Here is a 60,948-nt window from a genome sequence, read left to right as displayed (position 1 = left end):
GGGGCCAGGTGTGGGAGCAGCTGGGACAAAGCAGACCAGACAGTGGCCTGACGATGGTGGGAGGGGCGCTGCAGGGAGGCCGGAGGGCAGATGGAACGTGCTCTAGAAGTTCTCTGCGTCTCTAGGTCTCTCCCCTCAACACCGTCTTCTAGAAGTGTTTGAGCAGAGGAGAGGAGGGTGGATCTGACCAGGCCTCTCCGGGGAAGGCAGGGGGTGGACGGGCACGAGGAGCGGGAGGCAGCAACGGAGGGGAGAGGAGGGGAGGTAAATGGCAGGGGCTGCTGGCTGAGGCCCTGGGCAGGAGGGACCCCCCCGGAAGGAAAAGCCCCTCTCGTGAGGGGAGGCTTCAGGGAATTCGAGGGGGTCCAGCCAGCTGGGACGAGCTGCACGGCCTCCTCCAGGGGCTGCAGGGACCCCTCAGTGCCACCCAACCTGCTTCCTCTGTGCACAGACAGGCCAGGGCGGGGGGCCTCCTGGCAGCTCTGGGTGGGGGCCACCATCATCCATCCACGGCGACGTTAGAATGAGGAATAGCACCAGCGGTGCCAGGAGCGGCCACTGGGCACAGAGGATGACCAGGCAGTGGCCCAGGCACCTGTGGTGGACCCTCTCGTTGACTCTTCTCAAAGTCACCAGGAGCTAGAGATGATTCTGCTCCCATTTTTCAGATTTGGAAAAAGAGGTTATGAGAGGGTGAGTCTTGCCCGAGGCTGGACAGCTACAAGGTATTGGAGGCAGGATTCGAACTCTGGCCTCTGAGCCTCCAGGGCCTACCTTCTAAGTCACCACCTCCTCTGGCCCCTCTGGGGGCCGGGACAGTGGGAATCAGCACCTTGGTGCCCCCAGCTGAAATGTCCCTGGCACTGCCCCGGCATCATGCGGTGCCCACACATCGTGCACAGGCAGGACCTGAAAGAGCCTGCCAGAAGGAGGCACAAAAATACCCCACGCCCGCCCAGTGGCCTTCCTTCTGAGCTGCCAAGGCCAGGCTGCCTGGAGGTGGCATCTGTCACAGAGTTCTCTGAGTCTCTAGGCCCCTCCCCTCAACACCATCTTCTGGAATAATCAGTGCCTAAGAATATAAACGGAGTCCACGTGCTTGGGGTGGACAGGGAGGCTGGTGGAGCCGGTGGTGAAGTAGTCACCGGATTCCTAACCCGAGTTCGGGCTTTATTTTAAAGAAAGGAACACAGGAGAGAGAAAGGCAGGAGGAGAGAGGAGAGAGGGAAAGCAAGGAGGAGAGAAGGAAAGATCCAAACCCAGAGGGGAGAGGGGAGGGGACAGGAAGGGGCTTAGCAGATTCCCGGCCGGGCCTGCAGCTGGGGTGCTGGGGTGCTCTCCTGCCTCGCCTGAGCCTTCCCACCTGCTCCCAGGCCCCTGTGTCCTGCCACCCAGGGGGCCAGGAAGAGGGTCCAGGCCTCGTGCTGCCCATGCACAGAAAAGGCCAGGCAGGGCACTTGGGTTGGAGAGCTGGACAGGGGTGGGCACAGCCACTGTTGTTATTTTTGAGGCTCAGAGGTGGACGGGCCAGCCCCGCCCACCCATCTCTTGCCACCCCTGGCCGCTGGCATAGCTGGCAGAGCCTGGCATTCCTAGAGCCGTGGCAGAAACTGGGTCAGGGGCCTGGAATGCTGTGTCCAGCACTGAATGTGTCTGAGCCACACTGATGGGTCTGGCTGCAGGGAGGACAGGGGCCTGGGACGAGGGCCAGTCCCTGCAGGGCCAGGAGGCAGGGAAGGGCCCCTCCACCCAGGAGGCTGAGAGGAAGGTGACCTGCAGGCCTGTTGCTCAATGGCGTGGGCCCAGAGAAATAGGACGGAAACTTGGCGGCCACCCATGTCTTCCCCATGCTGCTCCTGGGCACCGCCTGAGGCTGTGGCTCTGCGCAGGACACAGAAAAGAGACTTTCTCATGGTTTTATTTATTCCCTCTCTCCTCTGGCTGTCTTTCTGGGCAGCTTCCTGGGCTCCTGGCAGGCCAATAAACACATAAGCCACCTAGCTGCACTGCCAGGCCCAGACTCCCCAGAGGACCACCAGCTTTGGCTCCATTCGGCGGAGCCTTGGCCTCAGTTTCCCTCCTGTACAATGAGCAGGGGCCTGGGCCGTGCTGGAGTGGGAGGGGAGCCAGGTTTGGACAGGTTTGGGTCTGGCTGGTCCACCTCGGGCTGGGTGCACCCTCTCTCGGTGCCTCAGTTTCTCTCCATACAGAGGACAAAGGGGCCCGGCATGGTGGGGTCTGCAGCCTGAGCAGAGTCCTGGGTCCTCTGGTGACTCTGGCACCCAAAGCCAGCGTGCAAGAGTCTTCCATCGGCCACTGGGAGGGCATGTTAGGTTCTGCAGCTGCTGTGAGGCCCTGGACAGAGGCCTGTCAGCTCTGGCCCCTGCCAAGGCCACCTGGGACTCTGACTGGAGCCCTTCCTGGGGGCCGAGGGCTGGGGGGCCCTGTCCTCCACCAAGGCCAGTCGCTCCTTCTCCAGGGCAGAAACCTCCTGTGGGGCGAGGTTTAGGGTCAGAGTGACGAACCCCTTGCCATGCTCAGAGGGTCAGATGCAAAGAGGGACCAGCAGATGCAGTCGGAGCCCCTCTGCCCCTTACATTCTGCACCTCCTTCTCCCCATCTGCACATGGGAAGCTGATGCTCCCGGGTACTGAGAGGTCAAAGGCTTCCGCCCAAGGCAGCAGCTAGACCCTGCCAGGGACCCACAGGAACCAGCGTATTTTTTATTGATTAGGCGTTAAAGTAAAGGGACCCAGGACTAACTGGAAGGACCCCTCTGGTCTGGGGCTGGTGGATTAGAAAGATGGTTTTGACAGCAGGACGGGGCACTGAACAGAACAGGGCTGATATTGGGGCCAAGGACAGCCCGAGGTGATTCCCCTCCTCCTCCTGTGTCCCCAGGTAGCCCAAGCAGCCGCTCTCAGGACTGCCTCTGGCTAGGGCTATCTGACTTTTGAGAGACCTTGAAAATCCTGCAACTGATCTGCAGAGGGCATGTCTGATGAGCATCGTGTATGTTCGTCCTTCGGTATCTGTGAGGCGTTGGTTTCTGGACCCCCCTGCAGATATCCACATCTGGGGAGAAGTCTCCTGTATGAGACGCCAGGGTGTCTATCCAGGTCCTTGTGGATCCTCGGACCCCTCCCCCATCTCCAGGTGACTCGTGATGGCGCATTCAACCTGGACGCTTGTTATGTGTGTTGTTATGTGTGTTGCTCACAGAATAATAACAGGGAAAAAGTCAGTGCATGTTCAGACTCGTTGGAACAATTCTTTTTCCTGGATATTCCTGATCCATGTTGTTTAAATGCCTGGACACGGAACCCACAAATACAGAGGAGGACGGAATGAATATATATGCATATTATAGAAGGAATTTTTATATGGTAGATGGCTCAAGCTGCAACCCTACGTAGGAGCGTAAATGTGTATATATAATATCCATTCATCTTCAGGCTTTTAAACATATATATATATATATATATATATCTTCCAATTTGACTCCAGCCTTTACTTAAATCTTTAAAAACAGCCGAAAGCTGCGGTTAGTTACCTGAGGTGAGAGCCTGAAGTCAGGCACACCTTCCTTTCTCCCTGCCACTTTCTCCCTGGGTGTTCTCCGACTTCCCATCTGCAGGATGGGGGCAACACCACCTTGTCAGGGAATCGTGCGGTGAGCAGGGAAGGCCACGGCAAGCCACTCACTGCTACCATTTCTGAGGGTGGCAAGTGGCTCTGAACCCTGGGCCCTGCCTTCACTGGAGGCCCCGCACACTTAGGCACCCTGTACCGCTAAGGGACTGCGGGCTCCCTGAGAGGCCCGTCTTGTCATCGTAAGTGGTGGCCTCATGCAGAAATCCAGGCCCAGGATTGAGAGGCGCGGGTGGACCAGGTCCTTCCAAAGTTCCAGGGCAGCAGATCCTGAGCGCAGGAGGGCGGAGGGGGCAGGAGGACCCTCGGAGGGGTGCATCCCGCACCCAGGTAGGCTCCAGGGAGGTGGCGTGCTTCCCCAGCTCCCCCATCCCTGACCTTGTGCCTGACCTTGGGACCTGTGGCCTAGGAGACATGGTCCCTGCTGTCCAAGGAAGGCCTTGGAGCTGGCTGCAGCTCGGGCTTGTTCTCCGTGAGGAGAGCCGGGGAGAATCCCACCCTCACTCAGCCTCCCTGAAGGCTGCCGTGGGCCGTGCGGCCTCCGCGCAGGGAAGGGTTGACCCTTGTCACCTGCTTTCTGGGGCAGGGCAGAGTCGCTGCACCTTGGGGGCCGTTAGGGGCCTGATGCTGCTCACACTGTGACCTCATCTCCTCTGAAAGCAGCTGCCAGATGCTAGTATTGTCTCCACAGGTGACAAAGGGAGGCACCGGGTGTCAGTGACCTGCTGTGCCTCAGGCGGCCAGTAGATGGCAGAGCAGGGCTGGACTCTGGGCAGTGGGGCACCAGGCCACAGGGTCATGGCCACTGTGAGGTGAAGGCTGGCCTCCGCAGGCGTGACCCTCATCAGGACTCCATGGTTTGCTCACGGTCCTCCCAGCAACTATTGAACACCCACAGTGTACTTGGCCTCGGGTAGGTCCTGGGGTCACACACAAAGGTGACGCCGTCCTGCTCTTCAGAAGTTTCTGGATCCTAGAGGGAGCAGGCCCACTGCCGGCAGCCAGAGCAGCAGGACGTGAGGAGCCTTGGACACACGCCTCCGAGGAGGCCGATCCACCCAGGGACGCTGGCCCTTCCCGCCGAGGCCCTGGCCTCTGGCTCCTTGGGCAGGTGGCCACCTCCAGCCTCCTCTGGTGCAAAACGAAGACTCAGCAGAGTCACGGGGTGGCGAGTGTGAGCGCCCGGGCTGTGGCGGGGGGACGCTCCTCCTCACGGTCCTCTGCAGCTCGGGCTGGTGGCACCTTCCAGGGACGCCCTGAGGACGTCTCCTGGGGCCACTGGAGCTGCAGGTCGAGAAGCCGCGTGCGGAGTCAGCTCCAGGGTCGTCCAGGTCCCCGGTCCCTAGCTGCAGGCGCCCTGGACTGTCCATTTCCCCATCTGTGAAACGGGCACCTGTCTCTGGGGAGGGTGGCCCCTGGTGACGGACCCCGTGGTGCTTTGCCCCTCCCCCGGCCTCAGTTTACCCCGCTCTTTACGCTGCACGGCTCCGTTTCCAGGCCCTGCTGAGGCTGGCCTCCCTCCAGGCCCGAGTCCCAGCCAGTGGCCCTGGGGACCCCTGGGAGGAGGCAGATTGGGATTAAAACAGCCCTTTCCCAGGGCAAGCGGGAGTGCAGGGGCCAGCAGGGGGTGCTCAGGGCTGGCCGGTCCTTCCGGGAGTTCCCGTCACCTTCTTGCAGCACCCAAGTGTGGACTGCTGGGCCCACTTCCCTGGGGCGGATAGCTCCCATGGGGTTCCTTGAATTGACACGTGAGGTGGTCAGAACGGTCCTGGGCCCTCCGCGGCCACTGCTCTTCCAAGGGGCCTCGGTTTCTGCCTCTGTGAAATGGGTGGAGAAGCAGGACCCTGGCAGGGCTGTGGCAGGGATTAGACACCCGCAGCTGAACGGTGGTCCTTCCTCCTCTCCCTCCAGCTCCGTCCGGGCCTGGCCCTGGCCGTGGGGCTGGGCTCCCTGGATGGGGCCAGTGTGCGTGCTTTGGAGCCTCGGGGGAGGAGGTCATGCCCCAGACGTCCTGCCAGAAAACAGGCTGAGGGACATGGCTGGGAGGGGGCAGAGGTGCGTGCACACTGCAGCCGTCCTGGGTACCCAAGCCTCCAAGCCTCCTCAGCAGGGCGGTGGCCTGCTCCCGTCCTCAGCCTGCTCCCCCCACACCTCTGCTGTGAGTCCAGGCTGCAGGGCCTGGGGGTGGGGCTGCGGGTCCCGTTCAACCGCAGCTCCCCCCACAAGCCACCTACACACTGCTTTGCTCCTGCATGTCTCCCTCGGCCGGTGGAAGCAGCTCACCTTCCTTCCACGAACCAGGGGACTGGAACTGGGAGGTGACTTGCCCAAGGTCATGCGGCTAGCAAATAGCAGAATTGAAAGTAGCCCTAGGGTGGCTGGTATCAAGCCCTCCGTCTGTCCACCTTTACCTGCTTCCCTGTTCCCGTGTCCCACGCTCAGCTCTGGTATGCCGAGGGCATGTCAAACAGGTCACCTTAGAACCAAAGAGCCCTGGAAAACTTGTAGCCTGGAGTCTTCTTTTTGCAATGGGAAAGCTGAGCCCCAGAGAGGGACAGGGAGTTAGCCAAGGTCACACAGCACCCTCGCAATGGCATGGGGATCATAGCTCAGTCCCTGACTCTTGGTCCGAGTTCTTCCCTCTTGCCCTCCACTTTTAACGGACACCTTGGCATGGGACCCCACGATGCCGTGGCACTGGACATTGACACTTCTGCTTAGTTCAGTGGCACCTGGACCAAGGCCCTGCCCTGCCCCGGGGGTGGGTAAAAGCAGACCCCAGCTCTGGAGAGAGCAGCGTCTTCCTGTTGCTGGGCCGAGCACCGTCCCCACCCGCTGAAGGCAGATCTGCCCGCCCCAGACCTTGCAGGGGCCTCGGCCTCACAGAGGCAGGGAAGAGGCTGGGGCCAGGCCCAGGCCAGAGGCCGGGGGACCCGCGGGCTGCACAGGTGGCCCCGCAGGGTGGGAGTGCCCGAGGGCGGGCTCCAGACCACCCTGCCTTATGACAGATGGTAAAACAGGGACTGAAAGAGGAAGCGGGAGCTTGTGGCCGATTGGAAACGCTGACCCCGGCCTCCCGCTTCCCCGCCTGGACTTCTTCACAATAGACTAAAACGGCTGCTGAAATGGCTTTAAAAACTAACCAGGCCAAGCACCAGGTATAAGGTCACTCTGGGGTCTCGCTGCCCTGGCCGTCCCCGTGTGGGATGCAGAGCAGCCTCCTGACGTTGACCTAGAGCCGGGCTCCCAGCCCCGGCCGCAGGCTAGACCCTCACAGACCCCGAACCCTGCTGGCCCTGGCTCCAGTTCCCAAGGCCTGCGCTCACTGGTCTGGGGTAAGACCAGAGCCTTGGCTACAACTCTTGAGAGTCTCTCAGTCAGGCCTCAGAACCATCTGCTAAGACGATTTCAACAGCACATAACAAAACTCAGCGAATACTGGCTAAACCTCCAGAACTTTCAATCTTTATCTAACAAATCGGCTGGGGTGGGCATACTCAGGACTGGTTTGGTAGCTCAATGACTGTGAAGAACCCACAAGACTGTCAAACTCATTTTATCATTCTCTGTCAAACTCGTGGTCACAAGAAGGCTGCCACTGTTCCAAGAACCAAGTCCTCCAGGTCGAATACAGGGACTGGGCCTGGGAGTCATTTTCTTCCCTACCTCTCTTGTTTTGTTAGGGAAGAAAGTCCTTCCTGGGAACATCCCAGCAGAATTTCCGCAAAGCTCCTTGAGCAAAACTAGGCTACGATCCCGCTGCTAAAAGACTCACTGACCAAGAGGGTGGGATCGTCCCAATTGTCTTGGAAAAATCATGATTCATCTGTGGGACAGGGGACACAGCTACCTGCACAGAGCTGGGTTCTGCTCTCAGGGGAAATGGCCACTGATGGGCTCTGCCACACCCCCTGATAGTGGAGGCATTTGCTGAGATGAATCATGGGCTTTAAGCTCCTCACCTACGGTGCTGGCTTTACAGAGCGTCCAGGCTCAAGTCCACACTTCAGCTCCTGGCTGCAGCTCACCAGGAGGAAGTGTCTGCTTTGCAGAAGATTCCAGTAGGCTTCCCAGAAGAGGGGCGCAGCCTCGGCCTGGAGAAGTGAGGAGCCCGCAGTTCTGAAGGCCGGGGTGCAGGGGGCTTGGAGGGGCGTGGGGACCAGATTTTGAAGGGAAGCAAGCTCAGCTCTACCGTGCTGTGCAGAGGGAGGGGGGTCTCTGTGAGGTCTGCCTGAGGCTGGAGGCCAGGGCTGGGCAGGCCACGGCAGAGGACTGTCACTCTTAAGGCTGTGACAAGGATAAATCAAAAGAATTCTCTAAGGGGCTCAGCAGGAGTCCATGTGAGTCCCCTCCCCCGGGAGGGTCCCCCCTCCAGCCCCCTCTCTCAGTGTCCCCTGCCTCTGCCTCTGCCTGCTGGCTTCCCTTCTTCAAGAGGTGGTTCCAGTCACCTGGGCAGCTCGGGGACTCTGACTTGGTCGGAGGCGGGTCCCTTGCTGCTTTTCAGTTCCGTCTGCTTTTTAAGTAGCTGGGCTGGGCCTCTGATGCACGTCCACAGAAATGCACAAACCATGCGCATTCAGGGGTCCTACAGCCACCTACACCCCACGTGACCTCCCAGATGGAGGGAGGTGCAGTCCCTGGTCCCTGGGGTCTCCCAATGTCCCTGCCACTCAGCTCCTCCCAAGGAGAATCATATTTTGTGACATCCATGGCTGTGGGTAGCTGTGCTTGTCCCAGAGCCTTGTGTATACGGAGTCACGTGTCCCTTTGTTCTTACCTGGCTTATCTGGTCCATGTTACGCCGACGTGGAGAGGTCCACCCTGGTGTGTGGAGGAGTTTCTCTGTTGTCGCGGGTGCGTGCCCTCCGCCCGTCCCGTGAGCGCACCGCCAGGTGTGAAGCCATTCAAAGGCTGGCGGACGTGTGGGTCCTGTCCACTGGGCTGTGGTGAAGAGTGCTGTGTGAGTACTCCTGACCTGGTCTTTGGGGAGCACTTGGCTGTACCACCAGGAGGGGACTGTCCAGGTGACGTGGTGGGTGTGTGGTCCAAGCGCCATCCATTTTCCAAAGCGGTTTTACCGTGTCACTCTCCTCCCAGGACGTGTACCGGGTCCTCCCCGGCACTTGGCATTTTCTGGTTTTCTCGGAGCTGAGTAGGCACGCTGCCAGTGCTGTGGATCTCAGCCCCGGCGACCGCTGAGCAGGGCAGCCTGCTGGGCGGGCTCCCTGGGCGGGTTGCACTCAGGCCCCCCGCCCCCCCCAGGTTCTCTCAGGGGACCCGGCTGCAGCTCCAGGGGAGTCTCCTCCTTCTCCTGGTGACGGTGACAGAGGACACTGCCAGAATTCTCCTCACCTGCCGGCTCGTGTGGTGTCCTCAGGGGCAGAGCCAGCCAGGTGGACGTGGACCGATATCCACGCTGAAGGGAGGGGGCCGCTGCTGGGGGGAGGGGAGCGCACGTTTGCTGATGGAGTCCGAGCACAGCCCCGGGATCTGGGGTGTCTTCTTAAGGCCTCACGTGAACCGTGACCTACCGTCACACGGAAGCCAGCCTGTGGAGGCAAAATCGGGCTCAGTTGGTTTTATTTCATTTCCTAAAAGTGGTTGACTCAACCAGCTCCGATCTCTTTGAGGCCTTTTTACTCTAGAAGAGGGTCCCTGTAACGAACACGGCAAACCCTTTTAATGGCTGATTTTAGCCAGGCAGGGAGAGCCGCAGCAGCCCGCCTGGGTCTGATCCGTCTCTGGCCCTCCCAGGCCTCCCGGGGAGGAGGAGTGCAGGAGGCCAGGAGCGGAGGTCCTGGGTGCTTGGAAGGGAGGAGGGTGCACATCCTGGGTGAGCTCTGTGAGGCTGGGATGGGTCTGCCGGGTCATGGTTGTGTATCCAGTACTGTGTCCCCAGAAGAGTGCCCGGCACAGAGAAGTGGCACAGCACGTGACCTTTCAGTTGATCTCTGTGTGCATCCATGTTTAGATAGGCTGCCTGAAATAAGGAAAAGCCATGAGTCGGGTGGATGGATGCCCGGATAGATATAGGTAGGGTGGACGGAGGGAAGGCCTGTGGGTAGATGGGTGAGTGGGTGGACAGACAGAGGGTGGATAATGGAGAGAGGGGTGAGTGGGTGGATTGAGGGCTGGCTGGATGGTGGATGGTTGGAAGTTTGGACAGATAGGTGAATGGTGATGGATGGGAGGGTAGAAGGGTCAATGGGTGGATGAACAGGGGAATGAGCAGGAGGGAGGAAGGATGGATGGATGGATGGACGGATGGACAGACGACAGACAGGTGGGTCAATGCTAATGCTTGGATACATGGACGGATGAAGGATGGACGGATATATAAGTGGGTGGGTGGAGAAGTGCACGGGGTGGTGAGTGAAGAGATGGTGTGGATGGGTGGGTGCCTTCGTTCTGACCTGGTGAGTCGCAGTCGGCAGGGTGGAGAGCGGGTAGGTGGAGGGTGCTTTGGAAGATCGTCTGGCTCCTGAATGAATAGAACACGAACGTGTGATCATCCGGGAAAAGCCTGGCCTTCCCTGGGGGCGAACTGTCTTGCAAGATCCTGCGTGACAAGATGGCCTCGGTCTCCTTGCAGGGTTCCTGGACTTGCCGCAGCCCCCTGCCCTGTGGAGCGTCTCCTCTGGAGGCCAGGGTGAGCGGCGGGGATGGCCACGGAGATCAGCGCTCCGGGCCCGCAACGCGCCATCGGCAACGAGGAGTACAGCCTGTACAGCAGCCTGAGCGAGGAGGAGCTGGTCCAGATGGCCATCGAGCAGAGTCTGGCGGACAAGACCCGGGGCCCGGCCACTGCAGAGGCCACGGTGTCCTCGCGTGCCAACCACCAGCCTGCCCACTTCTACCCATGGACCAGGTAAGCGAGGTGACGTTGACTAGAGGAGCTGGGCCCGCCCGGGCCTCTGTCAGCTCATTCCAAACCAAGCCACCCTCTCTCCAGCATGCTTTTACGCCTTCATGATTCACGCCTGCCATCTAAACGTGTTGAGCTCTACGTGCCAAGTGTTGCAATGTGTGCTGTGCAGTTGTGCCCAGGTATCCTAGAGGGGCTGTTTCCGGGACCCCCACGAATATCCAGGTCTGCACAGATAATGTCAGTGCTGCGGAAATCTTTGTCGTTCTGTATTGTTCAGGGAATAGCGACAGGAAAAAACTGGTGCATGTTCGGTACACATGTTCTTTCCAAATACTTTTTTTATCTGAAGGAATGCAGAACCTACAGAGATCAAAGCCCAGCCGCACAAGCTCGGCCTCGGCTGATAATCCTCCCAAGGACCCTCCTGGCCATCCCCATGACTCGGCCCCATTTCACCCGTGAAACTGAAGCTCAGGGTAGCCCAGGTCGCACAGGGAGGAGCGGGGTGGGGACGGGACTGTCTGGCTGCAGTGCCCCGGCTGTGCCCCGTACCCTGGGCTTCCCACTGGAGTGAGGCAGGACCACGGTGCTCAGTGTGGCCGGCACTTCAGGCTGCTCAGCCGTCTCCCCTGGGAAGCCCATCCGGGTAGCCCAGGACGTCCACCCCAGAGCCATGCTGCCTCCTCCTCGGCTCCCCCGTCTAGGCACTGCTCACTGTCCTGGCTCTGCACCTTCTAAGGACTGCACCACCCAGTGAGATATGGCATGAGCCACCACCACGCTCCACGGGCGCCATTAAACATTCAAACAGCTTTATTAAAAGAGTAAGGCGAGCCAGGTGCAGGGGCACGTGCCTGGGATCCCAGCAGCTCGGGAGGCTGAGGCAGGAGGATCACAAGTTCAAAGCCGGCCTCAGCAACTTAGTGAGGCCCCCAGCAACTTAGTGAGATCCTGTCTCTAAATAAAAAAATTTTCAAAATGAACTGGGGATGTGGCTCAGTGAGTAAGCACCCCTGGGTTCGATTCCTAGTATATATTTTTTTTAAAAAAGTAAAGATAAAAAGAGGCCAAGTTAATGTTTTTTATGTCTAGAATGCCATCGTTCCCACATGTAACCAATATAAAAATTATGAATGAGTTTTTTACCTAAACTTTATTTTTTCCCCCTGAAAAATCCAGTGTGTGTTTTTATCCCCATGGCACCTCTCAGTTCAGGCCAGTGGCGCGTCCAGCGCTCACTAGCCACACCTAGCCAGTGGCCGCTGACCGGACAGTGCACGTCTCCCTCTTTGTAGAAGGCAGGAGCCAGAGAGATAATCAGCACTTGACCTTCAAGAGCTTTTAGAAGAGAAATACGTAAACTGTAAAGATATTTTTCTCCTCAAAGTCAGGTCCGAGTGTGTACCTGGAGGAGGGTGGCGGGGGACAGGAGGTGCTGTGACAGCCACGCCGGCGTTAATGGGAGGTTCCAAGCTCCCTGTGTCCAGCACCAAGTCCTGGGGGACCCTGAGCAAGTCACCGCCTCTCAGAAGCTCGGCTGCCCTCTCTCCTAACAGCAGCAGCAACAGAGCCTTTTCCCGATGTCAGTCCCAGGTGACAGGGGCTACGGTGGAGCAGGTTCATCTCTGCCCCGTGCCCCCAGACACTCCCCGCGGCTCCCCACGTAGCTCTGGCCCTGGGAGGCTGGCCCACCTCCCCGGGGCTGGCTGGGCCCAAGCCCAGGACGCTGCTGCGGAGGGGCCCCCTCTGGAGAGGAAGGTGTTCGGCCCGCGGGGGAGCTGGAGCAGGCGAGGAGGAAGGTCGCCAGCTGGCCCTGACCGGAGAACAGAAACCGGGGGCCAGGACGGGGTTCACCACGGTGGGGCTCCAGGAGGCCCCTGGTTCCTGTTCTGGCCAGTTCAGCTGAAGTCAGCCCACAGGTTCCTCTTTCTCAGGAGGGGATCAGATAGTGACAGGGCCTGCTGCCCAGAGCCTCAGCTGCACGAAGCCACGTCCCCCAGGGGAGCTGCCGCCTTCTCCCCAGCACAGGGGCTCCTCCTGGGGGTCCTGGGGGTGCTGAGAGGGTCTTCCATGGGAAGGGTGAGGAGGCAGAGACCCACAGGGGCATTCGTCCAGCCTCCTGGGAAAAGAGTCTCCCAGGGGCCAGACCACTCTCCAGGGTCATCTAAGATCGCGGCCAAGCGGCGCGTGGAGCAGGGTTAGTGGCGTTTTCTCACTTTTCCTCCCAGTGCTGGGGATTGAACTGGGCCTCCCACATGCTAGGCAAGTGCTCTGTGCACTGAGCCACGTCCCCAGCCATCTTCTCACTCTTGTGGGGACTGGGAACGTCAGTTCTGCCCCCTTGACCCTGGAAGGAAAAGCCTTGTAGTACTGTGTTTAGCCCCCCCACACACTCCTCTGCACCCCAGGGCACGCACGCCTGGCCGGTCACACCCGTGCACTGGCTGCTCCAGAACCCATGCAAGGGCGCGCCCCTGTGTCCACTTAACAAAGGACAAGACACGATCACAGCAGAGGCGAGAGCTGAAAGGCAGCCGGTCGGCCCAGAGCTCAGGCTCCACCAGGTGCTGCTGATTCTGCTCCCTTTCCGCCCTCCCCCACCCAAGTGGGGCTCAGCCTCATTACATCCGCCTCCCACCCACAAGGGTTCAGGGTCCCCGAAGACACATGATTCACACACGCTGTGCTCAGGAGCCCCCCTTGGCTTGGCGGAGGTGGAGGACCGAGCGCCCCCCACACCTCCACCCTGAAGGGCAGGTTCCGTCAGGTGGTCCAGAGCAAGTTCAGAAACAGGATGTCACCACCGCCACAGGGGCCCCTCTCATCCTTCAGGTCTCCCATGAAATGTCACCTCCTCAGCAGGTCCTGCCCAGGACACCTCCAGGTCAAGTGGATCCCGCCCCCGCGCCCTCTCTGGGGTTTCCTGAGTGGCTCTGGCTGCCAGCGCGGTGTCTGTTCTTCCGTGAGCCTGTGGACTCCTCCAGGGCAGGGACCTCGCGTCCCCTTCTCCATGAGCCCAGGCCTGACCCCTGGCAAGTGCCAGGTAGCTGTCTGAGAGCGAGTGAATGCAGGATTCAGGAAGGGAGGAGGCGGCCCTGGAGAGAGAACTGAGTTCGAGGTTCAGGTCCTGCTTACGCTTTCTGAGCCCCAGTGGACTTATGCCTAAAATGGCGAGACCTATTTTTTCCTGTTCAAGAATGCTTGCAAGATTCTTTCTCCCCCGTTCTTTTCTTTTCTTTTCTTTCATTATTATTATCATCAGCATTTTCATTTTCATTTGTCTCATGGTGCTGGGCCTCAAACCCAGGGCCCCACACAGAGGCAAGTGCTGAGCTACAGCCCCAGGTACAGTGCAGGACTCTGGGGAACACCAAATATGGGAACAGCTTGGTCTGAGCTTCCCCTGCCTCCTCTGTGAGTACCTGGGGCACCAGCCCACACTGCCTCTGCTTCAGAGGCCAACTCCCCTGTCACCCTGGGAAGGTCTCCTGAGAGTGTCCCCAACTACACTGGGACCCTCTTGGAGACAGGGAGCAGATACTGTACCCTTTTGTCCTCGGGGCTTAGCCTCATTATACACACCTAACGGATGTTCTTTGGAAATAAAAGCACCTTGAAGCCAATAAGGATTCTTAGGCCTGTAGTTATCATCTTGTGATAATTACAGGAACGGAGTCTCTGGGATCCTAGAAAAGAAAGTCGGGTCAGCACCCCCTCCCAAGATAGATGCTCCCTTTCAAAGTCATTTTCCAAGTGGCTTCTGCCCTACCACTGTGTGGTGGGACAAGGTTTGAAACATGCGCGGGAGTCACTTGTCAAACTCCCTGAGAGGCCGACCTGGCCCCCAGCATGCAGGGTGAGCAGGGTCCATGAAGAGACCACTCAGGGGTCCAGGAAGCTGGGTCTTGGCGGTCTTTAAACTTCTTCATTTTATTTAAGGCTACATTTCTAAGAAAAAGGAGGAAAATCTGAAGCAGGAACTTGCTTGGGCTGATACGTGCACAGCCGCCAACCACTCCAGCCAGACCACTGCCTTGCGGTGTGCTAGCCATGGGCCGGGTCTGCCTCGCACCTGAGTGGTCCCTACGCCGGAGGCCTGGAGGGTAAAGACCAGGGGCACATGGGGACCCAGCAGGGAGACTGCAGCCACGCTGCTTGCTCAGTGTTGGAGGGAGGGAGACAGGGTCTCACCTGGGCCTCTTCCAGGGCACGACCTGCAGCCACATCCCGCCCGCCCAGGCCAGGCTCCTCTCACCCTTGATGACTCAGCCGCGGTTGGCTCTGCTGGGAATTCCCCTGCCCTGGGGGGGGGGGGGGAGTGGGGCCTCCCGTCCTGGCCCAAAAGAGCACGAAACTCGACTGGGCGCCTGGACCCCCATCCAGTCTGAGATTCACAGGTCTGTGGGCTCTGGGTAGCCATCCTGCCTGGCCCCCAAAACAAGCTAATGCACCCCAGTTTTAGTACTTCCCAAACAAGCCTTCGGGTCTTGATCCCGTCCTGTGGTGCTGTGGCTCTGTCTGTCCTGGTCTCCACCCCACTGGCCTCTGATCGTCTTGAGATCCACCGAAAGATGTGACTTAGTGATCTGTATACTTAGCCCAGGCACAAGGCTCGGGACCAAGCCAGAGCTGGGAAGCTGTTGTTGAATTGGACTCAGTTGATGGCTTCCTGTCTGCAGAACGGGAACAAGGCACCTCTGCCTCCATCAGAGACCATGAGGCAGAACCTCCATCAGCCCCAACTCCCCGCTGCTGCTGCCACTCTCCTTGCTGTTGTTATAGGGAGACAGAGGTCCCAGTTTTAGGATAGTGTGGCCGGGTTTTATCAGTGCTTCTCATCCTGCTGAAAACATTTTAGTAATCGAAAGCACGCCCAGGGAGCCCAGGGCTTTGTCAAGACCACAGGGCTGCTGAATGCAGAAGTGGCCTGGGTCAGGGCTCTGTCACCTGCCTAGGTCTGCAGCAAGTTCAGGCGACTCCAGGCCAGCAGCCCTCAGGCCCTGTGGGGGGGAGGACCAGGCCAGAACTTGCAGGTCCTGGCCTGGGATGGTGGCTCTGGGTTTGCGTGACACACTGAGCTTCTCTGCTGTCCTGCAAGCAGTGGGCACAGGAAGCCTCCATCTGGCGCTTCAGCCCCACCCTGCATTCTGCCACTGAGGCACAGAGAGCCGTGGGGCCCCATTCACAGCCAGGCCCGTGGGTGTGCAGCCACGGAGCAGGGGAGGGGAGGCAGGGAAGGGCAGGCGCTTGGAGGAGGGGCTGCCCTAGAGCCCACCTGAGCCTGGCTCTGTCCACCTACCTGCTGTGCGTGGCCCCAGCCAGTAACCCACATGCTCAGAGCCTCGGCTCCCTTGTCTATGGAAGCAGCCGCTGGGTACCCACCTTTGGGGTTAGTGAGTGAACCTGGCAGGGGTCCTGCCCAGTCTGGGGGAGGTGGTGGGAGTGATGGGAGGAGGCAGAGGAGGAGGTAGAGGAATGACGGGACGAGGAGGGTCTGCAGACCCCCAGCAGGCCGCCTCCCTGGCTGGTGGCTCCTTGGCACCAAGGCCTGTCCCTGCTCAGAGGCCCAGGGAATCTGCAGGTTCTGGCCTGGCCTGGGGGAGCATGGGCCCTTCCGGAGGTCACCATCACTGTGGCCCATGGGGAGCCATTCTTGGAGTGATGTCCTCCCCAGTCCCATAGACAGCCCCTTCCCCAGGTGTTCAGACAGGAAGGTGTCCCTGCTGGGTACCCAGAGTGTCAGGGCTGACCCTCAGGAGGGGTGATCAGGGACCCCCTACCCCCTTCTCACAATCCCAGGCCAACCTGGGTCATGGGGTGGCTGCCACTCCTCCTTCCTGCCCTGGTGACAGCCCAGTGTGGTGGGGAACCGAGGCTCCGAGAGGTGGCACAATGGTCAAGTGAATGGCTGTCCGGGGGAGCCCCGTCCCCTGCACTTCACACAGGTCACCAGGGCAGACCTGGCCAGCCCTCCAGACAGGGGTTGCTCTTGCGCTACTTTATTAGCGGGGAAATAAGGCACAGAGAAGATGATCCAGTCCCAGCTTCTGTGGCTACGGTGCCCCGGGTTGAACCTGTTCATCTGCCTCCCGGCCCAGCCCCGATGACCTTCCCCTGTGTGCACCTTCCTCCTGTAGCCTCTGGACGTCTAGCTCCTGACCCTGGGCATGGTCTTTGCCGGATGAGCCCACAAGGTCGGGGTGAGGGGCACACCTGGCCTGATTCTCAGCGTGGGCTCCCTGCCCCCTCGTTTGCCCATGAATCTCTTGTCCACTTCCATGGGGATCCGCCTGGCCTGCTGCCTGAGCCCATTTCAACCTAGGACTTGCACTGACCACTTGTCACCTCCTCCTGGGTGAAGAACGTCACCTTGCTTCCTATCTGCCGCCCTGGCCCTGGTTGGCTGGGGAGGGGGTGGCGGGAGTGGGTGAGGTTAACCTCATTGTTGTCTTATATGGTCATTTAAATCTCCCAGGGCTTCCTCCAAGGGCCAAAAATAATCCAGAGACACAGCAGCTGTGTCCAGCACACAGAGAGGACCCGGCCATCTGCTTTGGTTCAGAGCCCTGTGTCTGTCTGTCACTCAACCTCTCCCTCCGTCCCGTCCTGCCTCCGGCCATGACCCGCTTCTCCTATGCAGAATACTTTTCGCTCTTTCATTCCTGCTCTGCTCCCTCCAGGTCCTCAGCGCTGCCCGAGAACCCCCCGGCCCGGCCCCCCATGGGCTTGTTCCAAGGGGTCATGCAGAAATACAACAGCCTCAAGACCTCCCAGCTGGAGTAAGTGCCCCCCGCCCGGCCCCAGACCAGTGCCACACGCACACCCCCAGCCGGGGGGTCAGGGAAGGTGGGGAGGGGAGCAGGTTTGAAGCCCCCAGGAAGACACGGCACCACGGGGCACCTCGCAGGCAAACCCACCCAGGTGTGGCCCCCAGCTGCTCCTTCTGAGCTGGGCTTGGTGGCCGCAGGCTGCTGTCCTGCAGGAACTGGACCCCTGACTGTGCTTGGGCTGGATCCTTTGGAGACGCCCCCAGAATGAGGTGTGTGTGCTGGAGGGGCCGGTAGGGCTCTGAATCTGGGGCCCCAGCAAGAGGGGGCTGGGGAGATGGCCTCAGAGTCCCAGAGGAGCAGGGAGGGGGAGCCCAGGAGCCAGCTGCACCTTCTGTTTCTCACCCTGTCTCACCTTCCGCCGCCACCTCTGGGGTCCTCTGAGCACATCCAAAGCACCCAGACCTGCAGCCTCCGTTGTGCCTGGCTCCGTCTGTCTTCCTCTGAGTGCCAGGTGCTCAACCCCAGAAATCGTTGGAGCCACGGGAGGAGAGAGAGAGCTTGTCTCCTTCCCCCTGCTCCCCCCTGGTAGAAGCCGCTCAAAGCAAAAGAGGGGCGCCGGCCCTGGTACCCGCACTTCTGTGCTCAGTGGTGTTGCCGGGAGGGGAAGAGGCAGCTGGCGCCTCCCACTCTCCTTCCCAGCCTCTCCAGACCTGGCGCCCGCTGCTCCCCGGTGCCCCGGGAGGGTCTGGCACTCTGGGGAGGAGAAGCCCAGCTCCGTTCTCCAGCAGATTGCTACTTCCTGCGTGACTGCCAGAGAGGGGCTGTCCCTCGGAGGCTCCCTCTCTGGAGGACTGGGTTGGAGAAGTCAAAGTGACGAGGTCAAGGTGACCTCTAGGGTCCTGTCCAGCTTGCTAGTCTCTGGTGACCCGATACCCCAGCAGCTGCCCCACTCCGGCAGGGGCCTTGTCTGAGCTCACCGAGGAGCCGTCCATGTCTGGCACTGAGGGCTCCGAGGTCCTTGACTGCACGTAGAGAGACACGGGAGACCCGGGCTGCGCCCCCTCACCCAGGCCATGAGACCAGCCGGCCCCCTCCCCGTCCCTTTGGATTCAGCAGAGCCACATACCCAACTGGGACTTTTCCTGAGGTCAAAGGGGGGCCGCTCTGTCCTGGCCTAAGTGGACTCATCAGGTGGCAGTGACAGTGTTGATGGGGACTCCAGGACTTATCTGGTCAGTTTCCCACCGTCCTTGCTGGGTCTCTAGCTCAGCCAGTGCCCTCGAGCTATTAATAACGCAGAGCCTGAGAGTCAGGAGGAAGTGCAGCTCACACGGCAGGAAGCTCCGGGAGGGGGCAGAGCTGGTGCTGGAGACCCTCAGGGCCCCTCCGAAGCAGAAGGCACCTAGGCACAAGGCTGGCCTCCGGCCTCACCTGCTCCATCTGGGGAATGGGGCTATGTATGCAGAACCCTCCCCAGAAGAGGATCTGGGGGTCTCAGCCGTGGTGGTCCTCACTCAGGGAATGAATGAATGAGTGAACGGGGTCCTGAGAAAGCCAAGCAGAGGTGCTCTTCCGTTACCCCTGGAGTCTCTGTGGTCCTCAGTTTTGCCTCGTGAGGACTTCCAGTTTGCTGATCCTGGGGGTATCGAGGTTCTCAGTGACTAGATGTGCGTGCGGGTCGGGGTGGATATCCCGGGCCGGCGCTCTGCTGCGTCCTCTTGGTAGAAGGCCCTTGGTGTAAACTAGCGTCAGCCGTAGAATGCACAGGGGTGAGAGGTCCCCTGAGTCCCCTGTCCCAGAACCAGCTGGGACCCAGGACTGAGGGACTCCTCACTGGGCCCTGCCTCTGGCCGCCCCTGAGGCCTGGCTGCTTCCTGCTCTCTCAGGGCTGTGGACCCCGTGCTGAAGGCCATCAAGGAGGGTGACAAGGAGGGCCTGGAGGCCATGATCAAGGACGGGAAGAACCTGGCGGAGCCCAACGGGGAGGGCTGGCTGCCCCTGCACGAGGCCGCCTACTACGGCCAGCTGGGCTGCCTGCAGGTCCTGCAGCGAGGTGAGGGGCGGGGCAGGGGCAGGCTGAAGTCCCCAAGTCACCCCCCTCGGCCCTCCCACCAGGGCTCCCAAGACCCGGGAGCCTGATTCCTAGAAAAGGAATGAGGGAGGGCTGACTTTGGGGCGGACCGCTGCCAGCTTGTTCCAGAATGTTCCAGGGGCTGATTTGGTATAAAACCCCACAGCTGTGCCTCTGCTCTGCCAAGGCTGCCTCTCACCAGCTGTGCGACCCTCGGCCACTCTGGCCTCCTCTCCGAGCCCCATCTTCCTCCGAGCCAGACTCACAGGGGGTGACACCTGCAGGCAGGAGTCACCTCTGCCCTCAAGCAGCTCAGACCCCTGAAAGCCCACCACACTCAGAAACGCTGCAGGGGAAGCGTGTCTCCAGCAATGGCCGGTGGGAGCGCACAGGCAGGACAGGCCCACTGCTGGGGGTGAGGGGGCCGTTCAACCAGGGAAGGCTTCCAGGGGGAGGTGGCGTCTGAGCTGCATCTGCACACCAGGAAGCAGGAGCAGCCCTGAGATGGGCGAGGCAGAGGTCTTCTGGGGTCGGCAAATTTCAGAGGAGGCCATGCAGCTGGGCTTTGGAATGGGGAGGAAACGGGGATGGTTCCCTCTCATGAGCTCCTGGTCTGCCCTCCCCAGCGTACCCGGGGGTCCTGGACCAGCGCACCCTGCAGGAGGAAACGGCCCTGTACCTGGCCACATGCAGGTCACACTTGGACTGCGTCCTCTCGCTGCTCCAGGCCGGGGCCGAGCCTGACATTTCCAACAAGTCCCGAGAGACTCCGCTCTACAAAGGTGAGCCCCGGAGCAGGGTGGGCAACAGACCAGCCTGTTCCCCCAGGGCGCGGCCCCTCCGTGGCCACTCTGACGGGGCAGGCCTCTCTGGGCTGCATCGTTTATGCCATTCGAGGCTCAGAGTTGAGAAGACATGGGCCATGCCTGTGCGCTGGCCCAGGTAGGGCTACAACCCAGCAGGGGCAATGAAGACCCCCGGGGAGGGGGGAGGGGAGAGGGGGAGGGGAGGGGAGGGGAGGGTGGGAGAGGGCAGTGGGGGAGGGAAGGGGAGGGCAGGGGAGGTGTGTTCAAGAAAAATAGATCCTCTGGGCTTGCTCAGTCCATCATCACCCAAGGACATTCGCTGGCTGCCCTAGCAGCACCCAGAGTCAAAATCCCAGCCCTTGTAATAGCTGGCACTTGCCAAGGGCTCACCGTGCGCCTGGCACTGCTCTGCTCTCCCCAGCCCTCGTGTCCATCCATGTGCAAGAGGGGCACTGCCACACCCCCACTTTGCCGATGAGGATCTAAGGCACAAGTCGCCCAGGATCACACAGCCAGCCAGGGTGGACCTGGGAGCTGGGTGCCAGCAGGTGCTGCACTCTGCAGTGTCTAGCTCCCAGGGACCCACTCACAGCCAGTGGCGTCTTGCAAACAACAGGCCCAGCACTGGGGACATTCTGTGGGTGGCGGGAACTGGGTGGCAGGTAACGGGTGTTCGAGGACCTGTGGTGGGCGTGTCTGCCCTAGAGCCTGGGGGGCCCGGGTGGGCTCCACAGCTGTCCCAGGCAGAGCTCCCAGGAGCCCTAAGTCCCAGGCAGTTTCCTGGCCCTGTCCTGCCAGAGGCCACGCCCCTTGCCAGTGCCTCAAGTGCCCCCCCAGCACCCTCCCAGGGAGCCTCGACCCTCTGCAGGAAGCTGAGCCTGGGAGAGGTGGGCAGCGTGGTCCTGCTTAGACACGGCACCCGCAGGCCCTGTGCCCCTCTCCACCTCTGACCCAGGGGGCCCCGGGGGTCAGTGTGGACAAGCACCGGGGTGACCCCAGCTTGAACCTACGGCTCCACGGTGAGAACTCTGGCCAGAGCCCCAGGTGCGTTTGGAGTCCAAAGACGGGTGTGGCTCAAGAGGCAGGTGGAACAGGTTGAGGAGAGGAGCAGGGCTCGTAGGCCAGGAGGCTTTGAGGGCGGGCTTTGAGCAGCAACAGCCACTCCTGACGTGGGAAGGTCCGCCTCGCCTCGGGGATGTGGAGGACCGGAGCAGGTGACCCTGGAAGGGTGACGAGGTAGGGACGTCCTGAAATATTCCAGGGGACAGATTCCAGACCTGACGGCCTGGCTCTAATCCTGCCACTTCCTGTCTGTGTGACCTCAGGCGCCGGGCTCCCTGCCCGTTAACTGTTCACCCTGGGTTCGGCACAGGGGCTGGGTTTGGCAGATCCAGTGGCTCTGGGTCGAGTGACTGGCCGATGAGTGAGTGAGGGGACCGACGGAGCCGCCTGGCCGGGTCCTGCCAGGGCCCCTGACCGTCTGGCTTGTCCCCGGGCACAGCCTGCGAGCGCAAGAACGCGGAGGCCGTGCGGATCCTGGTGCAGCACAGGGCGGACACCAATCACCGCTGCAACCGGGGCTGGACGGCGCTGCACGAGTCGGTGTCCCGCAACGACCTGGAGGTCATGGAGATCCTGGTGGGCGGCGGCGCCAAGGTGGAGGCCAAGAACACCTACGGCATCACCCCCTTGTTCGTGGCTGCGCAGAGTGGGCAGCTGGAGGCCCTGAGGTTCCTGGCCAAGCACGGTGAGTGGCTGAGGGCCCCTGCTGGGAAGGACCTCAGGGACGAGCCAGCGGGGGACAGTGGAGGTGTCATCTGCTGGTCACCCACGGTGTCTCTGTGGAGGGCGGTGTTAGGAAGGACTCTGAGGCCATGTCCAAGTCCTGCGGGGGCCACTGGTGATACCTGCATTTAGGCCCGGGCACCGTGGGGGTGACATCTCCCCAGCCCAACGTCCCCATTTTTCTCTGTGGCCTAGAAAGGGAGGTGACCTATCTATAGCCAGTAGCAGACTTAGCTGTAGAACTAAGTAGCCACACTTCGAGGTCAGAAAGGAACTTTAGACAACACTGAGGTCACCTCTTTACTTTGCAGATGAAGCCAAGGACCAGGCTGGGAAAGTGATTTTTTCTTAGGTCACACAGCAAATTAGTAGCAGAGCTGGGATTTGAACCCAGGTTCTCTGCCTTCTTTGCCTCAGAAAACTCTTCATGGGAGAAACTAAAGTCAGGGGTGGTTCTTTCTCCTCTCCACGGGAAGGATTCTGCCCCCCAGGGCGACCCAGAGGCCAGAGGCTCTGCATTCCCGGGGGCTGGCCTGGAGTCCTGTGCTGCGCCCCTGCTGGGTGCCAGACTCTCTGCTAAGCGGAGGATGAGGTCTTGGAGTCTCCCCAGAGCCCAGGGAGCTCAGCAGCGTCCACATCTAATACACAGGAGACTGGGGCGTGAAGGGGTTAAACAACAGGTCCCCGTCAGAGTCAGAGCCTGGATTCTGACCCGTGTCCATCTGACCCTCCGCGTAGACTCGCCACAGCATGGCGGCCTGCGAGGGTTGTCACGGGCCTGAGTCCAGAGGAGGTCCCCGTTCAGCACGTGCCTGAGCAGTTGGGAAAACAGACACAGCCACCTCCCCGCAGCCAGGGACGATTCTGGACAGACCAGCGTGTGAGAACAAAGGGACACAGGCAGGGTCCTTGAAGCCCAGGCCAGGAGGCGGGGCAGAGGGCAGGGTGCTCCGCGGGAAGGGCGAGCCGCTAACTGCAAACATCTGCCCAGGTGTCCTGCGGACACAGCGGGCAGGGCTGTCCCCTGGGTGGGCTGAGTCCATTTCTCATTCCAAATATTTTTCTGTGTGAGCAGGAGGCGGGCTGGCGGGACGCAGGCCTTCCAAGGAGCCTGGCTTTGAGGGCCTGGGGCCTCTCCCTGGGCAGGGAGGGCAGGGCAGCCTCTGCTCAGGACCCTTGTCCTGGACAGGTGGCGTTGCTGGGCGCCTTCTCGGGTCCTGTCTGGGCCGAGAGCCGCACTTCACTTCCTGCAGTGACCAGAGAGGTGGGACTGATATTCTGGTCCACAGATGGTCAATGGAGGCTCCTAAAGGCTGCCTGCTGTGGCCATGGGGCTCAGAAACCATGACACAGAAACGTGAGCTGGTCCTCGTCTGTCACCAAAGCCTCCCTCTTTCCACTGGACCCGAGAAGGACCCCACATAGTTGAAAACAAAGTCACCAGAAAGCCTGAGATAGCAGCCCGTGCAGGAAGGCAGCTGCGGTTCCGCAGCCTTTGATCTCAGCCCTCGGGGACTTGTCAGGCCCTCGCAGGGCCACCTCCTTCCGGAACAAGGAAAGACTGACAAACCCTCTTTTTGCCGAGAAATCAGAAAAATCATGCACACAGCGTTCCGTCCCTCACCCCAGGAGATGCAGAGGGTGTGGGAGGTTGAGCTGGACGCATCGCCCCGGCCCTCCTGCCGCGTGGCTCAGGGACTTCTTAGGAGGAGGAGAAAGTCACTTATCTTTATTTCTGGCAGATTGAGAACACACGCCATACGGTTATCGGGTCCCCTCTCTGAGAAGCTCTGCTCAGCCAGGATCGTGAGGCCTCTCTCAGGGCAGAGCCGGGCCTCTCAGACGGAGTGAGGGTCAAGAGCGTGGCCGCTGCCATCGGACCACCAAGTTTCAAGTTCAGCTCCCACGACGGGGCCAGGCGGCCTGCGGAGACTGCCCCGCTGCCCTGGGCTAGCGCTGCCCCAGGGTGGGAAACCAGGGACAGCGCCAAGCTCCCACCCGTGGGGACTCAGAGGGAGGGCGTGGCTGCTACCAGTGCCCGGCACCAGGTGCTCGGTCAGGACCCACCAGGCGGGCGGCTGGGGAGCTGCCCAGGGGAGCCGGGTCCGGAGCCCACCCCTCCACGTCGAGCAGGGGCCGCCCTGATCACTCCGGACCTGCTCTCTCTCCAGGCGCTGACATCAACACGCAGGCCAGCGACAACGCCTCCGCCCTGTACGAGGCCTGCAAGAACGAGCACGAGGACGTGGTGGCCTTCCTGCTGTCCCAGGGCGCCGACGCCAACAAGGCCAACAAGGACGGCTTGCTGCCCCTGCACATCGCCTCCAGGAAGGGCAACTACAGGTCAGCCCGGCCAACCCGCTCACCCCCGGAGGGCCACGGGGAGGACACCCTTCCCACAGGAGGGACGCCCCCACTGTTAGCAAGCAGGCAGGGGCCACCTGGTGCGGCAGCCACAGCAATAAGAGCGCACTGCCCGTCACTCCCGCCTGGACTAGGCATCCGAAACTTATTTGATCCTTTCGGCCACTTGGTCAGATGGATACTGTTATTATCCCTGCTTTCCAGACGAGGAAGCCCAGACCCAGAGAGGGTGAGTGACTTGCTCAAGGTCACACAGCTTGTAGGTGGCAGGCTCCAAATGTCATGTCAATAGGAATTCTACTCAGAGGGCCAGATATGAGTCTGAACTAGTGAATATACCTGGGGGGTTGCAGAGCGATCCTGCCAGGCAGTTAGCAGGCATACAGGCAGTGCCTCCAACACCCGAGGTACCAGAGCAAATTACTGTGCACAGGGCACAGAGAGCAAGATGAGAGAAGCTTATGCTGTCAGGGGAGGGAAGACGGACATGCAAGAACACATACACACTCATGCACACATGCACACACACATGTGGCACACACTCTGCACACACTCATATGCACACATGCACACACACTCATGCACACACTCATACACCTGCATGCACACACATGCACACACACATGCACACACACATGTGGCACACACTCTGCACACACTCATACATGCACACATGCACACACTCATACACATGCATGCACACACGTGGCACACACTCATACACATGCATGCACACACATGTGGCACACTGCACACACTCATTCATGCACACATGCACACACACTAGTGCACACTCATGCACACACTCATGTATCCATGTACACTCATGCACACACTCATACACATGCATGCACACACATGCACACACACTCATGCACACTCATGTACACATTCATACACATGCAAGCACATGTACACATGCACTTATGCATACACGCACACACATACACTCGTGCACACTCATGCACACATGCACACTCGTGCACACACATGTGCACACACTCACACACTTATTCATACACACATGCACACTCACACACTTGTGCATATTGCACACTCACACATATATGCTTACACACTCGTGCACACATGCACACACACACACATTCACACATACACATGCATACACATACACAGATGCACAGATTCGTGATATAAGGAAGGAACTTGCTGCACTCGGCTGCGTGGGTTCCTAGTGGACAGAGGCCATCATGGCTGGAGCTGAGCTGGGCTACAGTCAGCCCATGCTGGCTCCCGTGAGCCTACTGTGTGTACCTCTTCCCAATTCTACATTCATCAATCTAGCATTGGTGGCTAAAATCGTCCACAGTGGGGGATGTGCCACCAAGGGTGTTGACAGAGGCCATAGGTCTGCTCCCTCCTCCCTGTGCCCCCCACCCCAGCCCGTGGAAGAGTCAGTTGTTGAACATTTACCCATGATGCTCTGGGCGGGGAAAGACCCCGCCCTGGAGGGGTAGCTCCTGCTGCCCTGGAAGGACAGACTGGGCTCAGGAATTTCCCAGGTGGGGTGTGCTCCCCACGTGGGCCTCCAGACCATGCTGCAGGGAGGCAGGTCAACCTCCACTCCCAGGAGCCTGAGGCCTGGGTGGCCAAGGGACTTGCCCCACGGCGAGCCACACCCAGGCTGGGACTGAATCCCACCCGGCCAGGCACCTTCCGTGGCCAGCGTGTCCTCAGCTGAGGTCCCACGTGGCCTTTCTCCCTGACTTTAGACGTGTTCTCATAGCTAAAGGTCTTTCTTTAATTGAATTGTTAACTTTCATGAATTTATTTTAAAAGCCAACATTTATCGTACTGGTCTAGTGGTAAACGATCAGTTTACAACGACAAAAAATTCCCCCCTGAAGTCCCATCTCAGGGCCCAGGGGCTTTGGGCCACAACCCGGGTCCTCTAGGCAGGGAGAAGAGAACAGGCTGTGTGTAGGGGTGTCGGCCGTCTTCACTGGGCAGAGGGGCACGGGAGTAGGGCATCGGGACCCCAGAGACAGAAGCAAAGACGCCAGGAGGGTGCGACCTCGGAGCCCTGCCTCCTTCCGCGCACATCCGACCCATGTTTTGAAGGCAACAAAGGGTTAAAGCTGGGTGCCCAGCAGCTTCTGCCACCTGGCAGGGCCGTGGCCAGCAAGCGGGGCTTCTCACTCCACCCGGGCATGTGGCGTTAAAGGCCCTCTCCATGGCACCTCCCATAGGCTGCTTGGGGATCTGGTGTGACATTCCATAGGCATTCCACAGCCAGCCACCTGCCAAAACTCCCTGCCCCCTACCGTCACCACCTGGAGTGGGGCCAGGAGGCTGGGGCCCTCCGCCAGATGCGCCTGCTCTTCAGCACACACTGAACACGAGGGTGTGACACTCGGGCATGGCTGAGACAGAAGTCCTTAAGACCCCCACGTCTTAGTCACCGCCCAGGGCACTTTTTCCTGTTTTCACTTCTAGTCTGGAAAGACAGCTTGTGGACCAGAGAGCAGCACCAAAGACAGAAAGTGTGTGAGTCAGACAAGAGCAGACCCCCAAGATCCCCCAGACAGAGGCGATTCTCGGGCGTGGCTGCTCAGGGGACCCTGCGTTTCTGCAAACCCTATGCCCCGGCCCGTTCTCAGAGGCTCTGGTATAGCCATCTGGACTTTGGTTGGGACTTCAGGGTTTCTAAAGCTGCCTGGCTAATCTTCCTCTGCAGCTGGTGAGGGAGTGGGGGTGGGAGGACCAGGATCTTTGCATTTATGGCCAGTAGAAAATGTAAAACTTGCATTTGAGGCTTCCCTCTGATCTCTTGTTTTCAAACATTCTTTCTTTCCTACACACAAACCTGGGGCTGGGTTATCTGAGCAGCTCAGCTGTGCTGGTGGGGCAGCTGCTTCCCACATGAAAGTCAAGTTCACCTGTCACACTGACAGCGAATGCTGACGAAGGTCAGACCACATATCAAACGTCTCCTGTGCACTCATCCCACAGAGGGGGAGATCTCATTTTGCCCCCCTAGATAGGGGCCTTGGTGGAAGAGATGATTGTGTCCTGTAATCTGGGCATGGCCACCCCACCTTGCTGGGTTGTCAGGAAGAATTCCTACTTATCTCTCGGGGTCATTTGAAGGTTAAGCAAGGTCAATGTATAAAGCAGTCAGAGGGAATGCTCAGCAATATGATGATCACAGTTATTGGGAGAGGGGAGTATTCACAGCCATAGGGGCTCGAGGAAAGGTAGCTGAAACCGTCAGCCTTGTCACCACCGTCACCATTATTATGATTAAGTGTCCCTCTGTAGAAGCATGGTTCAGGGAGGTTAAGTGACATGGCTGGGATGGCCCAATGCTGAGAGGCAGAGCTGGTTGGTCACCCAGGGCCACCTATTTCTGGGACCCCCAGTTTCCTTGCTGCCCACACTGGACTCCACACTGCTAAAAACAGCCTGCGTTGGCCCAAATCCCTCATCTATTCCCTGCTCCTGGGCTGGACTCAGGCAAGATGCGGAGCCCGCCCGCAACAGGCCGAGCGTGAAGGCTGCAGCCTTGGGCAGCTAGAACTCTCGGCAGAGATCAAGGTCAGGGCCGAGGAGAGGGGGTTCTGTTAGTGATGGAGGGAGTCTCAGAACAAGGCCCAGCTGTCTGGACCGCAGACCAGAGGTGGCCAGCCGAGCTGCTCCTAGATACAGTCCTAGGCAGGCCTCTTCTGCCCCTGGCCTCTGCCAACAGAGCTGGGCTGGGGGGGGGTGCAGCTCCTGCCTGGGGAGGGAGGGAGCCAGGCCTCCCGGACACCCAGGGTTCTATGGGCAATGGTCACATGCTTTCTCTCCATAAGGGAGCATTTGAGTGACAGCAAGCTAATCCTAGCACCTGCCACTGGGAGAGGTACAATGACTCCAGCCTTGTTTGGGGTCATCCCCTGGCCTTCCTGCCCCCTGTGATTCACAAAATGCTCTGGGGGACAGGATTGGCCAGGCCCGGGGAGCCACTGTCCCCAGTGCAGAGTAGGCACCCTGGGAAGGCCGAGCCTGCAGGCACCTCCATTCCGCCGGCTTTGCCCCCCACCCTCTGCCCTCATCCTTCCGGCCCGTGCCTAGGCTTAGTCTCACCCTCCGGGCAATGCGGGGGCTGCGGGTACCGCACATTCATCTCCTGGCTGGCAAGTCCTGCGGAAGCACACAGCAACCCGGTGATTCACTATGTTATTGTGACAACCCTTCTGGGGCCTGAGGCGGCACGTCTTGTACTTGTTTCTGCAGGGGCTTGCTGGGGACCCACTGGGACCTGCCAGGATAGCAGGATAGCAGGCCAGCAGCCCCGGGGCAGTGCCTGGGCCTGTCACGGCTGTTACAGAGCATTTATTGGCCATGGCCGTGGTCCAGGGCCAGGCCCCAGCCCTGCCTTTGACCAGCACCTCTGCGGAGCAAGGTCAGGCCTCCAGGGCCTGCACAAATAAAAATTAGGAGGCAATTAGCCCCCCAGGGTGTGTGGGTTTTCTTTTGAGGTTTAAGAGGCAGATTTTAGCCAAACACAGTGTCACTGACAATAATAATACTTTCCACTGAGATCCCAGCAGGAGGCTGCTGGCATCAGATTTCCAGGAAGCCAGAGAGATTCCCTGTGCCAAGAGTAGGAGAGGCGTGGGAACCAGCCCCGTGGCACCTGCTCCCTCCCCCCTCACGGCCACCTCTTGGAACAGCACCCAGGGCTGTGAGGTCACCTATCAGCCCCGAGTGGACGGATTAGGGTCTGGAACCATGTCGGTGGCAGGTGCTTGTTCTTGGGGGCAGCAGGGGTTCAGGGGAAGAGTGCCAAGTCAAGGGGTCCTGGGGTGGAGCCCCGCCCGTTGCATGAGTTTTTGTTAAGCTCTCTGAGCCACAGCGGCTCAAAAGAAGTCCACAGTCTGCTCCGGCCACCCCACAGGGCTTCAGTGAAGGGAAACCAGGCAGGTAAGTCCACTCATTGTGAAGATCAAAACCCCGAGATATATCAGCTGTCACTCCGATTGCTCTATCAGAAGTAGGGGAGGGGTTAAGAGCTGGCCTCAGGGTTCAAATCCTGGCCTCCCACTATCTGGCTGTGTGACCTTGGGGAAGTCAAATACCCTCTCTGAGCTTCATCTCCTCATCTCGAAGGGCTGTTGGGAGGACTTTAGAGATTAAAGGAGTCAGAGGGTGGAGATCAGTGTCTGGGTCCCATTGCAGGGAGCACCAGCCTTAGCAGTGGCCCATTGGGTCAAAGGCAAGCGGGGAGAAGCTGGGGTCAGCTTCAGGGGAAGAGGCCTTGAATCTCATAGGAGGGAGAGAAGGATCTGGGGACAGAGCTGGCTAACCAGCCTGGGGCAGGAGTGGTTGGGTCAGATAAGTATGCTCTCTCCTGTCCCTCAGGACCCCCTGTCCCTCAGGACCAGGGCCTGAGGCAGGGCAATTGAGCCTGGACCCAGAGGGAGGGCACAACCCCTGGTGTGCCTTCTCTGTGTGGCGGAGCAGGCCCCTTAACCTCTCCGAGCCTTGGCTTTTCTCATTTGCAGAGAGGGACTGACGAGATGTGATTCATGTGTTTTCATAAAGATCAAACCAAATTTCCTGGGTGTCCTGCCCCAGGACACAGGGCTTTACCATGAGGCTCTGCTGCCTCCTGCAGGGGGTAGCCTGGACGTTCACTAGGTTTGGGGACCTCCAGTCAATTCCTCCACATTATTGGGCTGGAAATGGGCAATCCCCATGCCTTGGCCTGAAACCAGTCAGTGGGAGATTCCTGAGCCACAGTCTAGCCTGGCTGAGGTGTTTTTTTAAGAACCCAGACTTTGGAAGGGTTCTGGGTTTGAAGCCAGCTCCACCCCTTCCTGGCTGTGAATTAGCGAAGATGGTTGAAGCTCTCTGAGCCTCAGTTTCCCTATCTATAAAACGGGGACAGAAAGGGACAACTCCCTTTGCACCCCAAAGAGGTAGTCATGAGCCTGCCTGCCCCTCGGTGCCCTCGGTTGGCGGGGTTGCTTGACCTGCCGGCCACCCAGTGACCCACGCCTGCCCTGCCCGCCCGCAGAATCGTGCAAATGCTGCTGCCAGTGACGAGTCGCACGCGCGTGCGCCGGAGCGGCATCAGTCCCCTGCACCTGGCGGCAGAGCGCAACAACGACGCGGTGCTGGAGGCTTTGCTGGACGCGCGGTTCGACGTGAACACGCCGCTGGCGCCCGAGCGCGCGCGCCTCTACGAGGACCGCCGCACCTCCGCGCTCTACTTCGCCGTGGTCAACAATAACGTGTATGCCACCGAGCTGCTGCTGCTGGCCGGCGCCGACCCCAACCGCGACATCATCAACCCACTGCTGGTGGCCATCCGCCACGGCTGCCTGCGCACCATGCAGCTGCTGCTGGACCACGGCGCCAACATCGACGCCTACATCACCACGCACCCCACCGCCTTCCCCGCCACCATCATGTTCTCCATGAAGTGCCTGTCGCTGCTCAAGTTCCTCATGGACCTCGGCTGCAACGGCGAGCCCTGCTTCTCCTGCCTGTACGGCAACGGCCCGCACCCGCCCGCCCCGCAGCGCTCCGGCAGGTTCTACGAGGCGCCCGTGGACAAGGAGCCCAGTGTGGTCCAGGTGCGCGGGCATCGTGGGGTCCAGGGGTGGCCTGCCAGTCCGTGTGCATTGGAGGTGGTGGAGCCCGGTGTCAGGGTACTTTAGAAGCAGTGTAGACTCGTGGTTAGCACACTTTGGCGAGAGTGTGGACAGCGTTAGGGGCAGCAGAGCATGGAGGCCCATGAGAGTGGGAGGCAGTGTGGGTTAGTGGTCAGTGCTCCAGCGATGGTGGGAACTAGCGATGAAGGGGCTTTGGAGGGAGTGTAAACTTGTAGTTGGCTACTTGGGAGGCAGCGGGTTGGCGGTTAGCACCTTCAGAGGCAGCAGAACTTCGTGGGTCACATTGGATGATGAAATAAATCCTTACTTTGTTCTGCTGTGTTTAGAAAGTTAAGACGACAGCAGTACAGCTAGGAGTTGGTAGGGAACTGATCAACCCAGGCTCATCAGCCCTGCAGAGTGGCACCTGGAATGTGGTGGTGAGCGGCAGGAACCAGAGGGCAGGTGTGAGGTTAGGAGAGGGCAGAAAAGCCCTGTCCCAGAGGTAGGACCTGCGTGATGTTGGTTTAAACCAGTCTGTAAAATGAAAAGGAAATGAAGAGCCATCCTGTTGTAATGGTTCGTGACCATCATTTATGGGCTGCCTACTGTATACAAAGAAGTTTCTGTGTCTGTTACCTGAATTTTAATTTTTAAAAATCCCCTTGACATGGGCAGCATATACCCATTTTGCAGACAAGGAATTGAGGCACAGAGAGACCACATGATTTGCCTAAGGTGCCCATCTTTGCAGGCTAGGGGCCTGTGTCGAGAGAGGTCTGTGTTGAGGGGAAAAGGTTTGCAAAGTGGACCTGGCCTGGGAGTACCGGCTGCCTCCTGGCCTCAGGGTCCCTGAACGTGTGCTGCCTTTCAGTTCTGCGAGGTCCTATCGGCGCCAGAGGTGAGCCGCTGGGCGGGGCCCATCATCGATGTCCTCCTGGACTACGTGGGCAACGTGCAGCTCTGCTCCCGGCTGAAGGAGCACATCGACAGCTTTGAGGACTGGGCCATCATCAAGGAGAAGGCAGGTAGGGGCTGTTGCTGCCACTGCTGGCAGGTCCCCCCCCCGGGGGGGGGCTGTGACTGCTACCCATGGGTAGTGCCAGGCTCTGCACTGTGCTGCCTGTCACCTACAGTGTGTCGCTGGAGCCTCCTTAGATGATAAATGAGAAAACCAAGCCTCAGAGATGTCACCAGGGCCAAAGTCACCCCACTAGGTAGTAGCAGGCAGGGATTCAAACCCGGGTCTGACCAACGTCCACCCATGCTGTTTGAAGTGTCTGGCCTCCTGAGGAGGGCTGTGGAGTCTGTTGCCACACTCTGGGGCCCGAGGCAGTGTGAGGAGGAGGAGAGGATGGGGATGGGGTGTGTCCACTGGAAGGTGCGCCTGAGCATCGGGGCCTCTGTCAGGAAGGCCGCTGGAATCAGCAGCCGGTGGGCCTGAGACACTGCATTCCACTGGCTTCTGGGTGGGGCCGGTGCTGCTGGCCCACAGATCACCTGTGGCCCCAGATCTGCCGTGGAGCAGACCCTGGGCTCGGAGCCAGCCTTACCAGCCACAAGCAGGATAGTTGTGGCCAGGGTTCCTCCCACCCGAACAGAGGAGGTGGGGCAGGCTCACAGCCCAGCCCCTCCCAGCTCTGGCACAGGGAAATGGGGTCTGGCCACTGTCCAGCTCATGAGTACAGTTTAGATGGGTCAGCCCACCTGCCTCCTCAGTCCAGGGAGGCCAGAATCCTTCTTAGGCATTATGGACTCACCTGGGCAGGTGAGGCATCACAAGCAGTGTTGGTGACAGCTGTGGACATCTGCCCGGAGGAGTTCAGCTGCCCAGGGCTGTCTTGGGCTCTGGCCAGGTGTCTGTCAATCAGGTGATGCAGTCTGACCTCCGGCAGGCTATTGCCACGCCCTCACAGCTGCTCCTGTCCCATGAGACTGCTGCTTCAGCTCCCCGACACTGACTCCCCAGGTTCTCTGTTGATCCTGCCCCTCCGTGAACCCAGACTCTAGTGTTTTCCATCAGCACAGCTGCTCGAAGAGCACTTGAGCCGTTGTCTCTGACACAGCCACTGCGGCAGCTGCAGGGTAGGGCGGTGACCGGCCACTCTCCAGGCACAGCTCTGTGTGGCGCAAACCTTCCTCGACTCTTGAGTAACTGGCAGCTGGCCCCCTGATCCTTGGCCACTAGAGGGTGGAGCGGTCCATGTCTGGACGTGGGCCCCACTGCCTCTGTCCCCCCCTGCTGCCCGGCTGCCTTCCCCAGGGAGGGGCAGTGTCTCAGCTAAGCCTTCCCCAGGGCCCTTGGTGTTCTGTCAGGTCAGCCCAGGGGACCGACAGCTCTAACCCAGCACCTCTGGGTTCAGTCCACCTCCCGCTGCAGGACCCTCTCCGTCTGCTTTTGCGCTGGAGCCTCTGATGCTGACCTCATTATCCTGGACAGGAGGCGGAGGAGGCCCTGAAGGGCAGCGGGGCATTGATTCACAGCCCCGCCCTCAGGGCTCCCTTTGGGTCCCACACCCCACCCTGAGTCTTTTCTTCCCTCCCCAGGGAAGGTGCTGCCTCGGCAGAGGGCGGGCTCCATCCCAGGGAGAGCAGAGGGGTGGGTGGCTGGGCCAGGAGTACCAGGTGGTGCTTGGCCCCCGGCCTCCTCAGTCCCTCCCTCCACACCCTCCATCCACCCCACCTGCGGCTGGTGGCCCCTGCTGCCTTCCCGTCTTGGGACGCCTTTGCCTCCTCCCCACCTGGCCCCACGGGATGTGGAGCCTTCTCACAAATCCTGGGCCACCATGGGCCTGCGGTGGCAAGGGGGCACGAGTGCTTGCTAATGAATGTGGTGACGTCCTTTGACCTTCCATGTGCCCAAATAAACAAATGGCCCATTACTGGGTGCGCGGTCCCTGCCCGGCCTCTCCCCACCCCGCCTCCCAGCTGAGAAGCTGCTGCAGGAGGCCTTCCAGGGAGACTGGACGGCAGCCCGGGGGACTGTGAGCCCCCAGGGCATAGAGCGAATTCCTTGTGAGTGAAGAGGGAGGGGCTCAGACAAGGGAGAGGCCAGCGTTATCCCAGAGCCTCCTGGGTCAGGCCCAGAACCTCACTGAGCCTCAGTTTCCTCAGCTGTGCAACGGGGGCAGCAGTGCTCACCCTGTGGACTTCCTGGGGCAGTGCAGATCCATGCGGGTGACACCGGTAGGCGCTTTGCCAGGTCTCCTCAGTTGTAGGGACGGGGTACAGAAGCAGACACCCCTCGCACTTAGCTGTGCCACCCAAGGGCCTCCCTGGGCCAGAGGCGCAGACACACACCCTTGTCGGTGGTACCCAGCGTCTCTTTCCCTCCTTTCGCAGAACCTCCGAGACCCCTGGCTCACCTTTGCCGGCTGCAGGTTCGAAAGGCCATCGGCAAGTATCGCATCAAACTCCTGGACACGCTGCCCCTCCCAGGGAGACTGATCAGATACCTGAAATACGAGGACACCCAGTAAGGGCCTGGGAAGCCCAGTGGCCCCTCGCACCTGTTCTCCAAGTCTCAGGACGGTGGTGTCCCCACATCCAGGAGCATCTGGGGCAGGACAAGGCTGCAGGCTGCCTCCCTCTCGGCTGGGACAGCCACCTGTCTTGCTGGGTCTGTGCCCGAGCTTTGTCCAGAGCAGAGAGCACAGCACCCGGAGGCGGAGAAGAATCATCTAGACTGTGGACTAGAGCCCAGGCCTCCTCTGCCACTGGGAATGAGGGGCAGGCGGGCTCCATCCCGGAGCCTGGACAGAACTTGCGGGTCCGGGGAAGGTGGGGGCCATAGCGACCCCTGGCCTCCACCCGAACTGTGCTGGAGGACTCCTGGGCACGGGCTCGCCTCTCTGGGATGCGGGGACCTCGCTTCAGAGCATTCCCCGTGCTCCCCCCACCACTTCGTGTAACCCCCCACTTGACCTCAACCTCTGAGCGGGGCCAGGACCAGGGAGGGGGCCCTCGGTCTGGAGGGCTTCACTGAGGACAATAAATGCTGCACACACGTCACCCTGCCCAGCGACGATGTCCCTTTCACCGACCCCCCTGAGGCCTGAGGTCCTCAGTCCTGCTCCAGGCAGTGGTGGGGACAAGACACGGGGAACATGTCATCCAAGAGGGTGTATCTTTCACTGACAGGAGGGACCCCATGGCCCAGCGGTTTTCCTGTCCTGTTCGGTTGCCGTGGAAACGGGAGCTTCATCGGGATCAGGCGGTCGGTGCCCACAGGCCTTCTGCACCAGGGCTGAGCCTCCTGGCCCCCTGTTTTGCGACAGAAGTTGAGATAGGAAAAGGCTCCGTGGTGGGCCCTGTGGTGGATGTGCTGGACGCAGGGCGGGCGGGTGCAGCCCTGGCGAAGGCCCTGGGGAGAGCGAGCCCTGGCCCTGGCGGCTCATGGGGGAGCCCGGCTTTGGGGTGAGGCGGGTGAGGGGATGAGGCTCGCCACCGTCGTGGGGTTTTCTCAGGGGCCCCTGGGCCGGGACCCCGCAGCCTGGCTTCATGGGAGCTCCCTAACTCCTCAGTGTTCTCCCTGCGCCTGGAATGACGCCTCGCATCTGGGTGCGCACAGCCTCAGCAGGGCAGGAACGGCCAGCCTGGGGTCCCGTGGGACCTTCACCAAGGCCAGGGGAGTTCTGGGCCTTTGGAAGGTGGGCCGCTGGGCCTGTGGCCCCGTTTGGCTGGCTCCTCTGGTCCCTCATCTGAACAGTGAGCCATGGGGCCCCTGTGGCCTTTCTGCTCAGACACACGGGGGTCCATGGGGTCAGGAGACCCCAGGAGAAGCAGCACTTCGCAGCCCCGGCTCAGACGGGGCCCAGCCACATCCTGCCCGGGCCCTCGTGGTACTGGTAGGAGACAGGCCCGGGCGGGAAGGACTGGGCATCTCAGCCCTGGGGCGCAGGGGGAAGCGGCTGGTAGGGCTCAGCTCCTGGGTACCCCGACTAGAAGAGGGCTTGCCGGCCCACGTCCCATGACTGCCGGTCAACATGAGCAGAGCATCACGGCCAGGCTGCACTGCTAGGTGCACGCGGGCCAGGGTGGGCATTAGGCCAACACCTGCTGCCCAGGTCATCCTGTCCAGAGAATCCTGACAGCCAGTAGCCCAGAGTCGGCTCCCTGAGAGGTCCAGGTGGACGGGGCACCTGTCTGAGGAGACCAGGGTGCTAGGGTGCGGGACCCGGGTGCGAGGGGTGGGTCCTGGAGCTCGGCCACCAAGCTCAGTACAGGCCCCGAGTGGAGGGCTTTGGCCCCCTGAGCTGGGATACACCAGGGCCATCCTTGTCCATCACTGGCTGCCAGCCTCTGCCACGTGACCCAGCCCAGGAGGGTTTTCAGGCTCAGGGATGTCACACAGCGTCACCGAACCCTTCCTGTCCTGGACGGCGGGCAGCGAGTCCGCCCTGAGCAGACGGGCTGAGCCCGGGTGGGCTCCACGCCGAGAGGCAGAGGCCCTGCTGGCCCGTCCCTCACGTGCGCTTGGCCGGGGCCTGTGGCTGCCTGTTTTTTTAAATAGCGAAGCCTCCCCAGATGCACGCAGCTGTGTTCCCAGTTTCTTTCCATGTGGGGGTTCCTTGTGCCTCTGCTTGTGTCTTAGAAATGAAGCCTCCGACTTTCGGATGATGGGTTTGCAGGGGTCCCCTGGAAAGTGGAGCTCCAGTGGGGACAAGCTGGTTTCCAGCCAAGAACCCCAGCAGGACTGGGCTCAGGCAGCACTCTGGGGAGTGTGGCTGCTTGGATATTTACTATGGCAGGGCCTTTAGATGCCACCATTTAAGTGTGAGGGGGACTTGTGGTCAGTGCAGTTTTTAGGGATCTGTGCAGTGCAGTGTACTGGGCCCGTGGTCCATCTCATTTTTTTGGTTGAGAAAATTTCAACACAGAGAGGTTAAGTAACTTGCCCAGTATCACACAGCTGGTAGGTGACAGGGTTGGTAATGAAAGATTTGACCCCTTGCTGTCCGGTTGGGGGCGGTGACTGGGGCTCAAACGGGCTTCAGAAGGCCTGTGTGATGACGCTTGGGGGCAGAGGAAAGCACATGCCTCATCCTGGCCCCTTAGCCCTCTTTGAGACCAGGCAGTCTGGGGCTGCAGGTCCAGCTGAGAACCTCCCACCTCCCGCATGTCAGATAATCACTCAGAAACTCTGCCCCGTCTTGCCAGCACCTACGGCTCCCAAGTCTTCTGAGGCCATCAGATGTGAACCCGGGTAGTGAGCGCGCTGCCCTCCGGTGGCCTCCTGGAGGGTCAGAGGGGCTGACCTAACCCTGGAGCCCGTGCTGGCTGAGGGGATTCAGAAGCCGTAGGGAGGCCCTGACCCAGGCCCACGGGCTGCAGATGAGGAGGCCGAAGCTGGCAGGGGTTGGCTCAGCCAGGACCCTACTGCTGATGAGGTGCCACCCTCTCCTCTGGTCCCCGTTTGACGACCCTGTTTTGATCAACTGGACAGTTCCGTATCCTGAAGGCCCAGCCCTGTCCACCACAGGACCACGGCCAGGGCAGCAGAGCGATCCTGGGCTGTGAGCAGGGGCTCTACTAGTTGAGTCCTGCCAGCCAGGGTCACCTCTGGCCACTGGTGGCCCTCTGTGCCGGCACAGGCAGAAGGCTTGTGTTCCATGGAGAGGTGACCAGGACAGGAATCGGCGGGAACCTGGGATCTGAATTTGCTAGAGGTCGTGGCCTTGCTGCTTGGGTTGGGGTCTGGTTTGGGGGGTTCGTCCTGTTCTGCCCATGGACTTAGAATACTAGGCTTGCTCACAACGGGGACAGTCTGGTCAAACCACCTGTTTTGTCCTCAAGGGGCTGAACGGTTGGGCCCGGCTTCTCCGGCCATGGGACTGCCCACAGCCACCAGACTGCAGCCCGCCTCCCTGGCCCAGAGCAGCGGGGACCTCCAGGTCTGGCCCTGCCCGGCCTCTTGTCTCCTGACGCGGCTCGGAGCCCTTCCCGGGGGTCCCTGCCCTCCGCCGCCCTCCTTCCTGAGCTCTCTCCCACAGCCCCAGCGCCCATCCCCAGACTCTGAGGAGGCTCTTGCAGTTCCGGCCTCCCCTGGCTGCTGGCCTCCGCAGGCAGCCCGCAGCCCCGGCACAGCCAGGGCTTCCCAGGCCGGGGGCCACCAAGCTCCATGACACGACGTGGAAACTGCAAAAGAAACGTCTTTATTCTTTCAACCTTCTTAATATTTACAGAGAACAAACAGGACAACAAGTGGCACTGGCTCACAGCGGACAGGTGTGAAACTGGCTTCCGCGATGCTGGTGGGCAAGGGCCCATGGTCAGCCAAGGGTCAGGGGGATGATCTGCCAGGCGGGACAGGGAGGGGCCCGCCGGGCCCGCCCCCCAGCTGCCAAGGCTGCAGGGCTGGCTGGTGTCTGCCTGAGAAGCCCCCCGTGCTGCCCGCCCTGCCCCCCACACACAAAGGGAAGGGCTGTTTGGAATGCCCCCAGGCCACGCCACTGCCCAGCCCCCTCCTCCTCAGGAGAGCTCCTTGGGGCCCCTGAAATCTGGAGGAGGGGGCCGAGTCCCTCCCAGCCCAGCTAGAGGTAGCCGAAGACGTTGAAGATGGGCGGGGGCACGGCCGGCTTGGTGGGGATGGGCTTCAGGACCACGGGTCTGTGCACCTTCTGCCCCGCGCCTTCCACCTCCTTGCAGAAGAGAGCCAGCTCCCCGGGCGAGGCTGGGCTCTTCCTCCACAGGCACAGGCCGGGCACCTGGCTGTGGGGCAGGGCCCCTGGAGGGCCTGGGTACATGGGCTGTCCATGGTACTGGAGGGGGCAGCAGCTCCAGGCATCCACACGGCCCACCAGGGAGACCCCGGGCATCTTGAGGGGCTCCTTGTCAGCCAGTGCCCTGGGGGACATGGGCACCGGGGCAGTCTCAGGCCCCAGGGACTCCAGGCCCTTGCAACTTTTCTTACTCTCGTAGGGAGGTCCCTCCCTGGGGCCCAGTCCCCCCTCCAGCCCCAAGGGATAGCTGTGGGTGGGCCTTGGCTCTTCCCAGAAGGAAGCGGGCAGCTGTCTTTTCCTCATGGGCACCTGGCCAGGCTTGGCAGCGTCGGGACCCTGCCCCTGGAGGCTCTGCTCCTTGGGAAGCCGCTCCTCCCTCCAGGGGTTCCCCAGAGCCTTCTCCTGGCAGCCCCCTCCCCCGCCGGGGCTGGCACCAGGGCCCGAGTGGAGGGGCAGCCTCCCGGGCCGGTCTTCGGGCCCCCGTTTCAGGTGGGGCTCAGCGGCCCGGCCAGGAAGGCCCCGCGGGAGCCGCGAGCACTTCTGGGAGAAGCGCTTGAGCTGCTTCTGCAGGTACTTGCGGTGGTCCACGGAGCGGCGGCAGGGCGCCGACTTGTCCAGGGCCGCCTTGATGTCGCTGGAGGCCAGGTTCACAAAGTTCAGCAACATCTTCACGTCACTGTCGGATGCCATCACCAGGGGGCCACTGCCTGGGGCTTTCCATGAAGAGGGTGGACTCTGCTGGCGGCCGGCAGCTCCGAGGAGGGGCGCAGAGCTGACCTGGGGGACGGGACAGGCCGTTGGAGTCTCTCTGAGCAGCCACACCCAACCTTCACCTCAGGCCACCAAAGCAGGATGCAGAGTGTCCCCACTCCAGCACCCCTCTGCCCTGAACAGGGTCCTGGGCAATGGGACACGGTGACAGTGGCTAAGCATCGCCTGAGCTCTGTGATGGGACGGGCACTAATGGGCTCAGTGAGCCTTCTGGGGTCTGCTGCCCTCTTCTTGCAGCTGAGGCTCAGAGAGGTCAAGCCACTTGCCCGAGGTGACCAGCTACAAGTGGCACTGCTGGGGTGGCATCCCCGTCTGCCCAACTCCCACACCACGCGCTGCCAGCAAGCTCCACTGGCCAGCCAGGTTCTCACTTGCGCCCGGAGGCGATTGCCACACTTAGAGAAGGCCAAGCCCCCTCCTCCCTGGTGGTGGCCTCCCCCTCCCACCTCCCCGCCCCCTCCTCAGGCCCACGCTCCACCCCCAACTCTCACGCAGGACCAGGCAGGACCCCTGTCTGGCACTTAATCGAGACCTGCCTTGCGGGCTCATCTCAGGCTGCGGGCAGCAGGGACTCCCTCTTAGAAGCATCTGCAGCAATTTCATGCCTCCTCGGCCACCACCCACGGCACTGCGCCCCTCCCCCAGGCCCCAGCCTGCCCCACGCCCCCACCCAGCCGGGCCAGAGCCGCCGGGCCTCCACACTAACCGAAGGTGCGGACCGGGCCCGCCAACGTGGCCCGGCAGGTTCCCCCGCAGACCTGGGGCAGGCCCGGCAGCCGCGAGCTCTGTGCGCGGGCGAGATGTGCGGCCCTTGAGTGGGCTGAATGGAGGACAGCTCGGGCCGGGGCCCCAGGCCAATCAGGAGCGCCTCTCCAGATACAAAGCATCCCAATCAGGCGGCGGCGCCCCGTTCCCACATTCTTTGCCGTCACAAATTGTCACCATGGGGACCATCACAAAAAAGACAGCTCCCAAATGCAATCATTTCCCGGTCAATTTCTACCCTCGGCCCTGCTCGGCGGCCTCCACGCCCCTCCTCCCCTTGACCTCGGTTCCCTGGTTTCTCGAGGGGGCTGTGTGTGTGCGAGTGTGTGTGCGTGTGTGTGAATGTCCAGGGCCCAGAGGGGCCGGCCGGTGGAGACGGGCTTGCAAACCTCCCCCAAAGACTGCAGCTGCTATGCTCCAGTGCAGACAGACAATCGGACAGGGTAAGCTGACTGGCGGGCAGCTTTCCCCCGCTGTCCTTGAGTGTTGAGGGCCTCGCTGTTCGTCTCCATCTTTGTCCCTCGCCCTCTCCACCACCCTTGCCCCAGGATCCCCCAGGGCCGGGGCGCGGGAGGGCCGTGGGCCGGTGGTGCACCGACGTGGGGAAGGTGGCCGGGACGGCCCTGACGGGTGCTGGCATATCCATGGGAAGGGAGCCGGAGCCCTCAGGAATCTTGTCTTTATGTTTGCTTCCTCAATTGAGCTGCACAAAGCCTGAATTGCCCATTCAGTGCGGCCGGACAAAAGGCTGGCGTTGCACGGTCCCCTTGCATTTGTAGTCAAACAGTTAGGGACTTAAATCGAGTCGTCATGATGGAGAAAGAGGTGGACAAAGCCCATAGAATTGCCATCAGCAAACATTTTCCTGTGTCATATTAGCCAGTCTCCATGGCTCCCCCTGGCCTGGGGACAATGGCACAAGTTTGCACACTTGGCTACTGTCACCGTGCCAACGCCGGCGGGGCTGCAAGCAGGGCCACTCGCTTGGAGCAAGCAAGGGAGCCCAGAGCTGGCGTTGGCCCTGCCCACCAACTGGCCACAGGGAAGGTGAGGCCGATGGCCGGGGCAGCTTCCTGGGAAATGCTGACGGGCAGGGCCTCCCAGCAGCCTGGCCAGTGGACGCCCGCCTCCTGGCCTTTCTCCCTGCCTCTGCCTCCCCTTCCTCTCCTTTCCCCTTCTGATGCCTTCTCCTCCTGTCCCCTCAGTCACCAGAAGGGCTGGTGGCCTGTATAGTAGCCTGGGCCTCTGCACCTCACACAGCACTGAGCTCTCAAGCGGCTTTGTCACATGGTGCTTCATTGACATCTCACATCTGGGTGACCAACACCTGTCATGTGCAGCCACGTGCCTCATGACGATGTCTCAGCCACCAAACTCTCTTTTAGGGCAGAGAGAGGAGGAAAGGAGGGAAGGGGGAGGGAGGAAGAAAGCAGACGTGTGGGACACCTCCTGTGTGCCACCGGCAGCATTTGGTGGACGGTCCCCTGGGGCAGCCTAGGACTCCTTGGCGTCCTTGCCATTTACAAACCAGGAGAGGGCAGTGGAGTGACCCGCTCCAGGCCTCGCAGTGAGGAGCTGCAGAACCTGAACCTGCAGCCAGGCCTCTGTGTGCACAGCCACAGTGCTTCCTCCACCTCCTGCTGAGCGTGGGACCCCTGACCGTCCACGCAGGTCAGGAGTGTGATGGTCATCGTCCAGCTGTGGGCGATCCATGTCTAGAGGGGACAGAGAGCAGCTGCGGCCTGAGGACAGGGGCACTTTGCCTCACTCTGGAGGTCTGCGGACTCTCCTCCTTCTGGCCCTGCATCTGGCAGGCAGGGAATTGCTTTCTGTCTTACAGTTGGTGATGCACCCGGAGACAAGCTTCAAACCTCCAATGCTGGGCCCAAGTTGGTCAACTCTGTCCCCTCGGCCTTCTTGGAGGCCCTGTGCAAACATCCTCTCCTCCAGGAAGCCTCTCCACCAACTCCTGGCATTACTAATGACCCCCTCTCCCGTGCCTAGAGACAAAGATGAGGTCCAACCTCCTTAGCCACAGACAGAAGGCCCTTAGTTATCTGGCGCCCCTGGAAGGCATTAATCCTGTGAACCGGAAACACCTTTCCATCCAGCCAGGTGAGCCCCAGGAGAGCAGGGAGCTGGGCCGCCGAGTCTCTGGTGTCTTCAGTCTCACCACAGAGCAAGCCTCTGGGAGATGCTCCAGGTTGCTGCGGTTGTACTTGGTGGTGAATCCGCCACATCCCTTCAGTTGGCTGGACGCCTGGGGGCGGCAGGCCCCTTCCCCTCCCCGCCCAGCGGTGGCTGCTGTGCTCTCACTTCCAGCTCTGAGCTCCTCTGACACCTGATGGTAGGAGGCAGAATCTGCTTGATCCCAATACAGGACGTGTCCTAAGTCACGTGCTCGTCCCAGGGGCCACCCTCACTCCCCTGAACAGAGAGGGAAACACAGGTGCCCTCCGGCCAGGAAACACACCCACATCCCACCGTCAGCTGCTGCAGGTGAGGTCCGTGCTCTGGGGACCATGGTGAGATGCTCTGTGACGGCTGTCAGTCCCCAGCCCGACCCTCCCAGGGCCTTTGCCAGCCCTGCCCTCCCCCGGAGAGCGTGGCCCGACCAGCCAGGCTGCACGGGGCCCGCCAGCGCTCCGTGGCTGGACGCAGACATCACAGGATGGTTTATGTAACCCCTTATATAACGGCAGCTTCCATCAAAGCTGCCCGCGGCTGGTGTCACTTGTAATCAGAGTGGACGCTGGGATGAGAGCAACCAGCTGAAGTGCCTCTGCCCAGACAGCCACACCTCCCAGCAGGGTTGTGCCTGCAGAGCCACTGGAGATGACACAGCCTGGCCAGTCCCCGCAACTGTCTGAGTGTTCGTGTGCCCTGCCGGAAGTGATTTTGGCCACACTGTTCTCAGCTGACTTCGAGCTGGCTTTGGAGTAAGATCATTCACCTCTGCCCCTGCCTGGCTGTGTGATCTTGGGCCCAGTCACTCACCTTCTCTGGGCCTCAGTTCCTGCTAGAAGACATCATTGATTCTCAGCCTCCAAGTTGCAAGATTTATGTGGGGCTAGTGTGTCATAAGTCAGTGTAACGCATAAAAATCCCAGAATTGGCAAATGATTTCTCCTGATAGAAACCGGGGTGGCAGAGTCACTCTCCTAACATCAGGTAACCTTACTGTATCTGATGAGGAGTTCAAGGACCAAAGCCCCCAGGAAGACAGGCGGCTCCGTGGGTTTGCTCATCCCCCAGGGCCTTAGGGGGCTTCCAGGACAGGCTTCCAGGACAGGCTTCCGTGTGGCAGACGTGGCTGGGGGCTGTCCTCCCCGGCTACTCCTGAGCTCAGAGGAAGCACCCATTTTTCATAAGTAAGATGGTGGCTGTGGGGCTTTTGGGGTGCCTTTAATTAGGTCTTTACCATGCACGGGGGTGAATTTCGTCAGATGATTTTTCTGCCTCCACTGATATGATCATGTGGGGTTTTGGTGGTTTTTAGCCTGTTTAAAATTTTTATTGTGCCAAAGTACATATGCCAGCGCCATATTTACCACTTCAGCCATTTTAAGGGCATCATTCAGTGCGTTCAGGACATTCCTATGGCCGGACAGTCACTGTCCACCTCCAGAACCATCTCACCATCTCCATGACACAGTGACACCTCGTTCCCAGGGCCTCCCTTTACCACCACTCCGTCCCCTGTACCTCCAGCCTGGGTCCCTCGTGAGTGCCGAATCATACAACGCTTGTCCATCCTGGCCGGCTTCTCCGCATTGAGTCTTCAAGGCTCCTCCAGGCCACAGGTGGGACAAGACTCTCCGCCTCTTAAAGGCTGAATAACGTCCTGTTGTGCACATGTGCACCTGGAGGAGGAGGTTGGGGTGCTGTCCTTTGCTTGGTCTGTTGATATGATGCGTCACACCGACTGCTTGGCCAAAATCGAGCCATCCTTGCATTCCGGTCAAACCCCGACTTGCTGAATTTGACTTGCTAATCTTCTGTTGAAGATGTTGGCTGTGCTTCCCCACGTTCAGGGGAGGCACTGGCCTGCAGCTCTCTTCTTGTATTCTCATCTGCCTTTGGTATCTGGCAACACTGGCCTCCCCGGATGCATTGGGAAGGGCTCCCCTCTCTTGCTTTCAAGAAGAAATTGTGCAGAATCAGTGCTGGTTAGTAGAATTCTCCACTGAAACCACCTGGGCCCGGAGATTTCTTTTTTCAGGAGGTTTTAACTATAAATTTGATGTTCTAAAGAATTTATTGCACTATTCAGATTGTTTATTTCATATTGGATGTGTTCGCTTGGGGTCTTGGAGGAATGGATTCCTTTTATTTAAGCCACTGAACTTACGTTTACCGAATTGTTCATAGTGTTTCCTAGTTTTTTCCTGTTCCTTCCTCCTGGGCATTGGCCCAGGGCCTCCTGCATGCTACATGAGTGAGCACTATCCGTGAGCTGCATCCCCAGCCCTTTCTGATTTTATTTTGAGACAGCCTCACTAAATTGCCTAGGCTGGCTTTGAATGTGGGGTCCTCCTGCCTCAGCCTCCTAACTTGCTGGGATCACAGGTGTACACACAGTGCCCAGTCACCTTGTCCTTCCCTAATGTCTGCCAGATCTATGGTGACATCCCATTTCATTTCTGATTTGCTGATCTGCTTTTTCTCTCAGTTTTCCTTAAAGTTTATTAAAATTTAATAGTTTCAAAGAACCAGCTCTTTCTCCATTTTTTCCCATTATTTTTCTGTTTTCTGTTTCATTGATTTCTGCCTTATTTTTGTTCTTTGCTTTCTCCCTCTTTCTTTGGGTTTATTTTTCTTTACTTTCTGGCTTCTTGAAGTAGGGCTTCATGATTGAGACCCTTCTTGTTGAATGGAGGCATTTTAGTGCTATAACATTTCCTCTCTGCGCTGCCTTAGCTGCACCTCAACATTTTTACAATGTTGCCTTTACATTTTCATTTGGCTCAGTATACTTTGAAATTTCCCTTAAGAGAGCCCCTAGGATCCATGAATTACTTAGAACTGTGCTGTTTTAATCTCTAAGTGTTCCAAGGTTCTCAGACTATCTTTCTTTTATTAATAAAATTTCTAGTTTGGTTACATTATGGTCAGAGAATTTATTATTTATTTTTTGAGGTACTTGGGGACTTCAAAAGTCCTGGGCAAGTGCTCTACCAGTGAGCTACAGCCCCTGTCCCCTCCCTTTTAAAATCTGAGACAGGGCCTCTCCAAGTTGCCCAGGCTGTCCTAACACTTGTGATCCTCCTGCCTCAGACTCCTGAGTAGTGGGCATCACAGGTGTGGGCCATTGTGCCCAGCAGATTTTAAATACTTTTAGGGTTTTTTTAATCATTTAGAGTATATGGTCTATTTTTATAAATGTTCACTTAAAAAGAACCTGTATTCTGCTGTTGGTGGCCTGGCCTGAGTGTCTGTGTATGTTAATTACATCCTGTTGGTTGGTGCCCCTGTTCAGTGCCCCCATGTCCTTCCTGATTTTCTGTCAACTCCTGAGCATGCAGAGGTCCCCTGCTGTGGCTGTGGATCTGTCCCTTTCTCCTGCCCGTGATCATTTTTGCTTATACTCCACAGCCTCTGTTTGGGGACCAAGGCGATGGAGGCAAGACTGGAGCCTGTTAAGGAAAATGGGGGGAGCAGAGCCCCCCTGAAGGCAGGAGAGCACGGGAAGGGTCAGGTGCAGGCACACCTGGTTGGCACCTACTGTGTGCAGCATAGACTTCAAGGTCCTGGGGACGCGTAGGACAGCTAGGCAGGCAGCCTGGGAAACAGCTCACCAGCCAAGTGTGGGACCATGTTCCCAAAGATTCCCCTGGACTAGCTCCTCCATGATGACAGGCTAAGTGACTTGCCCAGGAGGGAGTGGAGATGGCGCCAACCCACGGCCACTGCTGTGATCTCAGGATCGTTCATCAAGGCCCATAAGCTCCGAGCCTCAGATTCCCCATCCGTAAGGAGGAGCAGGCCTGGTTCCCGGGCAGGGGGAGAGATCACCAGCGAGAGCACGTGGCCTGGTGTGCCCCGGGCCTGCCCCATGCTGGGCTGGGTCTAAAGGCTGCCTGGGTGAAGGCTTCCTGGTGTGTGTGTCCCCACCCGCCGTGGAGAGGACCTGGTATGTCTTTGTGCCCCTGGAGAGTTGCCCAAATGGACCGTGGCCCCACGTCCGTGCCACCGCCCTCCACCTGGGTCCCAGCGCTGCAAGCCCGTCACCTTGACTGTGTCCTCCAGGGCCTCTGCGAGCGTCTCTCCTCCCACTCAGGCCAGGAATGAAAAGTCAGTTTAACCTCAACTGTCAACTCGCAGTGGATGGGTGGTGGCTGGCAGGTGCCTTTGGAAAGGTTCCGAGGCCCGGGATTGGCTCAGCGTGAAGGCTGCTCTGATAGACTAGAGAGGCCTGCCCCGAGGGTGGCCCGAGGCCAGCTGTGTTCCCGGGCCCCTGAGTCCAGTGTGGAATCAGAGCAGGGTACGAAGCCTGGTGTCTCGATCCCCCAATCCTGTGGCTTTGTTCCAGGGGACAGAGCCCCAGAGAAGGGAATGGCTCATTCAGGAATCTATTCCTCTGACCGGTCTCCCTCCTCCTAGGCCAGGGGACATCCGTTCAACGTCCGTGTCAACAGACACTGACAAACAAGCTCTGAGCCCACACCTGGCGTTAACCGTGGGACACGGCTGACATGTCTGATCATTTTATCCTCAGGACATGCTCTGAGGGGTCCCCACAGTCCCCCATTTGGCAAAGGAGGAAAGCGAGGCTCAGGAAGGAACCTCACAGCTAGTGAGCTGTCACTCAGCTGCATTGCCCAGACAGCACAGCCTGGGCCTCAGAGGGCCTGGCCTCCAGGGAATGGGATCTCCTCAGGTGACAGGCAGGGCTCTGCCTCCCTTTAACTCTGCACGTGCCAAGAGCTGGTCTCCGATTCTCACTAAACCCTCCATCAAACCAACGAATCAATAAAACCTTCCGGGTAGAAGTCGCGTTTCCCGTTTGACAGGTTAGGAAACTCAGGATGGGGCAATGGAAGAACTCGGTCTGTCTACACCACTGTGCCCTCCAGATGGGTCCCGGTGGACACTGTCCCTCTGGCCTTCCAGATTCCCAATGTCCCAGTTGCCTGTCCCTCTCCAGTGATACCCTGGAGCCTGTTCTTCAAGATATAACTTTTATTTCTGGACGGACCCCTGATCACAACTCTGGGTGTCCCAAATACAGCCCACAGCACACTTTTTAAAATCCCCTCACTATACACTCTTGCCATGGGAAAGGGGTAGTGGCAAAACGCCTGTAATCCCAGCAGCTCGGGAGGCCAAAGCGGGAGGATCGCGAGTTCAAAGCCAGCCTCAGCAAAAGCAAGGCCCTAAGCAACTCCGTGAGACCCTGTCTCTAAATAAAATACAAAATAGGGCTGGGGACGTGGCTCAGGGGTTGGGTGCCCCTGGTCCAATCCCTGGTGCCCTCCCACCAAAAAAAAAAAAAATCTGGCCAAAGACCAGGTTGCCTGCTCACGCACGGGTACTGCCTTCTGGGCTCCCTAACAAGGTCCTGCTCCACAGCCTGTGATGACCGTGAATGCTGGAGCCGACCCCGCTCCCCGCCAGCACCCTGGCTGAGCTCTCCCAGGTTGGCACTGTCTCCTCTGGCACTGAGCTGGGCTGGGCACGCGGCAGGCCCCCTCGCAGCGTGCCGACACCTGCAGGGGCAACACTCCTCAGATGACCGCACTGCGTGGTGCCCTCGCCTCTCAGGGCCTCGCTTGTCTCATCTGCGAATTGGGGGTAGTTAGGGTACTCTGCTGGGCTCACTGGGACCGTAGAGACCAAGATGGGTCCCAAGGATGCCCTGGGTCTGACCAGGCTGGAAGATGTCCACAGGGTGGGGCAGGGGGAAGAGCCATCAGAGGGGGCCCTGGCCCACTCCTCCCTCGGAAGGTCAGCCCCACTTCACAGGTGAGGACACTAAGGCACAGGGGGAAGTGACTTTCCCAGGGGGGCACGGCTGGTAATGGCTGGTAATGGTGCTGCCTCTTGCTGTGCCTGGTTTTAGCTCCTTGCAGAAGGACCCTGTGTTGTCAGATATTTGGTGTATTTAGGCACCGGGACCCCACCCTTCCATCCCTCTTGAGAAGAGGTGAGCCGCTCAGCGAAGGGCCCTCTGCTGCCAGCACGGCCCGGCCAGCCCACAGCCCGTGGCAGCACCAGGACAGGAGCCCGGTCCTTGGCCCCAACCCCCCGGGCAGGCCAGGATGTTTCGGGGTGGAGACGTGTGGAAAGGAGACGCTGGGTCAGACCCAGCAGGAGGGAGGGAGGTGCAGGACCTCAGGCTTGGACAAGCAGGCAGTTGGTGGCTGCTTTGCAGAGAAGGGGGACCTGGAAAAGGGGCTCCTGCCAGCCCACCCAGTGACCATCAGAGGAGCTCCATGGCCTAGTAGGACTGTGCCGTGGGGACGATGACGTGTCCCTTGAGAGCACGTTTATGTGCACACAGTCCCCCTGGTCGTACTAATTTCCTAGTCCCTGATTCCCTGAAGAATCGCCCAGCCCCACATCCTTCCCAGATCCTCCAAACTGGGGCGAATCTGGTAAGACGGCCCTGGATCCCGAGGGTCATGCAATCATTTTCCCAGGGAACGTCCAGGGGCAAAGCCTCAGCCACTGTTGCTGAGGGGAAGAGGAGGGGCAGGATGGGTAGGGCAGGCCCTGGAGGGCTGAGCTCCCTGCACAAGTGCCAATCATCCAGGCAGCCCCGCCCCCAGCACATCAGCTGGGTGCTGCCTCGGGTGGGAGCAAGCTCCCGGTCTCTAGAGGCAACCAAGAGGAGCTGGCCTGTCAGCTGGGACAGGAGTGTAGATTCCAACACTGTGTGAGCATGGGGTGTCGGCCCAGGTGGCCTTTAACCCTGAGCACCCTGAGTCAAAGATCCAGATGCTGTCTGCTGCCTAGAACTAGGAGATCCCCGGAAGCACCCACAGGGACGAGGTGCAACTCAAGTCACCTCTTTTTCTTTCCATCTCCATTTTGTCCAGAAGCCTTCACCTGTGGCTTGGTGACCACTTGGACTGGCCAGTTCTTTCCCTCCAGCCCATGTCTTGCAGCACATTTCCAAGTGGGAAAGTCAGTACCTGGAATATCAGGACGAGGCGCCCTGGGGGCTCCACCAGACACTGAGAGCGCAAGGTAAGGAAGGACGAGGGCCAGCCCAGGTAGCCGCAGAGCCAGTCTCTGCAGCAACCAGCCAGAAGACCAGGCCACATGCCCTAAGCTGTCCCTCACCACCAGCTCCCTGCTGTGTGCTCCTGTGGCCAACTCAACAGAACCACAAAGCCACAGAGGCCCTGCGTCTGGTCCTCCCACCACCAGCTTCCTGGGACCAGGGCCCTGGGCTCCCCAGAGCCGCCCCTTCTCCCTCTGCAGCCTCTGAGTCTCCCAATAGCTACCTGAGTGGTCTTGGTTCATTCCACAACAGAGACCCAGAAAGGGGTGGGCAATTGTCCCAGGTGGCGCTGGCAGGAGGCAGAGCCCTGCTCTCTCTTTGCTGCCCCCGTACAGTTTCCCTGCGGACTCCCTCCACCTGGAAGCAGGTGGGCGGACTCCCAGCCCTCTCACCCCTCGGCACACACTTCCAGCTCAGCACCTGCCACTCACGGGCTGGGTGGAGGCAGACCAGAACCCCCTGATGCTCCTCCCTGCAGAGGCGGAGCCCCGTTCCCACCTCAGCCTCCTTGACCAGATGCTCTTCTAATCCTTTTATATTTGTTAGAAGGAAAAGCAAAAATGTCACCTGAAAACCAAGTCAACAGGTGCAGCCGGCTCCTCCTTCAGGTCTCTCACTCAGGGAAGCTGGCTGCAGTGCTGTGGGGACTCACAAGCCACCTGAACAGAGGACCACTGAGGAGGAGCTGAGAGGACCTCGGCCGACTGCCAGGGAAGACGCGGGGTCTCCTGTCAAAGCCAGGTGACAGGCCGTCCTGGAAGCAGACCCTCTGGCCCCAGTCAATATCTTAACCACAACCTCACGAGAGACTTGGAGCTGAGAGACCTAGCTCAGCCAGGTTCCTGGCCCAAGGCCACCGTGTGAGATAATAAATGCTTGTTTCAAGGTGATAGACAACATGCAGCTAATTAAAGCCACACTCTTCTGTGTTTATTGGTCTCCGTGTCTAAGCTCCATCACATCTGATGAGGGATTCCTGAGAAGCAGGTGCCAATAGCTCAGGGCTCAATAATGTTTGATGGAGGGACGAGTAGATGGGTGAACGGATGGGTGGGCTGGTGGGTGGGTGGGTGGGTGGATGGATGGATGGATGACAGACAGACAGATGGATGGTGAGTAGATGGATGAAAAGGTGGGTGGGTAGGTTGGTGGATGGATAGATGGATGGACGTTTGGATGGATAGATGGCAGATGGATGGATGGGTGGACAGAGGACAGATTGATGGATGGGTAGATGGATGAAAGGTGGGTGGGTAGGTCCGGGGATGGATGGATGGGTGGGTGGTTGGTTGGATGGTTGGATGGATGACTATTCAAGAGCTTCTGAGCTGCTCAGGAGCAGCAAGCTTGGTGTGAACAGGTGCAAGGTTAATACTCAACACCGAGGGCTTTGCTGTTGAGCATGTTTCCATCAAGCCTTTCCTGTGTTCCCCGGTGGCTGGTTGGCCCAGAGAACATTTTTTGATGGCTTGCCCAAAGCAACCTGGAGAATCAGTGGCATTTCAGGACTAGAATCTTGGCCCCGGGAGCAGTAGCCTTTCCCTCTGCCCTGAACCCACTTTCTGCACCCTCAACAGGACAACGCAGGGCTCTTCTGAGCACTGAGCCTTGGCCCCGATTGGCCACGAGAGGGCGCTGTGGAATTGCTCAGGTCTCCGTGCGGCAGGCCCAACAGGCTTCTGCCCTCGGCCCAGTGCAGGGAGCCTCCAGCCGCAGCCCCTCCTAGACTTCTGACCAGATCCCCTCCCACCCCAGCACTTCCCAGATATTCCAGATGCTTCCTCATCCTCCTTCCTACCTGTCTTCCACCCCACCCCATGATTGATTATCCTCTCTTCCCAGCCGACCTGGGACCCTCAGAGACCCCACAGTGTCTTCGCCAAGCAGGGGGCTCCGGCTGCAGACCCTCTCCTCTACTTTGCCTGGAGGGGCTGGGCTGGGGAGGAGGAGGTGGGAGGGGGGAATTGAGGAGCCATCAGGTGGGGGGGGTGAAGCAGGAAGGGAGTGGGGGGCCCACGGCAGCTCTGGAAGCTGTTGCACCTGAGCTCAGTCCTGAAGGCCACCAAGCAGTCGGCCAGGTCCCCGTGAGGCCTGCAGGCTCCAGGAAGCCAAGAGGGGAGACCCATGCCCAGGGGCGGGGCCAGTCCCCTCTTCTGTCGATGGGAATGATACTGCCTCCTCTGCTCCCCTCCCAGGAAGAAGGAAGACCTAGGAGTGCAGACGCCCAGATGTTAGCACGAGGTCCTTCCCACGGTGTCTGGCCTTGGCTGCACCCTGAGCTCTCAGTTCCCCTTCCCCAGCACCCACACCCCCTCCTCTGACCTTCTTAAAGATGCACTTTTGAGGCCACTCGGGTTCCTGAGTCGTGAGTGAGAGTCCCCAGGGGGTTCCACGGCCCTGGGCCTGGTGGCCTGGTGGCCTGGTGGCTGACCTCACCAAAGCCTCCCTCCTGTCTCCCTAGTCTGATTCCTCCACGGTCATTTCAAGTCCCCCTGTGCGGGCCAGTGGAGTCAAACAGACAACGAAAACCACTCCGTGTCCTCCTGGGCACTTTGAAGACTCACGTGTTCTAAACCCACCTCAGGTGCTGGGAGCATCTCCTCCCCCCATGACCTGGTGAGCTGCCTAGGACATGGCTGCGTGGGGTGAACGAGGCGCGTGGGGGGGGGTGGGCAGTGTCCCCCACCCCAGCCATCTCACACATGACAAGCTATTTCCAAGATTCATCCTCCACATAGACTGTCCCTGCTGGGGGGAGGAGGAGGGGCTGGGACAGGAGGCGAGCACCCCGCGCCCCACTCTGGGCCCAATGGACTCTGCCCTGCAGCTCACAAGGGGCGTCTATGCCCACAGCCTGTGTTTCTTGCAAGACCCAGCAGGGAGCTTTGTGTCCTCCTGGCCTCTCTGTGCACAATCAAGCCTGGGATCTTTGCGTCTCCCAAACCTGGCTTCTCCGCCCAGAGAGCAGGAGGGGCTGCTTCCCCAAGAACTGCCTGGCATACCATGCCGGAGGCAACTCCATGTGGACGCTGCTTTGGGGCCTCCAGCTGGGCTTCCCAAGCCCCTCTGCCCACAGGGGCCTGCAGAAAGGCCTGGGCAAGGGCTTCGGGCAGACTCTCCCTCCTGGGCCAAGGAGAAGCAAGGGTGGCCCCACTGCGATCCAGAGGGGGAGGCTCCCACACCTGCCAAGCAACCCCCAGACCTCTTTTCTCTGGGAGACCTCAAGGGCGCCCTTTCTAAGTCTGGTAACACCCAGCTGCAAAGAGGGGAGAAGAGAAGCCCCCAGGCACCGTGTTGTGAGGTGGCCAGCACCCACCTTTGGAGGTATTCTGAGAGTGTCTGTTAAAATGTGAAGCAGACCCCCACCCCCACCCCGGCCCAGCAAGTCCACTTCTATGAGTCAGTTCTACAGAAATAGTCGCACACAGGCACAAAGAATTGTGCACCAGGCTGTTTACAGAAAAGTTGCTTGCAACTGCAAAAAAAAAAAAAAAAAAAAATTAAATTAAAAGCCACCAAGCAAATGCATTTCTCTCCAGATTCACTGAGGTATAAACAACAATCCCACAGTACAGTAGTGCCAGGGCTGGGGACGCTTTGCAGCTACTGAAGAGAAGGACACAAACCCCCAGGTGCTGACTTAGAGGCCTCAAGGTGGATCATTTCCTGAAATAAAAAAATACAGAATCATGAGTCTAGCATGACCCCATTAGAGTCACACAAAAAAGGGGGAGAAGAAAAGTAAAGTCCAAGGGCGCTCTGGACAGGGTCTGCGAGGAGGGCACCCCCGCTGCCCAGCAGGGACGTTTGAGGGGGAAGGGCGGGAAGTGATGGGAGCAGGTTCCATCCAGGTTTACACCTTGACGTGGGCTGGGCTTCCTCTCAAGGGCATGTTTTCATGCTCTGTTTGGGGGTCTTGTTGTAGGGCACCCACAACACAAGAGTCCTGCTCAGAACCTTTGCAGTAGTTGACACTAAAATGTCCCTCAACAAACATTTCCCACCTGAGCTCCCGCCCTGAGCAGCTCTGCACTGGGGCTGAGGGCAGATGGACATGGTCCCCACCCCCAGGGAGTGCATGGCCATGCAGGGAAAGGCAGATGGACAGGTAAGATATATTCTCGTAGGGACTGCCAGGGCAGGAAGTGGGGAGGCCAGTACCCCTGGGTGAGTCTGGGGAGCCTTCCTGGAGGAAGTGGGCTTGGCTGAGTCAAAGATGAATGGTGTGTAGTAGAGGGGCCAGGAGGAGCATAGCGGGGGGGGGGGGGGGGGGGGGGGTTTACCAGGGCGACTGACTCCAGGAGTTCTTTGAGGGACCCAGAGGGAGGTGGGGATTGATGGGGCGGGGCCTGGGCAGAGCACAGGTAGAACTTCCCTCCTCCTTCTCAGTTCTTTGTAGATATTCTTGCAGAGGTGCGGCCCCAGCCAATGGCCAGCAGAGGGCACTGTGGCCTCTCCAAATGGCAGGGTCTGGAGCCTGGGGAGCCAGGGGAGCTGGCCTAAGGGTCCCCGGCCCCCAACTGGGTGCTGCCAGCTAGCCCCACCGGGAATTTCCAAGCCCCAACTCCCTCGCTAACAAAGGACCTGTGGGGGGGTGTCCACACAGACAGCAGGGAATCTGTGGCCGTGCCTTGCTTGGGAAGAGTGACCGCTACTGGAGTGTCAGCAGCCAGGGGCCCGGAAGGCTATGGCCGCAGGAAAGGAGTGACTGCAGCTGGGGACAGTGTCCCCAGAGGACATCCAGGGCTGGGCCAGCATCAGCTTGGGGTGCCCGCACTAGGGCTCCTCTCTGCCTAAGAGCCTAGGATGTCTCCTCCCATGGCGTCCTCACAAGGTGGCCAAGGCCACCTTCACCCATGGCCCTGGAGAAGCCGGTGGAGCAGAGAGCAAAGCCAGCCTGGCCCTGCACTGGACCTCAGTATGAAAACACTCAGGCAGGTGGAGAGGGACCTGGGAGCCCCAGGTGCCCGGGCAGGGCCGGGAACCTGCCCCCAGGAAGGTGCCCGGGGCAGACCAGGGTCTGGGCGTGTTGGCACTTCAGGGAGACTACAGGACGCCCGTCACGGCTGCCAGCTTCTTGGAAGCTTCTCCTCACACCTTGTTTTCCAGATGGGGACGTCGCGGTGCAGACAAATGAGCCACTCCAGGGTCACCAGCCAGTCGAGGCAGAGCCCATCCTCCCCGGGGCTGCAGGGCACCGGCTCCACTCAGAGGTCAGGCCCATGCAGGAGGCTGGGCCAGTAGCACAACAGCAGCGCGAACTTGCTGAGTGCCTACTATGTGCCCCTGCACCGGACGTGGCAGGGTGGAGGTTGGGCAGCTCAGGTGTCAGCTGCTCTTGCTGCAGGAGCCCACACGATGGGTGGTCTGTGGACTGGGGACAGACCCCTTGAGAGGACTGAGTCCCGGGAGTGGTATGGCTCAGGCCTCCTCGCCCAGCCTGAGTGGGGTCCCGAGTTCGAGAGCAGACGCAGGGCATGGGCCACCCCGAGAGCGTGCCTCCCGAGCCTCTTGGACGTCCTAGGGAGAGGGGCATGGCTGGGCACGGCTGGGCACCACAGGAGCTGGGATGGCGGCTCTGAGGGAGGGGGCTGGTGGCAATTCTGAGAGAGGAGAGGACCTACTAGGGGCTGAAGGAGGCCTCTGTGGGGACAGGCACACTGCGGCCAGTGTGGCAGCAGGAGCCGAGGCTGGTAGAAGGCCAGGCCCTGTCCTCCCCGCTGCAGGCCCTGCCTCTTGTTGGTGGCCTGGCCTGCTCCCCGGCTCCGCCTGTGGCTCTGACATAGGGACCTGGCAGCAGCCCGCGCTCACTCGGGGCCCCACAGTCCCCCGGCCCAGCCAGGACCCAGGCCTGCGGTTCTCTGAGGGCTGACCCAGCTGCCGACCGTCCCGGGGCAGACTGCAAGGGGCCCACGTGGCTCAGCGTCTGTCCCTGGAGGTGCGGGCAGCACGACCCCCATGAAGCCAAATTTAAAGTTAGGTAGTCAGTGTAGTTAGGTAAATTGGGTCTAATACCGAGTGAAATCTAAAATGGAGGCCATGCTGGGAATGACTCAGGGAAAACACAGGACAACTCATGGAATGTTAATAAAGTTCCGAAAAGGGCCTAGGCCAAAGTCCACCTGGAAGTATTAATGAACAGCCCCCAACAGATTTGAAGACAGCCCATCCCAAAGAAATGTTAATGAGCCCATCACAAAGAAGTGATAATGAAGTCCTTCCTGCTCAGACTACTTCTTTGGCCCTCCTGTGTCCCACCCCTGGGGCCTTCCAACCTACATTCCATCACTGAAAGAACTATAAAAAGGGGAAACAACCACACTTCCACGGATTCCACCTTCTGGGTCCCCTTCTTCCTCCGGGAGAAGTCTTTTCTTCTGTCCTTTAATAAATTTCTAATTTCTACTCTGACCTTGCCTCGGCGTGCTTCTTTTCAACATCGGGGAGCAAGAACTCGTCACCGGTCAACAGCGGTAACACCCAAACTGCTCCCTCCGCCCAAGGGGACCTGCCACGGCTTCAGAGGAGGACGGGCACCCGGCGGCGGCCCAGGGGGCGGCGAAAGCTCAGGGAGCCCACCCGCCTGCCCCAGCGTGGCTGTCTCCTGAGCTGGGGACGCCTCAGGCTGAGGCCACCGGCATGTCCCCTGTGGGTCCTGAGTCACAGCTGCTATTTTCAGGTTCTCCATCAGGGCCATCTTGGTCTTCCCAGGCCACCTCTGACTTCAGGACACGACTGAGCACAGGTGCATGAGGAGCAGAGGCCGGGCTACTTTTGGGTTATGGTTCATGACACTTGTGGCCTGAACCCTGGGATCCCACAGGCATGCACTTCCTGCAGCCATTCCCCTAGGACGCACAGAGGAGACTGGACACAGGGGTCTCCCGCCCTCCCTGCCCCCCTGCAGGCAGCCACGGTTTCCAGCCCCTGGGGTCTCCTTCCAGATCAGGGTGACTCCCGAGGTTGGCGCCCTCTGGTTCCTCTCTCCCGCACATCCCTGTACACAAAGGCAGTGCCCCTGGGCTCGCTCTGCCACTCACTCTGTGGCTGGCCCTCGTGGGTCCGTATAGAGCACCCCGTCTTCACGGGTGCGTGGACAAGCTCTTCACCGCACCCCTGCCTCGTGTCTCCCACTCCTAAGTTCAGAGTCCTGGTTCCAAGCAGCTGCTCTGGGCCACCGCCCTGAAAGGCCCTCATGACATTCTGTGTGTCAGGAGCAACAGCACCGTGAATTGTGACCACGGCTACAGCAAAAACACCAAAGCTGTGCGACTCCTTCTTTTTCTGAGTGAATGACAGCAGGCTCAAGGTCAGTGTCTCACAATCCCCAACTCTCTAGGCATCTTTCTGGATGCATGTAATGGAAACCAGTCCAGAGTGTCTGAAGACATAGGGAGGGTCTGTCAGCTCCTGTAAGCTGAGCAGTCCAGCGCAGGGTCAGTTGCAGGAATGGCTGTCTCTAGGGTTCGGTGTGGTTCGGTGTCACCAGGACCAGCAGCTCCTCGAGTGTTTTCCATGCCTTCTCTCTGTAGACTTACGTCCCAGGACTCACTGGTAGCAGGACGGGACACAGTTCAGGTTTTGGGTCTAGGAGGAAAGAATAAGAATCTCTTTCCCAGAAGTCTCAGTAAAAGTCTCCCTGGGTCTCTGGGCTAGTCCGGCAAGGCTAGCCTGCACTGACAGCTGGACTTCAAGATTATGCTGCGGTGGACTAAACCATAAAACTCTGCCATGGGACGTCCTCTTCCTGTCCATGTAGTGTCCTTGGGCATCTGGTCCACAGCGAGGTTCAGGAAGGCGCTAGACTTTGTGGGTTCTGCTCCTCTCTTCCTCTCCCTCCTCCTCTCCCTCCTCCTTTACAACCCTTTAAAAACATAAAACCCATTTTTAGCTCCTGGGTCAGGAGAGGCCACAGGCCTGACTGGACTGCCCCTGCCCTGGGGCCTGGTTGTCACAGGCGGAGCCAGGGGAAGGAAAGAAGGCGGGCAGGGGTCCTCCTCTCCTTCCAGGCCCCCTCCTCTCCCTCCATCACGCAGACCCCAGGCACGAGCCACCCTGAGCCAGGCTGAGACAAGGAAATGGATTCTTGGTGAGTGGAGGCTGTCCTGCACAGTGTCACCGGCCCGGTCAGGTCACATGAATGCCATTTCCCGTCAGTGGGCGTGTCAGTCTTTTGGGCTATGTCCATTTCCTGGGCCATAACCAGGACCCACAGACTGAGTGGCTTAACACAGGGACACTTCTCACAGCTCCGGAGGCCAGAAGCCTGAGGCGAGGCCTGCGGGCAGTGCTCCCCTGAAGCCTGGGGGTCCTCCCTGGCCTCTCCTGGCCTCTGGTGGGTGCGGCAATCCTTGGCATTCCTCTGACTGTGGCAGCATCCCCCTCGACCTGGTGACCAGCGTCCTAAAGTGATCACATGTGCAAAGACCCTGTTTCCAAGCGAGACCTCGTCTGCAGGAGCTGGGGGTAGGACTTAGCGACCCTTGGACGGGACACAATCCTCCCCAGCTTATGTGGCTGTCCAGCCTCTCCGTCCACCTGCTCTGCCGCCCCCCACCCTGAGTGCCAAGCTGGCAGAACTTCCTTTCGAGAGATCCCTGCCCGTCCCAGGGAGCCGCTGCCGTCCCAGAGGGAGCCGATGGGGGAGCCCGGTTCTAGGCGGTGAGCACCCTGCCCCTGGACAAGCCGAGCACTGATTGATAGTAGCTCAATTGATGCAGCTTAATTCACGATCATTAGCAAATATTTATTTAGCACGGCCAGGCTGGGTGCCAAGAGCAGGAAAGTGATCACAGCCCTGAGCGGGAGAGAGAGGTAATGGCTTCCTAACGCGGTCAGCCCCAGGGAGCAGATAAGCACAGAGGGCGGCAAAGCCGGGGCCAGGCCTGGGCCTCAGAAGACACAGATGGCAAGGCCACCAACCAGGGTCAGCCAGGAAGGCCTGGGGCTGGACCAGCCAAGAGGGAGGAGCAAGCAGGAGCAAGGACAGAGGGGCCCCATGGGGCCAGAGAGGCAGGGAAGAGGGTCCCCAGGGAAGTTCAGAACAGAAGGACAGAACGGGTGACCGCCTCGGTCACTTGAGCATCTTCAAACCCGCCTGGCGGACACCAGCGTCCAGGAGGAGACGGACTCTCTCCCTAGGAAGCGGGGGAGGCACTCTGCCGAGCCGAGGGGCCGGGAGCTCACCCCAAACCCTGAAACTCACGCTTGGAACAGAACCTCCTGAGCTGTTTCCAAGTGCCACGGGCGTCCCTGCTCCCCACAGAAGAGGGCCCTCAGAGACAGGCAAGGAGCCGAGGCCCGCGGGACACAGACGGGCCCGACCTGCAGACTCGATTTCCAAACCTGACTAAGAAGGCGGGGACCCCTAAAATCACAGGTGCCTCTGTGGACCTGTCCTGTCACCAGAATGAACGGAGTGGCCTTGGCCCCCTGGGTCTACACCTGCAGTTCCCAGAGCCACCACCAGGTGGCCCAGGCAGCAGGAACCCCAGGGCCAGAGGCTCCTCTTCCAGCGTCTGCCAGGGGGTGGGGACCCAGGGGGTGGGGACCCAGGGGGTAGGGACCCTGCGGCCGCTCCCCTTCCCCCACTGCACACAGTCAAGCAGCAGTGACAGCTCAGCTCATCCTAAAGCGTCACGGGTGCCGGAGAGGGAGGCTTGGGAGGGCCTGACTGCAGCCTGAGACAGTCACCCCCTCCTGCCAGCGTCCCCCGCCCACCTGGGAACAGACCCCTGCTCCACAGAGCCGAGCAGTCGTGGGCACGAGGCCTGTGGGAACGCCAAGCACCTGGGAGTTCATGACAAGGCACAGCTGGGGAGCCAGAGAGGGCCACCCCCCTCCTGCCATTGCCACAGGAGAACATTCACGGGGCATGGGGCCCTGGTCCCCGCCCAGGGGCATCCTACACCACCACTGCCTCGGCCCAGAGGGCAGCAGAGACATCACCCACTGGGCACAGGCTGCTGAGGCAGGATGCAGCTGGCCACAGCCCTGCCGGGGCGGCAGTGACAGCAGTGGCACCCGCTGGGGGCCGTGCCCACTGGGAGGGGAGGGGCAAGGCCACTGCCGCTAGCCATGGCCCTCAGACAGCCTGGCACCTGTCCTTGCTTCAGCCCCAGGAGAAAGCCCTCAGGTCGTTTCCACCCACATCACTCTCACCCATACCTGGATTTCTAGAACGTTCCGGGTGGAGTTGGAGCAACCACGTGAGAACCAGGTCCAGCCTGTGGGTGTGTCCTCTGTGACCGTGGTGGGACAGAGAAAGGGGCTGAACTCTGCTTTGGGTGTTGAAATGACCCTGGAGGTCTGGGGAGCATCTCTTGGACAAGGGGCCTTTGAGTGGGTCTTGGAGGTGGAGGGGGCTGAGCCGGAGGAGATGGGGTGAGAGGGTCTGCGGGAAGCCCAGCAGGCGTGGACAGACCTGCAAAGCCCAGAGGGAGCTGCGGCTGTGTGCCTGCCGCTGGGGAGCAGGGCGCAGGGGGACGGAGGGGCTGTGGCGCCTGACAGGACAGTCTCCGAAGCCCCGCTGGACGGTTTGGATTCTAGAGAGGGCTAAGGCCACTCGGCTGCACCAGGACGGGGACTGGGGACGAGAGGCCAGACAGTGAGCACTGCTCGCGCCCAGGAGGAGCGGGGGTCCAGAGCCCAGGGAGTGACAGGAGATACGGGAAGCAAGGCCAGACACCAGGGGAGGGAGGGATTCAGGACCCGCGGCTGCAGGATCACGGGAGCCGACAGCAAGGGCCGTTCACCTACCAGGTGGCCTGGGAAGGCCAGTGAGCAGGGTGAAGGCAGGAGTGCCCAGTGGCTGGGGGAGGCCTCAGGGTGTGGGGGGCTCTGCAGCTTGTGCGGAGGTGAACCAAGCTCCAGGAGGGACCCTTGGAGGATGACTCTGGGTCCTCTGGAGGGACTACGGCAGGTACAGAGGAGGAAAGGGTGCCCAGGTGGACCTGTCCCAGGCCCCAGGGGGTCTTCAGAGGAGCTGGTGGACGGTAGTGGCAGGGACCAAGCCAGTGTGTGACTTCTCTTCTCTCAGCTTTAGTTTCCTTGTTATGTCAGAAAAAGGGGCAGATGAGGTGACCTCAAAGGGCCCTTCCAATGTGGACCTCTGGAATTCTCTAACTGGGGAGCATCCCCACTGTTTACGGAAAACGCCAGCTAACAGTTATGTGGGTGGTCTATTTTGCATATGAACCACTTGGGGACAAGCTTGGAGCACTGTCAGGACAGCGCTTGGTGTTGATTCCCACCAGGGCTGCTGCGTACAGTTGCACAGTCTGTGCACTGCGTGGCTCCGGAGGCTACCTTCTCTTGACTGGAGTGGGATGGAGTCGTGAAGAGCTGCCACCCGCCCCAGACTTCCCAGGTCTTTCAAGCCCACTTCCTGGGCCCGGCCCCTTTCCCCTTAATGTGATGGGAAAGAATGGGAGAGCTTTGAATCAGGAAGCCAAGACCGGAGTCAGGCCGACCTGCTGAGTTACAGGGCAAGCCTTCGTCCCCCGGGCCTCCGTTGCTTCCTCCATAAAGTGGTGGGGACAAG

The 60,948-nt window shown here is 59.9% G+C and overlaps 2 protein-coding genes and 2 long non-coding RNA genes across 8 annotated transcripts; 2 read left to right on the top strand and 2 right to left on the bottom strand.

Annotated features, from left to right (window-relative positions):
• Positions 1-2,709: 2,709 nt before the first annotated feature.
• LOC144377926 (uncharacterized) lies at positions 2,710-19,183 on the bottom strand. Of its 2 annotated transcripts, none has more exons than XR_013439240.1 (3): positions 18,416-19,183; positions 10,065-18,311; positions 2,710-9,631 (listed from the first exon to the last, which is right to left on the bottom strand). It is a non-coding gene; the product is annotated as an uncharacterized LOC144377926 (long non-coding RNA). The 2 variants fall into 2 exon arrangements; XR_013439239.1 differs by having other exon boundaries at positions 10,065-18,573; positions 18,869-19,183.
• Positions 10,314-34,931, top strand: Asb2 (ankyrin repeat and SOCS box containing 2). Of its 3 annotated transcripts, XM_040275075.2 has the most exons (9): positions 10,314-10,519; positions 17,200-17,298; positions 19,176-19,342; positions 19,987-20,142; positions 21,668-21,913; positions 24,123-24,294; positions 30,341-30,902; positions 31,795-31,948; positions 34,263-34,931. In XM_040275075.2, exons 1-9 carry the CDS (start codon positions 10,314-10,316, stop codon positions 34,397-34,399), a joined length of 1,899 nt encoding a protein of 632 aa, XP_040131009.2. In that variant the 3' UTR covers positions 34,400-34,931. The 3 variants fall into 3 exon arrangements, with proteins under 3 accessions (XP_040131009.2, XP_040131010.2, XP_077906895.1); XM_078050769.1 differs by lacking the exons at positions 10,314-10,519; positions 17,200-17,298 and adding an exon at positions 18,420-18,521; XM_040275076.2 differs by lacking the exons at positions 10,314-10,519; positions 19,176-19,342 and having other exon boundaries at positions 17,154-17,298.
• Positions 34,932-38,053: 3,122 nt separating this feature from the next.
• On the bottom strand, positions 38,054-40,498 carry Fam181a (family with sequence similarity 181 member A). 2 transcript variants are annotated; one of them, XM_040274969.2, is made up of 2 exons: positions 40,171-40,498; positions 38,054-39,418 (listed from the first exon to the last, which is right to left on the bottom strand). In XM_040274969.2, the coding sequence occupies exons 1-2, from the start codon at positions 40,297-40,299 to the stop codon at positions 38,453-38,455; spliced, it is 1,095 nt and encodes a 364-aa protein (XP_040130903.1). In that variant the 5' UTR covers positions 40,300-40,498; the 3' UTR covers positions 38,054-38,452. The 2 variants fall into 2 exon arrangements, with proteins under 2 accessions (XP_040130903.1, XP_005339213.1); XM_005339156.4 differs by having other exon boundaries at positions 40,119-40,296.
• Positions 40,499-40,521: 23 nt separating this feature from the next.
• On the top strand, positions 40,522-50,339 carry LOC110599536 (uncharacterized). Its single transcript, XR_013439238.1, has 3 exons — positions 40,522-40,620; positions 49,219-49,369; positions 49,953-50,339. It is a non-coding gene; the product is annotated as an uncharacterized LOC110599536 (long non-coding RNA).
• Positions 50,340-60,948: the final 10,609 nt, after the last annotated feature.

Source organism: Ictidomys tridecemlineatus, chromosome 5 (assembly GCF_052094955.1).
Source record: "Ictidomys tridecemlineatus isolate mIctTri1 chromosome 5, mIctTri1.hap1, whole genome shotgun sequence".
NCBI lineage: Eukaryota > Metazoa > Chordata > Mammalia > Rodentia > Sciuridae > Ictidomys > Ictidomys tridecemlineatus.
The sequence above is the reverse complement of the archived record's forward strand: the minus strand, read 5'-3'. Positions and strand labels throughout refer to the sequence as shown.

Coding starts and splice junctions, on each gene's coding strand:
- Asb2 (XM_040275075.2), top strand. CDS start 10,314: ATGGCCACGGAGATCAGCGCTCCGGGCCCGCAACGCGCCATCGGCAAC. Junction 24,295..30,340: donor TCCAGGAAGGGCAACTACAG/GTCAGCCCGGCC, acceptor GCCCGCCCGCAG/AATCGTGCAAATGCTGCTGC. Junction 31,949..34,262: donor CATCATCAAGGAGAAGGCAG/GTAGGGGCTGTT, acceptor CTCCTTTCGCAG/AACCTCCGAGACCCCTGGCT.
- Fam181a (XM_040274969.2), bottom strand. CDS start 40,299: ATGCTTTGTATCTGGAGAGGCGCTCCTGATTGGCCTGGGGCCCCGGCC. Junction 39,419..40,170: donor GGCTGCCGGGCCTGCCCCAG/GTCTGCGGGGGA, acceptor CCCGTCCCCCAG/GTCAGCTCTGCGCCCCTCCT.